The sequence below is a fragment of the Olea europaea genome, unplaced genomic scaffold, assembly GCF_002742605.1.
Source record: "Olea europaea var. sylvestris unplaced genomic scaffold, O_europaea_v1 scaffold1199, whole genome shotgun sequence".
NCBI lineage: Eukaryota > Viridiplantae > Streptophyta > Magnoliopsida > Lamiales > Oleaceae > Olea > Olea europaea.
This window is the reverse complement of record NW_019229408.1, coordinates 177,806-245,634: the sequence shown is the minus strand read 5'-3', so window position 1 is coordinate 245,634 and position 67,829 is coordinate 177,806. Positions and strand designations below refer to the sequence as shown.

Below are 67,829 nucleotides of genomic sequence, written 5' to 3'. Positions count from 1 at the left end.
ACCCCCCCCCCCCCCCCCCCCCCCCCCCGCCACAATGTTTTGTTTTGTTGCAAATTTGTGCTGCTTACTGCAAAAATAAGTAAAATTTCTCAGTTGAATGTTTTAGCTCATTAGACATGCAATGCAAAGATGACTGGAGCATGTTTAGCTAAGTATACCACTTTTGTTCAAGAAAAAAAAAGATTTTTTTGAATATAACTCTTGCCTTACTCACAAAATAAGTAATTTATTTTCGATTTTGGTCCTCAAGAAATTATACACGTTACAATAAACTTAATCACTTATAAGTAAGCTTTTAAACTTAGCCAAACTCTCGTACCTCATTCATTTGAGTTGTAACGGGAACACATTGAAAAGTTAAAGGTGGTTCCCCTTTGAAGTTTTTGTGTGCAGCTAGATTTGGACACACAAGTGAAACCACTTGCCAAAATAGAGTTAGGCGAAACTTGTGCCTACATAACTGTTAGCACGACTTGCATTGATGCAAATTATCAAAGCTGCTCAAATATTGGACACAAAGAAATGCTCCAAGATTTAGCTAACCCTCAATTCTACGACCGACGTAAACATGAAGTTCCATGCGTTCGGATTTTGAGAGAATTTTAAAGGTTGATCAACAGAAGGAAGTTGTAAGTTTATTGCATGTGGAGGGTCCTTAAGAGCATATTTGCTAGGTGGGACGGCCTACAACACTGCATGGGCCTGTCCGCACAATATGTTTGGTATTTTATTTTTTTTTTTAATTTCTATCTACTATTGTGTAGCATGGCATCCCGAATATGCAATAACATTTATCCCCCGTTTGACTCCATTTCTTCAAACTTATTGTACTGAAAACTAATTTATATATATTTTAAATTTCTATCTAGTATTGTGTGGCATGGCATCCCGAATATGCAATAACATTTATCCCCCGTTTGACTCCATTTCTTCAAACTTATTGTACTGAAAACTAATATATATGTATTTTAAATGGCATCCCGAATATGCAATAACATTTATCCCCCGTTTGACTCTATTTCTTCAAACTTATTGTACTGAAAACTAATTTATATGTATTTTAAATATCTATCTAGTATTGTGTAGCATGGCATCCCTAATATGCAATAACATTTATCCCCCGTTTGACTCTATTTCTTCAAACTTATTGTACTGAAAACTAATTTATATGTATTTTAAATATATATCTAGTATTGTGTAGCATGGCATCCCTAATATGCAATAACATTTATCCCCTGTTTGACTCTATTTCTTAAAACTTATTTACCGAAAACTAATTTTAAACTACAAATTTAATTGGATTCACAACTTTTCAGTTTACTCATTTCATCAACTTTTCAAAATTTACTAAATATTTACTTTTTATTCAAACTAAACATGGTCTTAGTGTCTATTTTTAATGCTAAGACAGTTGCTCCTTCTTCATGTTGTTAACTATAATGGTCCTTGCAATACCTCTTTAGGCATATTTTATGCATATGGAAAAATTATTGCAACTAGAACTTTTGATAATTATGTCCTTCGATTTAGCCAAAGGATGTTTCCTTTTGAATAGTTGAGTTTTGTTATGTACTTTAGGATGGGGGAATGATCTGCAAATTGATCTTAGTTTCAATATTACTTTGATTTATAGGCACGAAATATATTGTGAATGCTTGTGGTTGTTCTTATATTCAATTGGTATATCAGACGATGAAATCATACAAGTGTTGATCAATGATAGTAGGGTATTCAATCAACGTTCAAGGTTACGTGTTCCTAATTTGAGACAAGCACATGTGCATTGAAACTCTCATTAGAATGTTATCCCTATAAAGAAAAAATATCATCCAAGCATTTAACCTAACAAAGGAGAGATTTAATATGGTTTGATGTAGTATTAACATTGATTATTTGGACAATTTTTCAAGACATGGATAAATTTCTTGTCCTTTTTGTTACCCTCAAAATTGTTCAGATTAGCAGCATAATAATCAACAACGTTATATTATATCAAAACGGAAAACAGAAGGACAAAGTCGTTGTAGTATAGTGGTAAGTATTCCCGCCTGTCACGCGGGTGACCCGGGTTCGATCCCCGGCAACGGCGTTATTTACCTATTTTTGTGTTATTTATGGGAAATTTAATCCGTAGTCCCCAAACATTACCAGTTTGTTCACTTAAGTTCCCATTTATTTTTCTGTGACATTTGGACCTCCAAACTGTCTTTTTTGGTGGACCTGACGACAAATGGACGGGAATCATTCCACTTTGCGTCAGATAATCACTAGAAAAGCACGTTATCTATTCTTTTAGGGAACCTACAAGTGATAATAAAAATGAATGAGCCCAATTGAAACAAGTGGTAATGTTTGTGGACCACGGGAGAAAATTTCCCACCTTTCTGTTTCTGGGTACTTTTGACAGCAGAAGAAAACCTTATCCATTTGCTAAATAGTAACTACACTAGTAAGGGAAGACCCCCTATTCTAAGTTTAATAAAAAATAAATTATTTTTGCCCCCTCCGGACACATTTCAATTGACAAAGATGAGGGCGCTTCAAAGCTGGCAGATCAGAGATCGTGAGTTTGATTCCTGAAAAGTTCTTGAAAGACAAATATTCTCCTAGAAGGCAGGAGCTCTATTGGAAGACAAGGTGCAAAGATGGGAAACGACTTGCTTGACACTTTGACAGATCAGTTGAAGGGCTCTTGAGCACTGGTCAGTTTGAGGCACAACCTGCGGTTTAACCTGTCTGCAGCTTGAGGGGCTAAGATATAGACTTCAGGATTTAATCACTATAAGGTGGATACCTGAATATCAAAAAATAATAATAATAATAAATAAAAAATAAATTATGTCGCCCACATAAAAATTACCTAAAAACAATTTTATATTTTTTAAGACTTAGAAATAAACAATTATAGTCGAAAATATTGAGCATTTAATTATGTCGTCCACAAGAGTCTTTTAACTCTTTTTCTTGACATCCACATCATCAGAATTCAAGTTTTCAGAAATTTTAATAATAATAGAACATTTAGGAACTTCCTTTCAAATTCTTAGCTCCATGATTCGAAGTGAATAACCTTTTCTATCTATTTGACCGCTAAAAGGTTACGTGTAATATATGTGTTTCATCGTTAAAGAGGTCAATGTTTAATGTTGGACATGTCCAATAACTAAATTAATTCTTTTTTCTTAATATATTATTAAGGATCGAGGTCATGAGTCTGACACAACACTTCAACAAATTTGAACTCTCATAAATCTCAAGAGAAGAAAATGGTTAGTTAAAGAAGTGCACACCTAGAAAATTGAGGTAAAAATTGATTTCACAACTTGAATCAGGTTACAAGACGGTTCATCGCTAGTGGCTGCATATTTGGCTGAGGTCATGAGTCAAACACAACACTTCAACAAATTTGAACTCTCATAAATTCCAAGAGAAGAAAATGGGTATGTTGATGCATTACCTGAATTAGCAAGTACAAAGGACATGGAGTTTTTGAAAATTGTATTGGTAGAGTTGTTAACAAATCCATCGGTTAATAAGAAAAAGAAAGCCTATTAATACATGGGGAGATCCCGTGGATACAAGAGATTATATCCTACCAGGTAGATGCAATTCCCATAGAGACCACCCAAAAAAAAAAAAAAATCAAGAAAATTGCGTATAAAAGCAACCTGATATGTATTACAAGACAAAAACTTATTCAAGTGATGGTACACTATCCCTTTACCATGATGAATAGGCAATGATGAAGCTATATATGTAATGAAGAAAATTCATGTAGACACGTTTGAGAATAGTGCTAACGGGGATTCCCAAGCATAAAAGGTGTTGAAACAATGATACTATTGACCAGCTAGGAGAAAATATGCAATAACTTGAAATTCATGATTGTTGCTGTAGATTACTTTATCAAATAGGTTGAAGCAAAACCTCTTACCACATCATCGAGGCCAATACTTGTAAGTTTATTTGAGAAAATAGTAAATGTCGATTCGAAATCCTAAATTCCATTATCTAAGATAATGATGCACAGTTCTAATGGAAAAAAGTTCAGATCTATGTGTGAGAGTTATGATTCATAGACAATTTTTCACTTCGTATTATCCTCAAACTAACGAAAAAGTGAAAGTAGTAAATAAAACTCTGAAAAGCATCCTGAAAAGAAAAGCTTGATTCTGCAAGGGATAATGGGCTGATGAGTTACCATAAATTTTGTGGTCATGCAACACCACCACCAGGACTATCACAGGACAACACCTTTCTCTTTAGCTTATGGAATCGGGGTTATGATTCTGATGGATTTAGGCTTGAGTTCGGCAATGAAGTTGAACTTTGATGAAAAACAGAATGAAGAAGCTATGAACGCAAGCCTAAAGCTCTTAGAGAAAAAACGAGAGCCCTCCCATATGAAGAAAGCAATATTATCGAAGAAAAATGAAAAGGCATTTGAATTTCAAGGTTCGCATGAAAACCTATAAGGTTGAGACCTAGTGCTAAAGAAATTTTTTGTCACGGACAAGGAGATATGGTCGAGTTTGTTAGGCCCAAAGTGGAAAGGTTCATACACCTTTGTCAAATTGATAAGGTTGAGAATATATAAGCTAGTGGACAGTAATGATGAACCTCTCACGCACCATTGGAATGGAGAATATTCGAAAAAATATTTTCAATAAAATAAAGCAACTTGATTTAAGTAGAGATTATGTTAGGTTTGTTACCCAAATTAAGGTTTGGGGTTTCGTGTTTGTATATTGGGCTTCAAGATGTTAAAGTATGGTTCAATTGAGGGAAAAGTTATTTTGACGTTGCTAGTCGATCGCTAGCTAGTTGTTCGAGTGAAGGAGGCAAAATTTGGACAGTAAGTTTTTCGCTCGCTTGTTGTCGAGTTGTTGCTCAAGTGATAAGGTCCTCGCTCAACTATAGCTCAAGCGAAAACGCAGCCTATTTTTCCGGTTTTACGTGATTTTTAACCTAGTTTCCATATCTTGTATTATTTCTAGGGTTTGAGATGTCTCCTATAAATAGTAAACTCTTCATTCAATTTAGTCATTCCAGAAATTATTAGTGGTTATCAATAAAATTACTTGATTCCTCTACCAATATTTTCTTCTTTACTTCAAATCTTGTTTTTGTTCTTGTGATCTTATCCTTTATATTTTGTCATTAACCCCCCCCCCCCTCCAGTTTCCATAACAAGTGGTATCATAGTGATTTTGGTAACTTGTTTGTTTCTAACAGCTTGGTTCGCTTATCGTACTAAAAAGTTATATGCCTCTTCGTTTAACAAATCAAAGCGTCTGAAAACAAATGTTTCAGATTTATATTGATATCGTGAAGTGTTTCTTTCAGGCGAGCTTACCAACTTAAGCAAAATACAATATTCATTTGAGCAATAGATAAATAGATGAGTACAAGCTTGACTTCATTAAGTCAGCCAAAAGGATAACATTCCAAATTGATTAACCTAGCAAATTGCTATAAAAACACAACACCTAAAGTTCGCATAACGTCTCATTTCTTTAGACTCCTGAGTTCACATAATTGCAAGCTTCCCAAAGATAAATAGGGACAAACTAAAAATGCTTGGTAGAATCAAGTTTAGTGAAATAGAAGGCGTCTGTCTGATGCAGTAGCCAAGTGGAAGTAATGCCTATTCTCCTAGATGCACGTGTAAAATGCAAAAACATGGCAAATTTATCTATTTTAAAATCCTAGTTATTTGCTTATGATGTTGCAAAGGGAAATCATCCCAATCTTGAAAGCTTGCTGAATCGCATATCTCCCAGACTAAGTGACTACCAAAGACTTACTAAGAAAACACAATGGCGTTGACAAAGACATCACGATCCCTAAGTATGACCCTAACACTAACAGTACTATTCTTGTGGAATAGTTTTTCCAAGAGACCGATAATCCTAAAAAATTTAGGAGATAAATGCAAAACATCTTTTGCGTTTAAAGAAGAAACAAAAAACAATGACAGTAGATCGATACATATAAGTTTTAAAAATAGATATTGTTCGTTGAATCCGAACTGATTCAATAGTAATCATCCAAAAAGGAAGTAATCTTTACAATTGAATCCAAAAGGGCACATTCACGCAAATGTTCCAAATTAGGCATATGCCCCACGCACATTCAAATGCATGCATATCGGAAAAGATATTATGAAGAAGACGTTTCATCTATCATTAATGCATAGAAAGTTGCCTCAAGTCCACAAGTTCGTCACTTAACATAAATAATTATGTTTGAAGTCTGGGGACTATTATTGATTGAATATTCAAACTTGTTTTTTGTAAAAATTCAGCACACTAAATTCGAGTAAAATTTTGGATTCGACTATTACTATGAATTGTAAAAGCTTATATTAACAAAATTAAGATAAATCCACCTTTGGGCTTGCTTAATAGAAAACCTGAACTAAGCCCTAAACCTAATATAAACAAAATAGACTCGAACGTTGATAACTATTTTATTATCGATAAATATTCATAAAGGATCATAAACGCGCTTATGTGTTTGAACGAGCATTCTAAGAGTTGAAATATATGTGAACTCAGAACAGGGTTAGAACTAAGCATTAATAGTGCGAAACCTTGTAAGCGACCTTGAACATTGAATGTGACCCAAATCACTTCATCAAAAGTACGAGGACTATATTGGTGAATAAAATGTGAAAAGATAACTGCCATTTGTAGAAGAAATGTTACTGTTTATGGGCCCCACTTAGCCTTTTTTGAATAAAACTGGACGTTTAGGTGCCTATTTGGCGCCCCCTTATTGGGGGGTCGTCTGACAGTGACAGGCTACCCCCCAATAGGGGGGGCGCCAAATAGGCGCCTGGACGTCCAGCACGTCTCGCCTTTTTTTGACTTTTATTTTGCAACTTTCATTTTGCAACGTTTATATTTCTTCTAATAATGAGCAAAAAATGGTGCCAAACACTCCCTTAGTTAGGATTCAACAAATTAATGATTGTCATGTCTCATTAACAAAAATGACATAATTACCTCCAATAACTCAACAGAAACCTATAAATAAGCAAATTCGAGAACTAAAAAAGACACAAATTTGAGTATCTTTTTTTAAAAATAGCAATTTCTCCTCTTACCTGTTTGAATATTGAGTCATTGATTTTTTTATTTTTTGACTGGGTGAGATGAATTTATTTATTTTATTATTTCCTTGTTTGGATTCCATTAATTTGATAATATATTTTTCTTTTTTTTTCTCAATCACATATTATTTAATAAAATAATATTACATTTAAAGTTATTTTTTTTCTCTTTTGACCATACATTGTTCAAAAGCCCTGTTTGGTACCCATTTTTTTTTCTCTTCTTTTCAACTATATATTTTTTATTAAAATAATATTACACGTAAATAAAAAAATTTCTTATTTTTTAACCACACATTTTCCATCAATTTACTATTCAAAAATACATTTTACATAAAAATCTCCCCCAAACACCTTCATTTTCCCCAAAAATTTAATTATAATGGAGTTCATCAAACGGGCTAGAAAGTCTAGCCGCACCGAATAAAGGTTTTCCAAAAAGTAGAGTCGCTTTGAGCACTCATTTCTTAGATTCTCCCCTCTCTCTTATCACTTCGAGAATAGAGAAGCCCTCTGAATTCCCGAAGGCCAATCCCGATTCCGGCTTTTCTTGCAGGTATTTCACCAATCAGGTTAATATTCTCTATAGATTATTTCTTTTTTACAGGTTTTAATTTATGTATAGAGGCGTAGATTTAGCGTTTTGAATATATTCTATGTTGATTCTTCAACAGATCTTTTATTAATCGTCATACCCCGATTAAACTTTCCAAAGTTTTTGACGTTTTCCTGTTTCTAATGTTCTGTGGAAAATGTTGAGGAGTCGTTTCAGTTGATTTATGATAAATCATTTCTGGGTTTTTTTATTTTTTTATTTTAGTGTACCTGTGCTTATTGATTGTCGGTATTCCTATATGCTTTTGATCGTATTTTCAGCTAGTTCAATTTCCACCCTGTGGCCTGCGTAGGGTTACTTGTAGATTTAATGTTTTAACTTTAAAGCTGGTAGAACAATTTTGCATTATTGTTGGGGTATAATTAGGAAATAGTTAAGAGTTTTGGATGTCGGTAGCGGAGGTTATTATAGACCTATTTGGGTAGCTCATTCTTTACATATTATGTATATCCTGGCATTATAAGTTGCTTGAATCCTACCACTTAGAATTTGATGAAGGTCCATTGCTTGCTCAAAATTTTTTGGCCGTTTGAAATTCCTCTTCTATGAGTTCTTCTGTTATGTTTTGGGGGCAGGGGTGGTGTGGGGCCCTGACCTCAGTCCCAGGTGGAGTAGGTCCGATGACCTCTTTTTAAGGGTTTGGGGTGGTTGGGCAATGCAAATCTTGTCATAGGTGGGGTGGAGGTGCAGATTTTTATTGTGCGAGACTTGAACCCTCATTCCACTATGGCAAGACTACCTGCCATCTTGAACTCAACAGATGACAATTGCTTGCTCTAAACTGTTGAGCTGCTAGGAGCCCTGATTATATTTTTTATATTTTGTACGTTTCTGCTTGAACTTTGGAGATGGAATGGTGTGGGGCAGGCGTTGATTGTTAATATTCATTGAGAATCATGATGGATGTTAGATGTACAACAAGATTAATTTGTCAAGGAGAGCTTGTGCAATAACTGTGGAAAAAATATGATTAAAGTCACCTTACCAAAAGTGTATATGCCAATCATTTTCTTTGTATTGCTCATAGTGAGTTTCAATATATTGCCCCATCTTGTCTATATATACCCACTCACATTACTTTTTTATACACGAATTTGAATAATATATTGTTGAAGGACTCGGCCTTGTGTAAATAACAACTACGAAACAAATATTTGTGATGATTGTAATAGAGGATGACAAAAGCTATACCAAAAATCAGATACAAGTCTAGATACATGTTTCTGAAGCCTAAATTAACAGAAAAAAAGACAAGGTGTTAAACTCTAGAGAAGCATAGTAGTTGCTTTCTTTCTTCTATAGTTTTCTTTCACAACTCACTTGTTTGACTAGCATTCATAGTTTATATTCTCTCTAAAATTTATCGAGCTCCAAAAATATCCTTATATTATTCAATTCCTTATATTCTTGCATTCAAACCCTAACCCTTCCCTTTAGACGTCAACCGTCTCCCTCATTGTATTGGAGCTGTTTTCGAATGGTTCGGAATTAACGAAAAATTTGAGGTACATCATTTGTCAAGTCTGACTTAGAAAAATATTAATTTCTGTTAGAGGTCATAATTGTGATTAAATGTTGAATTAGAGATAATACAAGCTAACACCACTATTTAAACATGACCGTGAAAGGACTACATTTTGAGACAATAAACGAGAAAATTAAACAAGCTTGGGAGATAAAATTTTGTTACGTTCTTTCATTCGATTTTTCTAAGTTCCGATTTTGCATTCATGCAAGATATGTCTGGAGCATAGGATTTTTTTATAGAATTTTTTTTGTATGCATAATTTCATGGACAAAGCTAGAAAATGATGTTAGGATAGGTTGAAATTTAAAATTTTTTGAATGAACTCATGCCAAAAGAGATCGAGTTTAAGAGGCTATTCTCATGACATTTATACTAAAAAGTATACGACACTCAATGAAATAAAAAAAAGTCTAGATGTCTCTCCTTAAGATGTCCTACTAGATCTTTGTATTTTTTCTTACCAAATAGAAAATTGATGTTTACCTTAAAATCAAACTATTTGGGGTGTTCATCGATCTTCTATATCCTCACATTTCAAAGTGAGCGAGGAATCTCACCCACAGTGAGAAAATCGACTAAGAATTTCGAGAGTAAAAGAAATTAGATTTAATTAACGTCCATGTTTGGCTCAATTTCAACAATATACTTATATAGATTAATTTATAAATTAATAAGTTTTAACAAATATTCTTTTTATTGTCAATATCAAATCTAGAGCAAGTTATTTATTTTGACCGTAATATCTATTTTATGGTCAAAATAAGTAATTTTTTTTACAAGTATGAATAAGTAATAAACGAAAACATGTGTAGAAACAAAAAATTTAATTACTTTTAAACTTAGCAAAACATTGTAGTGTCTCTAACTATTAAAATAAGTAATTTACTTTTAGCTCTGCTCAATGTAGATTGTCTATAATAAAATTTACTTCATAATTTTAAGTAAATTTAGTCAAACATGGAATAAATAAAATATCTAATTTGACAATAATATATTCACATTTCATGAATGTCATGAAAATAGTATTTAATAGTTATAGTGCCTTTAATACAATTTGAATAATTGAGCATTGGACTTGGATTGATATTCAAACTACAGTTGAGCTAATATAAAATTTTGAATTTTTAGTCAAAATTATACATTTTCTTCTTAGGTTTTTGTATGGGCCCCACTGCATTCGTCCTTGCATAATTCTAATTGGGATTTGTGACTGTACATATTTGTAGCACGGACACTTCAACTAAAGTGACTTGTTCGTATTCGAAGCATCTCGAACATGTGTCGGATAATGACACTCGAACACTCTTCCCTGATCATTTTTTATTAGAAATATTGTATATTTATAACTCAAAGTAATTAGAAAATAACAAATAGGTACTCATATTTAAAAGATTTCAATAAGAATAATTAATAATAAGCATAAAATTAAATTTATACTATATAAGTGAATAATTTTAAATTATTTAATCAACGTATTGGCGATTTGTTAGGTCATTACTTTTTTGAAAAATTGAGTATCAGTGTATTTGACATGTGTCTGTTGGACAATGTCGGTGCATCGTAGCCGTACATATTTGTGTTGTCTTTGCTTTAAACAACTAGTTTTTCCCTTTTGGTAATATCTTTTTGAGGTTTTTCCCATTTTAGGACTAGCTAAATTGTGCAGGACTAGCTAAGTTGTGCGGCGTTTTTAAAATGGTCAAATTATTTCTACATTCGGAGTTATTCATTATTGATCATTTATTTAAAGCTTCTAATGTTATCTTCAGGGATACAACCTGAGTTCACTATCTAAAATTAACCTAGAGAGGTTAGTGAAGTGTTCGGACTACCGAATTTGAAAGCTATTGGATGAATAGATGAACTTCAATTTCAAGACCGAAATCATTGTTTATAAAGTAACCAAATGCTAGAAATATCTGCAGCGATTAGCTGTTTGATAAATGAACTTCGAATTGTTTTCCAGTAGTTGCAATATTATAGGAGATAATTATTTATTTAGTTTCCTATTTTGATTCATATTTAGGAAACATGATTAGAATGTGATTTAATAACTTTTTTAGCATTTATTTACTTAGTTATGATTTTTGAAAACAAAGGGAGTTAAGGTGATGTAATAAAACACCTTTGATTATGAAATAAATTGAATTTTCCCCCAATTTCTCTCATCCTCTTCCCTCTTTCCCCTCTCCTTTCTCCCCTTTCCCCTTTTCCTATAATTCTGTTATTGTATCTTGCGTCAATTTGGTATCAGAGCTCAAATCATTTCCTTTGACCAACAAATCCAATCTCCACAAAAAACTAGTTGTATCCACCTTCACCCATACAAACCATTTAAACTTCATCCACCACAACATACTACCATAAATTTTCACCCCATAAAAAAAAAGTTACTGTTCATGATACTGTTCACTACAAAAAATTGAAAATTCAGTTTTTGATTTTTCATTAGCTTCAAACAAAAGAGTACAAAAAATTGTCATTTTTGCGCTGCTGAAAGAGTTATTTTTTTGCTGCTGTTCATACCCTCAATTCCCCGCCAATAACCCGCCAATCCACATTCCAAGCCCACAAATCTATTACAGTACTGCTGCTGTTTTTCAATACCATATTTGTAGAAACATTGTTTGCTATTGCTCCAAACCCTATGCCCCAACCATCCAGCCCGCTAACACCATAACCCAAATTTTTATATCTTCTCCTCCAACCCACTCAGCAGCTTGCTTGGGCAATCATAAACAGGACCAACAATTATGCAACCCAACCCAAACAAATATACTCCAGCCCAGATCCATAAAACATACATATATCGGTCCATTTAACACAACTTCATACAACCCACGCTAATACATCAAAAATCGAATGTATAATCTAGTCTCTAAATCTACTCTACCCTATACTAACCAATAATATACCAAAGTCCACATATAACAAGCCCAACACACCTAGCCTATTACTAGCCCTAACCACTGCAACCCACCCACTTGTCTTCAACCAGGTTGATTCCTCTACAGTCGCTATTGTTGGTTGCCCTTGTTTCGATCGACGCTGATCGCCTGCGGCTATTTATTTCATTGCTACCGTCCCTCGATCAACAAACATATTACTTTGCCCCATCGTCGCCTACAATTCTACCTTACCTTCAATTACTGTCGTAATTCCCCCTCTCACCATCATCAAATATGTTGCTCGGCCATGCGACATATTCACCGTCGATGGTCGCCCTTATCACGACCATATCTACCTCTACCACATACCTCTTACAACGTCATCCTCCTCGACCACCTACAGCAATCATAAACACCATATACATAGCACCGACAACCTGATTCTTCACCTCGACCAAGTCATATGCTGCACTTATACCTCATAACATCCATCACCTTACCCAACAACCGGCTTTCTGCTCCGTCAGTAATGCCTCCACCACACAACCCAGCTCTTGCTTAATCCTAGAATGCATTGGCAACCTGCACTTTTCGGTCTCTTTCTCCACAGTACCTAAGTACCCATAGGTCGAACTTAGCATCCATGTTCCATAAGCTAAAGTCCCAAGTAGACATTTTAGAAGCCTGGCCTATTTCTGCAAAAGGATTAGCAGGAATTGAACTTGATTTTCGGGCCACGAAGATTATCTTGCACTTGATACTTAGTTGAACTGAATTTGGACTCAATTAGATCTTAACTCTATTGTAGACAACCAACAGCTCAAGTGGAGTTTGTGAGGTAATACAGTTTTGTTATTTGATAACTCAACTTTCTATTTAGGTGATTGTGGCCTGTTAAATAAAAATGTTATACAATACCACATGCACATCCTTAGATCACTACCAAAATCATGTAGCTTTCCCTTGCACTTATCAACATACTTATCCTCCGTTTAGGAACTTTGTTGAGGACGAATATACTTCTCCTAGGCAAGTTGCATTCCAGTTGTGGGGCTTTGATGGTCACACTGAACCCATTTCATTTCTTGATTGACTTAACAATCTTGAATAACTCTTTGTCTATCGCAATTTCAGTGACACACTAATATATCATTGGTTGGTTATGCTAAGATTTATTGGTGATTATATTTGTGTAATCGTCTAGGTTAATGCACTATCACCTTTAGGGGTGAGATGAAAAAAATTTTAAGTAATAAATATGCCTTTATTTATTATCGAACTTAATTGTTAAATCCATTCTTTTTGCACTGTGGGCAAGGTACGTCCATTGTTAGTGCATATTTGGCCCACTTTGAAGAGTTATTGAACAATTATTATATCGATGAAGCTCCCCACTGCATAGTGTCCAGATTTATCGATGATTTGAATTATGAAATTTTGCTTAATGATATTCCTGCATTCCAATACTTAGACGATGCTTACCAACAGGCAAACCTATGGAACTTTTTTTTTCTTCGCCGAATGTGTCAAGCTAGGTCTGTCACCCAAGTCCTGACCGTTACTTTTTGAGTCTAGTTGTGTTGCTCTTGAAAAAGAAATCGAGGTTTCTGTTGTTGAGTTAATTGAATATTCAGACGTTGAAGATGAGGAATTATCTATATTGTTGCCACCTAGTCAAACAGTCCACATATCCTCAATTACATGCTAAAGTTGATCTCGCCTAATATGTAGTATAGTTCTAACACTGACTTTGATACGATTTTACTTCTACTTTGTGATGCTTTTCGAGTTACCATGTTCAATGTCTTTGTCTGTTTAGATACTTTTCCCACACGTGCAAAGAAAAGTTTGAATTTCCCACTTGATCTTAATCTATTTGATTGGCCATCGCACTTCAACGAGGGTTTTGTTTTCCATATGGTATAATTGTTTCCTTATTGAGGCATTCGAGCCACCATTGTTGCACTCATTTGTTTTTGTGGTCTAGTTTACTTTGGTAGATCTTTGTGCTTCTCATTCTGCACAATCAATTGACAATTTTGTAGATGAGTTGCATAGCTTTTTGCTTTTTGGAGTTCCATGTTGCTATTTGTTCAGAAGCCAAGTCGACCCTTGGTCATATCATAGTTGTTGTGAGGATTTGTAGCTTCAGTTGTTCTCAAGTTATGAGTTCGGATATTTGATTCACAAGAAAAATCGTCCCCCTTGACCTGAATTCAACCTTAGGATGTGGTTCAAGATTCAATATAGGCAATTGATCAAGATAAAAGATAAATCTCCTTGGAGTATGAAGTTCCAATCTATCTCGTCGGAGTCGAGTTCTCTTAGCCGGGAAGAAATGATGCAATATTATAGGAGATAATTATTTATTTAGTTTTCTATTTTGATTCTATTTTAGGAAACATGATTAGAGTGTGATTTAATAACTTTTTCTTTTTTCTTTTTTTAACATTTCTTTACTTAGTTATGATTTTTGAAAACCCTTTATGAAGGGAGTTATGGCGATGTAATGAAACAACCTTTGATTATGAAATAAATTGAACTTCTGCCCCAATTTCTCTCTTCCTCTTCCCTCTTCTCTCTTTTCCCTTCTTTTCTCTTCTTCTTTCCACTTTTCCTATAATTCTCGTATCGTATCCTGCGTCATGCACTTACTTCATGATAGGTCATGCCATTTTTCTTCTTGCTTGGGCCTTGGATGAACTATCTTACTGGCAGTAGGAATAATTAATGTCTACAATGTCAACATAACGATTTTTACCATGCCATTCTGAAGGATACTGAAAAATAGAAATGATCATTACTGATAGATTGTTGAATGTAATTTAGTTCTGGCTCAGAAAAGCTGCTAAGTAATTTGTTAACTATTAACCCCACTGCTTCTCTCTGTATGTGTAGTTGTGTACATATATTAAGAACCATATTTAACCTCTCATTCCTTCATCTTCAGTACTTTATTTAGTTGATTATTATAATCATTATAATTTTTATTCTTGTAGGAATCATGATTAAATTGTTTAAAGTAAAGGAAAAACAGAGGGAACTTGCTGAAAATGCCAATGGGAAGCCTCCAGTCAAGAAGCAAAGTGCCGGAGAACTACGCCTTCACAAAGGTATTTTTGGTTTCATGTTATGAAAAATGGTTAGGCTTCTCTTATTCTTTTCCATGTTGTTGATGTGGATATACATCTCATTATTTACGTTTGCATTTGTTTTTATTGTATATATGGATGTTTGAAGTTTTGTGTTGTTTTTAAGAGTTCGATGTCTTGACTGATGATGCTGAATAAAAGAATGGGTTATACTTGGTATAAAAGTCCATCCAATAGAGGGGGAAGGAGAAAGAATAGGTTGATGATAACATCATGATGGATATCAATTATAGTTAAACCATGATAAGAGCACGTTTGAGCCCTATTTTTATTGAAGAATTTGTTTTGGAATTCTAGATTGATGGAGAATGTGTGGTTAAAAATTAAGGAAAAGGTTTGAGTTTATGTGTATTATTATTTTATAGAAGAATGTATGGTTGAAAAGAAGAGAGAAAAATGTATTTTGAAAATAATAGGGGATCAAACAAGGGTTAAGTGGGCTTATGAGTAGAAATCTCATCTATTTTATTGTTATTCTAAAACTATCATTTCCCCTCCCTATATAAGCATGAAAGTTGGCTTCTGAGTGGAAACCTTCATCTATTTAGTTTAATTCTAGGAATATCATGTTTCCCTTCCTAAAAAAGCACGAAAAGGAAATGCAAACGCAAAAACTCAAAATGATTGATATCAGACGAATCATTGCCCTGCACATGTGCCACGCTAAAGTACTTTCTTTTCATGTCATTCTTTCTATTTGTCACTAAAGTTTATCTCACAACAAACTCCAGTTGATGCTTCATTTATTGCTGATAGATTATGCATATTTTGTTTCTCGTTTGGGCACAAAATCGAAATGAACTGAAAGCGTACTTTCTCGTAGGGTGATGTCAGACATCTGTAGAAAACAACGCATTTTAAACATCCCTTTGTATTCAATTGCAAATACATAAATTCTTCATAATTTTAACTATGTACTCACAATATGACATGTTGGACACTTAACATCTGCACATGGCATGTCACGGTCTGCATTATGTAATGAACTTTGAAACACAATTGAATCAACTGGTCTAGAACGATCTGCTAGAGAATAGGCAGCTAGGGTTACAGATTTGCTTAACTGTTCTATAAACTTATTGTTGAATGTCCTCTTTGTTTCTATGTTTTCATTTTGCTATTGTTTCCATATGTCCTAGCTTTGCTAATGCTCTGCCGAATGTAAAATAGTTTTATATGTACAAACACGAGTTAGAGGGAAAAAAAAATTCTACCTTATATATTATTTCACAATGTGTGGTCTACCATATATACATGAGTGGTATTACATATGTAAACAGTAAGATGTTAATGTAAACAAATCTTCCAAGTTTAAGAATGAAATTTAATCTCCCAGAATGAAGGATTTTTCTGCAAGTTTGTGTTTCAGCCCTTAATAATTTCTGTTTATATTTCGCCCTGGAAATGCACATGGAGAAAGATACTTCTTAAAGTTATAAATGTGAATAATCTTACAAGTAGCTTTATAACTACAATAGAGGGTATACATTTATGTTTCTTGAAAAGATCTACGATTCTAGATTCAGTAAGTGGTCCGATCTTCAAAGTTATCTGAAACGATCAAATGTAGTATACCAATTTTAATATTGGCCCTTAAACGTGCTTCATTTTGTTAGTATCTTCTATTTTTCACCTTGTCTTTTTGTTCCTTTCTTATTTTATGTTGGTCTTCATGTTACCAGGAGTAGAGAAATATTGTTGATTATTTTTTTTTATTCTATATTTGTCTCTTGTAGATATAAGTGAATTAAATCTACCAAAGACTTGTACCATTTCATTCCCTAATGGAAAAGATGATCTTATGAACTTTGAAGTTACCATTCGGCCTGATGAAGGATATTACCTGTAAGTATCTCTTCCCAAGTAAAATGTGATATAAATCAGACAATGATTTATTTTCATTAGATGCGTTTGAATTGTGCTCCTCTATCCATGGTTATACTATTATTGCTTGCCTATTGTATTTTTGGTACTTTCCTACATATTCACTGAATTTGGTTGCCCGTGTTCAGAGGTGGCGCATTTATTTTCTCTTTCCAAATTTCTACTATGTATCCTCATGAAGCTCCCAAGGTCAAATGCAAGACAAAGGTAGACGAAAGCCAAGATTTCCATGCATCATAATTGTTGTATTACTAACGCTGTGAAACTCTAATATCCTGAAATGGGAAGGCAGTTGTTAAATAAACATGTTCACTGCAGGTTTACCATCCCAATATTGACTTGGAAGGAAATGTTTGCCTGAACATTCTTCGAGAAGACTGGAAACCTGTGCTAAACATTAACACTATCATATATGGCTTATATCATCTTTTCACGGTATCTCCATATCTTCTGTTGGGACAAAAACTTGAGTTTGTTAGCCTTACCATATACTCTCTCTGACCATGCTATATTTACATAAATGTTGACACAATGATTTACACCTATGTGAGTTGGCAGATTTTGGTACATTGATCTTGACACCAAATTTTTCAATGAACAGCCAGATTTTTGTCACACGGGGGGTGTCAATCAAGGTGTACAGTATGTGTATACAAGTAGTTTAACTCAACTCTCTAACAGGGGGACTTGTATTTGTGCAGGAACCAAATCATGAGGACCCTCTCAATCCTGATGCAGCTGCAGTGTTGAGGGATAACCCAAAGATGTTTGAATCCAATGTGCGAAGGGCGATGGCTGGTGGCTATGTGGGACAGAGTTTCTTCAATCGCTGCATATAGCGTTTGGAGACAGTGTCAGTCAGTTTCTCAACTCAGTCGACATTGTAGATGCTTTAAGTTGAGAGATTTGTAAATTTGGATCCCCATCTATCTTTGGTCTTATTTCGATGCAGTTACGAATCCCACCAGAATTCATGTAACTGAGGCGTGCACAAAGCTGTTTGTATGCTAGTGTAACTGTGCTTTACTTTTTGTTAATTTACTTTGTGAGATTGAAACTCTGGTTTGAAGAGATATGTTGCAAAAGACCGATGTCGATACATCATTGCATTTTCTAGTCTGTGTTCTTATGTTGCTTTTTTACTTATAAGTTAAAATTACTTATTTTGACTAGGGCTGGATGTGGTCCGATTAGGTTCGGTTCTAACGAGAACCGAATTGGATCCGAAATTTTCGGGTATTTAGTAAATGGAATCGGCAGGTCCAAATTTAATTATAGAAAAGTTCGAGTTTAATTACATTTGGTTTGGTTCGATATTTGGGATCTGTATTATAATTAAAATTTTTAATATCTACGAAGTTATATTAATTTAACTAATGACATGTTTAATTTTAGCTCTTACATGTAGTTTATCCTTGTGTCTGTTGCTTCTATCTTTGCTGACTTATTTATAAATTTGATTGTTAAAATTATAACAGAAAGAAGATGACGAGCTCACAATATTTAAGAGAGGTGCTATTGAGTTTCAATTCAATTTTTTTTAGAATGTTAGAAACGATATTATGATGGAATGCAATTTGATTAAGTTGGGTTTACACTAAAAATTAGAAATAGGAAAATCGTATTTTAGGGTTTAAATTAAGTTAGTTAGTTAGTAAATTTATTTAGAAGAAAATAAAATAATCTGACTTATTTAAAATAAGTAGGCTAAAAAATTAGGGAGATTCAGCTTTTAAATACTTTTTTATTTAGAATCGAGAATCAAATCGAACTCGTCAGTTTTCGATTCAGATACCTATTTGAATATTTAATTTAAGAAGAGTCACTCGATTTGGTTCAATTTGGGCCCGGTTCGATTGGTTTAGTTTTGGAGTTTTGTCAAACTCTAATTTTGACAACAAAGTTAAAGTTACTTTCAAAATAGATAACTTATTTAACTTCGGCTAACAAATTTTTTTCCCTCTTCAAGCTTATTAGATGGTTCATCAAATGGTTTATCTATAATCAGAAAGTAATGCCATTTATTATCACTTTGTTTAGATTATCAAAATTGTATTTGGCAAGAATTGAACTCGATAAGATTGATTTCAAAATATTTATTACCCTTTCAAAATGAGATTAGTGCTGCCCTTTTCTGCAACTTGATTAGCTTTGTTGTGACTTGATGCGTGTTGATTCTTGTCACAAGTAACGTACTAGGACAAGAACAAGGACTCGCCATTATTTTTAGGTCTATAAGATAAGACTATAATATTATCGTTGTCAAAATAAGAGGAAGTGGGCCAATTGTAGACGTGGCAATATTCAATTGGTTGGTTGACTAGTTGAAAATCCTAGGAGACAACTTGGGACCCATTACAAGAGTGGAAAATATATATTTGTAAGAAGATGAGTAAGATTTGAACTGTCCCTTGAATTCTTTGTCTATCAGTTTCATTACAGCATACAGATAAGAATTAAAAAATAATAATAATAATAATAATAATAATAATAATAATCCCCTCATTATATTCAATAAAAATAAATTAAAATTTCAATTTTTAACCAACAAAGAAACGATATACAATTTTTTTTTTGGTAGAAACATTATGATAACAAGGCTAATCACTATCATATTGTGTCTCTTCTCCCTATGCATTCTGTCCCCCTTCTCACTTGTAAATCACTTCCTTACATTTTGGTCTTGTTCGTCTTAATTGCTGAGCTACTAGACGACAATATTTAAATAGAAAAAAAAAAAGAATAATGTCGAAGTGCTCGAAAATGGGTGACCAAACCTCACATGGAGCGTGGACCTCGCGTGAATAAAATAATGTCCAACTGTCGAGGTGTGAGTGTTCGATCATCCCATATGTCAACCATTATGTTTGTATAGCATAATCCAAAAAATAATAGTCCATTGATGTCAATTTTTATTGAATGTGAGTCAAGTTGATTAATGTAAAACATAGAAAAAAGAAAGAAAAAATATTTTTAAACAAAAGTTTATCTTTCTTGGATCAATTTCTTCTCCAAAATCACCCCCTCCAACCCCCTTTCGCGCGGTTTTCATCTTGGACCTTTTGTGTAAAGAATGATCGATTTGAGGATCCTAATATCGATAGTGAAATGATAAGAACGATTCATATAGTGAAGACAGTAAAGCCGTTTCGTACAAATTATCTAAATTTCGAACAGTAGCGTCTTACTCGTAATCTCTCCCATCATTCACAGATGTGGGTCCCGTCAACTCTGTATCAATTATCAAGTTCACTCACAACAGATGTTTCTGTGTACTGCATTACACTTTTAACTTCCCCTACAAGAATTTGTGTATCATATATGCATTCATAAAGGTAAGCACACACGGAAAACGCACAGATTCTTCCACACTTGATAGATCAGAGGGAATCAGTGTGTTTCTCTTCAGAAACCCTGCAACCAAATATACCCCCACCCCATTGACACACTGAGGGATAGAGAGAGGGGGGAAATGATGTGGGAAGCTGGAGAATCAACCGAAGGAGGTGCTAATGGAAATGGTGGAAGTGGGAGGAGGAAGCCTTCTTGGAGAGAGAGAGAGAACAACAGGAGAAGAGAGAGAAGAAGAAGGGCCATAGCAGCCAAGATTTATACAGGTTTAAGGGCACAAGGGGATTACAATTTGCCTAAACACTGTGACAACAATGAGGTCCTCAAAGCTCTCTGTACTGAAGCTGGTTGGATTGTTGAGCCTGATGGTACCACTCATCGCAAGGTAATTTTTTCTTTTTTATTTTAAATTTTCTCTCTGTAGTAATTCATCTATGTTATCTGGTAAGGATTTTTTATTTTTTATTTTTTATTTTTTTTTCTGAGTTTGATTTTTTCTTGCTCTTTGTTAGTGGGTTTTGCTTGGATCCACTTAGATCTCGAAATTAGGGGTTGCTTTATTTGAATCAAGATTGCTGTTTTTTGCTTTGAAATAATTTTTATTTTTCTTTACTTTTTATATGTGGAAAAAATGGGTTTAATTGAAAGGTTTTCTTCATGGGATTTTTCTTCTTTACCCCTATGTTTAACCTGTAGTGCTAATTGTGGTTAAAGCATTTGGAAAGGCTATATTCATAGCTTCCATAAACTGGTAGGTAGATTTCCCATTACTTAAAAATTGGCAAAAGATTTATGACATGTTTGGTATGCTATGCCGCATTGTCTACTTGTCGTGCAGTACTGTGTTACCAAATGTATCTTTGTGTATATAATGTTGAGAGAAGAAAGAATACTTGGGAAGCTGATTTTTTGAGCATTGAAGTATTAATTCTTTTCTGCAGCTAATAATTTCTTAGCTTGAGTGTTCTCTCCTTTTAATTCGTTTACTTTTGGCGATTCAGATTTTGGAGTTTAGAATTAAGACTATTTGTTAAGAGTTTGTAGGTAAAGTATTTCATCTCTTTCCTATCAGCATGTATTGAGCATGACTGCAGCATTTCTTTATATATTTCAATGTCAATTCAAAGTATTTAAATTTAATGAATCCTGATATGTAATTAGTAGACAGTCTCTCTTTTACAGCTATTGATAACCTTATGAATATGATCATTTTCTTCTTTGATTCTTAGAAAAGTTGTACAAATTTCCCTTGGTTGATTCATTTTTTTTGTCTCAATTTCTGTTAATAGTTTCTAACATTCTGCTTTTAATATTGAATGTATCATCCAGGGATGCAAACCACCACGCCGGGATGTTGGAAGCATTTCAACCAACGTGACACCTATTTCTTCTGTAAATCCAAGTCCACCATCATCTTATTTCGCAAGTCCAATACCTTCTTACCAACCGAGTCCATCATCCTCGTCCTTCCCTAGCCCGACTCGACAAAGTGCCAATCCATCATCACATCCATTTGTATTCCTCTTTAACAATATCCCTTCGTCTCTTCCTCCTCTTCGCATATCAAACAGTGCCCCGGTAACTCCACCGCTCTCATCTCCAACTAGACGCCCTAAGGAAACATTCAGTTTGGAAACTCTCGCTAAAGAATCCATGTCTGTCTTGAATATCCCCTTTTCTGCTGCTGCATCTGCCCCGGCAAGTCCAACTCGTGTTCGACACTTTATTCCAACTACCACTATCCCCGAATGTGACGAGTCGGATTCATCTACTATTGATTCTGGTCACTGGATGAACTTCCAAGCATATCCAAATGCACCCAACATGGTTCCAACCTCTCCGACCTTTAATCTTGTGAAACACGTGGCTCAACACCTTCCTTCCAAGGATGCCATGTTGGACAAAGGGAAGGGTAAAGAATTTGGGTTTGATAATGTAGCAGTGAAGGCTTGGGAAGGGGAGAGGATTCATGAGGTGGGATTCGATGATCTTGAGCTCACACTAGGAAGTGGGAGCACTCGAATTTGAGAACAATTGCAGTGGGTGGAAATATGGATGATCTTAATTCTTAAGTTTGTGAGGGCTTCTTGTGCCAAAAAGTACTTGCAGATTGAACTTTATAACTCAACTTGTTAGTTTTCACCATCGTAGCTCGACTCAGTTTGTTCTTTATATTGCCTGTGTTAAAGAAAAAGTTTTACATAACTCTGCTGGGGAAACATTATTCAGGTCAGTCCATCATTGTCGTGGTTCCTTCACTTTCATTACATTGATGCGGTACGTGCATTAATCTCATTGAAGTCACCGTCTAGTAAAAGCTTATGAATTCAACCAATTTAGGATGGATTGGTTTTAAGTTTCAGTATTTCCACTATTGCTCATGCCTTTCAAGTTCTTGAAGGATTGCAAGTGGATAGTAGTTTCTTCTTTCTTATTTTCATCCTGTATTATTATTTACATCGCAGACTGAAGACTGGTGAGAGTTTATTCACCTATAAACTATTTTGATGCTGTCTTAATTATAACGCATTCCAGTGTTTGGCATTCTTTTTTGTCTAATCTCATTTTTTACCGTTTGAAGCAGTGATTTTATATTACAACTGCTAGTTTTTCTATTGTTGGACATATCGAATCAAAGAAAAGTTAATACTGAGAATTTTCCTGTCAAAAATTTGGTATTCATTCGGTGAAATATCAATAAGAAAGATGGACGCAATGGTGGTTGCATCCTGCAGTTGCACTAAGCAATGGTCTCAATAGTTGGTGTTTTGTCTGTCAAAATGTTTGAATTTCAGAGTTGACACTTCAAGAAATTATCTAGAATGAGGAGGATTTCATCCTTCCATGTAGCCAAACCTGAAACAGAAGGGTCGAGTACACTTCATACTAGCTTCTGTTATATTTTGTTCGACAATTATGTTGAAAGGGGGAATGGAACAAATAATTACCATTGAAAGAAGACAAACCGACGTGAGATCAAAATGGGAAGAAATTGACGAGTGGGCATTTTTAACCCCGTGTACGAGTATGGCCTGCTTCTGCAAAAATTGAAGCCATTTTGCCTTGAACCATGCATAAGCATGGTTATAAAAACTAGCCGTTAGATTAGTTTATAATCTTGTTCGCTCGGTGGTTTTTCATGAAATTCACAAAAGTTGACGGTAATTCGTGGATTGTGAGTGGAAAATTATAAATAAGTGATAGTTTTGGATTACAAACCTATGAAATCAATCCTTAAAATACACGTAAATTGCTTCTTTCTCAAATTCTAATACATATTCAATTCTAATACAATGTCAACACCAAGAAATGCATTGATTTTGAAAGTTTGGATCTTTGATCCTTAACATGAACCATGTTGGTTAACGATAAAAATAAGCTACTTGAAAAAAAAAAAAGAAAAAAAAAAGTTGAACCTCAATTTTGAGGGTCCTCACCCCCTCCCCCTCCAACGCTCCTAGAGAATTGTGAGAGAGGTAAATCGCGGGATGTGTCCCAACAGGCCAAAAAACAAGAGTTTATCCGTACACCGGTGCCCACAAAGAGTTTAATTCCAAATCTCAGGAATCTAACCCTCATATTATAATTATCAACAAAGTTGAGAATACTTCACTCATTTATGTATTTATCAAAGTCTAATACTTTGCAACAGTGATTTGGAATAAAAATGTAGCCAAAAGAATCTGAACGTTGTACGATTTTGACAGCATATGTTGTTACACGCAAAGACGTATACGGTGTATCACCTGCCAATAACACACTGATTGAAAAACTTTTCTTACATTCATGTTTCAATAAGGGTGAAAATGGTAATTGGAGAAAAGGACGCAAATGAGTTGATGGGATGACTACGCATACATTGTCAGATTCTCTCTTTTTTTTACTGTCGGTGGTGAAATTTTGATTACATTTTCCAATCGATAATCGTCTTACGTGTCGTCTTATATGACACTTGTGATTTGATGTATTAATATAGTAATTTTTTCTGACCTCAAATATCAAATAACTAACATATACATATATGTCATATAGGACCACTACGATAGTGAATGATTGCAAATAGAATTATTCTTTTCAACCTATCAAATTGGTGAATTTTGATCTTTTTTCAAATTCTCTTTCAAGTTCACTATCTATAAAATAATTATTTTCATCCCACATATTAGGCTGAAAATTATCTTGTAAATAAAAATAACTTACTAAAAAATTATTTTTATAAGAAAAGAATTGCTTATAAGATAAAGAATTACTTTTGCTTCAAAAAATAATTATAAAGTAAAAAACTAGTAACAACATAAAAGTTTAACTTATGCAATATAAAAGTTACTTTTAAGTAAAAATATAAATATGTATAAATAATTATTTAAAAGTACAAAATTAACTTATAACTATAAAGTTTACTTATAAATAAAGAATTACTCATAACTGAAGTAAACATCCGCTTTTTGATTTAAAATGTTTAATAATTTATTTATAAGTAAAAAATTTCATACTAGAAAATTGAGAATTTTACTAAAGAATGTGTGTGTATTTAAAAAACTTTCAGAATCCTTGACTAGGGGTGTAAACTGTTCGATTTTACTAGTTCTTAACAGATTTTCAAACCAAACCGTTTAAACTGATTTGAGAAAAAACTCAAATTTAAACCAAACCATTTTTGGGGGCCCACGTAGCCCTGTAAAACACTTGTGAGAATGCCCCTTGTACACTGACCATTTTTCATTTTCAAATGATTTTGGATGACTTAAAAGTCAATCAAAAAATGGTGTAATGTAATTTTAACAAGTTATCTCAATTCATCAAATCGACAATTTTTGGCGGATTCTGATATTCATTTCTAATTTTACCCTTTATAAAATAATTATCTTCATCCAATATATTTTCTTCCAATATATTTTCTTTAAAACTAACTTGTAAATAAAAATATATTAACTTAAAAAATTATTTATGAACAAACAAATACGGTATAGTTAAAAAATTACTTATAAAAACATTTTATTTGTAAGATAAAAAATCACTTTTGTGTAAAAATTTGTTCGTATAATAAAACTACTACTAGTAAGCCAAAAATTTACTTATATTAATATAAGTTACTTATAATTAAAAATTCACTTACGTATAAAATTATTTAAAAATAAAAAATTAAATTATAATTGTAAAGTTTACTTATAAGTAAAAAAATACTAACTTAAAATTTTAAGTAATTATTTAACTTTTATTAACTTAGCACATGTTTGGTGGCCATTATTTACCAAAAATAATGTTTTGAATAATAAAATTTTGGAGAATATATAGTTAAAAAGTAATGAAAATTTTTGAGTTTACATATATAATATTTTATTGTGTGAATGTGTAGTTGAAAATAAATATGTAAAAAAAAAATGTTTTACTTTAAAGGCCATCAAACAGGGACTTATATGTAAATAAATTATGTGTAAGTAAAATATCACTTATAAGAAAAAAATTGTACAAAAAATCAATGAATAATAAACTCTCAAGCATGTATTGAACTATTTTGAAAATCGATACTAAAATCATTCAAAATCAATCCAATCATAAATGGTTAAAATCGATACTTTAAAAAACGCTCAAAACCGGTGCTCTAAAACTCTCAAACATGCCCTTAAGCTTCTGTTAAGCTTGTTTTAAAAATCACTTAAAATTGAACCCGTCAAATAAGTGCTCAAATTTGACACTTTAAAAAATGCCCATAACAATATTATTGAAGTAATGTTATGTAATCAGACTCGAGTTGCAATTCCAATTTCAGTGACACTAGATAATAGAGTAAATGAAAGGTGTAATTAAATATTTTATTTAGTTTCACCTATCAATTAATGATACATTAGTGCCATCTTGACTGAATTTGTAATTTCAATGGAACTAAATAGTATTACTCTATTATTGAGATGTCATAAAGAAAGAGAAAACAATTTATTTTCATTAATTGAAAAATAATGTTATTCGACTAAGTGCTTGTTTGGTATAGATTTTAAGTCAATTAAAATTAATTTTTTGACCGTTATTTGAATTTCACTATTTTAGTTATCATTTTTTAATTCTTTTTTCACAGGTGAGACCCACTCTATTTCTAACGGTAAAAAAATCAATTATCAAAATCCCTGCCAAACAAACTCTAATTTGAATTTCACTATTCCAGTCGTCATTTTTTGATTCTTTTTTTTTATAGATAGGACCTAATATATTTCTAACGGTCAAATATTCAATTATCAAAATTCCTGCCAAATAAGCTGTAATTAAAAGAAATGGTTGATAAATATTACATCACAGGCACACACATCAAGAAGACCATATTCAGATTGAAAACTGCACATCGGAACTCAATGTATTGTTTCAGTAGCAAGTTGATCCCATAATTTTAGGAAAATCAAAATTGTTCTCTTATCTTTCATTATCTTTCTGGCCAATCAATTTTCAATGACAAAACTCATTTAAATGTTAAATAAACTGTCACACTCACTAGTCATAAAGACATGTCTCACTTCAAATTTTTAAACACCAATTTAAGTTATGAAGCAAAACTTAACTTCGTAAAATTAGATATAAGGATCACGTGAAGATTTAGCACTTATATGGATTTTTTACCATTAGAGATTGATTGTGTGATAATAAGAAAAAAAGTTCTTAGTCAATTTATTATCTTTTAAAGAATAAAGTAATTCATCATTATTGTGATGAAAATAACATATACAGCAATGAAGTCACTGATATATAGTGGTCTACTATCATATACACTACTTCAAAATTTTGTTAAATTGTCACACGATTTTTTGAAGAAACATATTCCACCTCAAATATCCAACCACCGAATGACTTTGGAAGCAAAATCTAAGTTTGTGAAGATAGTTTTAAGAGATTTGTTCGATGTTATTATGTAGATTTAAATAGTTCCTTTAGTCAAATTTTCATTAAACTGTCACATGATTTTTCGAAGAAAGCATATTCCACCTCAAATATCTAGGCATCGAATGACTTTGGAAGCAAAATCTAACTTTGTGAAGATAATTTTAAGAGATTTGCTTGATGTTATGACCTAGATTTAAATAGCTTCTTTAATTAAATATTGACTATACGAAAATAAACATAATATTGAAGAAAAACTTGATACTCTTTAAAAGTCGGGGATAAAGGATATAATTTCCCTTTTACGAGTCATGCCCAACTTCGATTTCATTTGTTTTAAAGGAAAATAAAATAACGAACATTGGATCTTCTTCGTCAATTTCAAATTCTCTGTAAAACTCCATGGAATCGAAAGTTTCAACTCAAAATTCCAAAACCCAGGTTCCTTCAACAAAGCCAACTAAAGATTTCTCGAACCACCTGGAAATCTACTTGGCCAAAAGAGATGGTGTAGACAAACTACTCAAAATCTCACGCTATGCTACCAAAATAATTCTGGCCTCCTCAGTAATCCCTGACACGAAAAACCCATTAATTAATCGCCTTAAATCCTTCGAGTCAAGCGTCGGAATAAGCCGTAAAGCGTTTCGCTTGGGCAAATTTGTTCAGGATGTGAATGCTTTAAGGACGGCGAACTTTAGTTCTGGGTATGATTTGGACTTTTTTCTTTTTTTAATAGCCTATGGAGGAGAGGGGTTGTATTATTTTATCGAACAGTTTGTTTGGCTAGGAAAAACGGGTTTGATTGATAAAAGGTATTTGAATAGATTGCAAAAATTGAGTGCTTGGTGCGAGTTTATTGGTTATTTTGGGAGCGTGAGTTTGAAGGTTAGAGAATTGAGGAAAATTAGTGAGGATGAGAGGTGTTTGATGACGATCATTGAAGTGGCCGAGTTGAGGGGAATTCGGTGCGAAGAGGAGATGGGGAAGTTGAGGAAATTGAGGGAGAAGAAGTTCATGAAGAAGCTTTCGACAATTCAGGATTTGGCGGATGGATTGATGGCATTGGCTGATATTCGAGACGGTAAAGGAAGGCTTTCTGCGCCGATGTTGGTTTCATCAGCAGGGCTCTTGTCTGCTATCATTAGTACACATAAGAATTGGATAGCTTGTTGATTTGTTCAGGTATGATGGTGCTTCATTTGATGGTATTGAAGATATTAAATTTGAATTTCAAATGCAATAAACGAAGAATAACAAAGAAAGCTGTATTCTCAATAAATTAGAGTCGACTGCAACCTTTTTGGTTATCAGATAATGGCTAGATACTTTGATTGATCATTCGTTATGGTGGTGAAAGAACAATTACCATTTGAAATGGGATATTTGTTTTAAATTTAGTGTAGGGATTATAATGTATTCCATAAGGGAAAAGATGGATTCTTTGTTATTATTTCTGTACTTTGCTCAAAATGAGTAAAGATTAGTGTTTTTTGTTCTCTCTTTTGCTACCATGTATTGGGTTTTATCTGGTTATTTGTTCTGCAGATATGTGTATATGTGCTGTTTGATCTAGTTGAATAGGCAACGGGATTGCTGCCTTTCGAGTGAATATAGATATCATAGGAGAGGAAAAGCGAAGGAATAGTTTGTGTCCTAAACAAGTATGTCTCTTGCTTATGAGATGCTATAAACAATACAGATTTGTTCTCTCTGCGTAATTTAGTAGTATAAATGAACTTCACTTCATTTTGTGAAATACTTTGATCTCGGAAATGCATAATGATGATCTTGACATTCCAAATACTTCCCTGCTGATTTTGAATATAAAGAATTAGACTAATGTGAATCCTATTTCATTGCATTCCGACAGGATAACCAAATCCTTCTCTAGCAAATCCTCTTGGTATCCTACTCCAAGCAATCTGTAGTTTAGTTGCTTCATAGTTCAGCAGTTGTCTTTAGTTCCTGTTATTGCAGGTTCCTTTGCTCGAGTTTCAACCAATGGTTTCCATGGAATAAACACTTCTCTAGTTATCGTAACCAGGCAGAGATTTCAAGTGATATTAGCTTCGTTTATCTTGTCTCTCATTGAATAAATGGATAAATTTCTATATTGAAAATCCCTTTATAACCACAGGTAATATAGCGCCGGACTGAATGTGGATGGCCAGTTTCCACATACCCAAAAAAGTATAAATAAATAAATTATTCGTGATATCATGGGAAAGAAGTCCAATCTTCCTGCAAAGCTTAGTGAAGTGAACTCTATTCGGATCAAGACTACTTTATTTATTATTATTATTTGAGAAAATTCCCTTAAACCCTAAAGTTTTAATTTCAAAATTCAGGTATTGGTTATTATTATTATTATTATTTTTAAAATAAAAAAATCAGTTATATTCAATCCCTCCCACTCACCAAGACCACTGTCTTCACTCCCATAAGAACTGTTTGTTTCATTAATCACCACGCCACGTCTGTGTGTGCCATGGCCAAAGCATACTGCCCATTCGTGGCGACAATCACAGAGAAGGATGGGAACGGAATCTTCGTTGAACATCCAATGGTGGTGGTGCTCGTACGATGGACAGAAGAAGTCTCTATAACAACTAGCTTTGAGTGTTTCTTAGACTTCGTAGGTCGGATTTGAAGGTGGGAAATAGATTGTCACCGGAGATCTAGTGGTAGTGAAGATCATTTCATAGATTTCCCCCAAAATATCCTTCTAATCTATAGATTCCCGACTTGGTAGAGTAGAGCCACGATGACAATGGTTTGGGGGTTTTGTAGGGTTTCTTCTTCCTATAATCTGCTTAGTTGGAGTTTTGGGTTGATTTTTGTTGGTTGTTTTTTCTTCCTATGGTTGTTCAGGTGGTGTGGTGTAGTTGGTGCAGGAGGTGATGGTGCTAGCAACGGTGATGATGCTAGCAGCGATAGTGAGGTAGTTGTGGTGCTGTCAATGGTGGTGAGGTGGCGGGTGTTCAGTTATTATTATTATTGTCATTGTTGTCGATACCTTTTGTAATCTACATACACAAGGCTAATTCTACTTTGATTTCTGAAAAAGATTAATAATTCTAAAATTGTCGAGAAACCCAGTTTTCCGGTTAAAGAAATGAGAGTTTCCGGGATGCATAAGATATGGGCCCAAAATAGCTGGCGCGACTTTACGAGATTGAAGATAGCTGACTATAGTCATCAAGGAATCCTAGTAAACTAAGAAACTGTGCAATTTGTCTGAAAGTTACATGACATCCAGTTGTGCTATGTGTACAATCGAGGTTGACAACCCCAGTTAACAATTAGACATATGGGAGAAGGGCCCACGCTGAATAAAAAAATCATGGACCCCCTCCTATGAATACATTGTCAATCAGAGTTGTTAACTCCGATTGTACAAGAAGAATAATTCACATGACATCTCCATCTAATTTCCTCATAATTTTTTATTTTTGTACCAGACAGATAGTGAAAATAAAAATGATGGAAGGTTGCTCAAATTTGAACGAAGTTTCATTCGAGTCACTAGCTTTTTTATTTTGAATTCATTACTCAACTTTCAGTTTTGTTTCATTTAAGGATTCCATAACAAAATTTAGTATCCTTTTCTTACGTGACGAATCCATTTTTACTTTTTTAACAAAGATATCCAATGTATTACCAAGCGACACAATCGAAAATGAAATATTGTTAACATGAAATTCGAGATACTTTCTTTAAGTCCCTTCAATACAAGTTGATTTACAACATCCGATCCCTTAAAAGACGAACACATTGTTACACTGACAGGGAAAAATCAAGAGGTCAAGAAAATGTCACGATTCACAAACTACTCACCCAAGCATATATAGCTTCACCATGAAAACATGCATAAGCACAAGAAAACGAAATTTTATGAAGCCATTTTTCAACTTACCTTACCTTGAGCGAGCCACTCATCGACCTTCTCAATTCCCAAGTTGGCAAGCATCCTTTTAATGGGGACTGTAGAAACAAGGAAGATGTTGACAACTGCCTCTGTCTCATTGAAATTGACGACAGACAACTGAAAGTACTTCTTAGCCTTCTCTTTTCACTATCATCATATCCTTGGCCTTTGTGGTCGTGTTGCACCGCACTAATTTTAAGGGCTTCGGGTAAAACACAATTGAAGATCGAACCTAAAAAACGAAAATAACTTAGCTCAGTAGATGCTGATAAGTTTGCTATAGGAGTGGATACAAAAAACTGCATTTGGATAAATGAATGTCAACTTTCTTGAAGTGGGCATATGGTTGAAGAAAAGTACCCAATTTTGCCAGTCGATTTACCCATTTTGGAATTCTCTTCCCTGTTAATTTGTAACATATGTCCTTGCAGAAATGGTTACAGTTCTTGACGATCAAGTGATATGTATCACCATTGTAACTTGCAGCTTGACGTTCCATGAACTCCCTAACCTGGGTGCTGTCCAAGCACGTCGTCCCAATGAATATTGACTTCCTAAACTTAAAACCCGGGCATTGTCGGGGTTCAACTTCGAACACGCCACTTGAAGGATAGTCATGAGCTCCGAATGCATACTCTACACCGTGAACTGTAAAGTACAGACTGGGATAATTAAGAAAAAAAATATAGTTCTTTCTTTTGACGGCTGCAGGTTTACTAATATCATAAAACTACCATACTAGATAATTTCTTTTCAATTTTTAGTAAATTAGTCGAGCAAACTCGTCTTTTCATTTTATTTTTCATTTTCAGAATAGAATTTCATGGCTTTTTTTAGTCAAACTCCAAATGACAGATGGATGTTGTTGCATTGTATCAAAACATGATTGCCCTTGCTGAACTTTATCACGACATATCAGAATTGTGTGCTTTCTTAAGAAATAAGAAATGGGAACTAGAGACATAAAAGATATATATTGATCTACTGCCCATGGGGGCAAGATAAAAAATTCTCACTGCTGATGTGCCAAAGAGAACCTTAAGTATTGTTCTCTAAATGTATAACCGTTGCAGAAAACCGTAAGTAAAGTTCTCCTACCATCTCAACTTTGAGAAATTTTTATACTGCCTGCTGTGCGTAGGAGATTAGATCTAAAAGATAATATGACAAAGACAGTTGAATTTACCTTCCACACCAGAGTGAAAAATACCTAGGCCAGCCCAATAGACATAACCATTCATTGGTGTCAAGTCATATACATTGAGATAAACCGGAGTATTCCCAGGACCAAAATTGGCTGACTTTGTTTTGGGGAATAACCAAAACCGCGGAGCTGATTTTCCTTTCAAATGGAGGGGAACTACTGATTTCCACCCTTTTTTGGATCCTAATGCCATGTTGCTTCTGTAAGGAAACTGTATATCAAACCAGACCAAATGGCATCTTGTATATCTGGACAAAATAAGCAAGCATAAGGCTTGTGAGTAACAGAGTCGGCAAAGGAAATCAGAGAAAGGGCATTTTAAACTTACATATCAAAATGAAAAAAAAATAAAAAAAAATAGGGAAGACAATAATACATAGATAAAACAACATCAACATTTTTTTCTTCCCCAATTCCAAATTTCTTCAGTTTATTGCACAAGAGATCTTCGTACATAACAGCCGATGATTTTGACAATCCACATTATTATCTGATAACCATGCTACACGAAATAATTAGTGCATGTTATGGCAATGGATAATGCAAAGAACGAAATTTCAGATTGCATTTATTTTTCAATACTTTCCATTACTTTTAATCTATCTTGCCACACATACCATTAGTGTACGTTTTTCCACAAGATTTATGATAGTACAAAGGTGGTGTCTGGAAACTTTTGATACGAACATCACATGCTTAAAATCAACTGAAACCGAGGCAACAGTGTAATGTGTTCCCTAGGAAATTTTTCGTAAACATAAAAATTTAAAAACTGTAACGATAAAAGAGAAGGGAATTGGGAATGGAACTCAACAATGCAAATATAAACATCCAAAACATTGTTGGTTTGCAGCATACAGTAACTCAATCTTCCTAGTTATCTCCCAAGCACGTAGATGAAAAGGAATCGTCTCATATCCAACTCATGACATTATCCTTCTCAGTAAAACTAGAGCACGTGGTCGCTTAAGTTCTTAAAAAGAGAACTGTATAACATAGTGGAAGAAGTTCATCTGTTAGTCCGTCCACTAATAGATTGTTCTATGGAGCTGATTCTTTGAAATAGCCAAGAAAATGATGAATGTGAATAATATATGTCTAGCTATTTAATAAATGGTCATCGCCAAACTCAATTACCTTGATTAAGTAATTTCTTTAACTGCCCATTATCTACGTACTCTCTAGAACCTTCATTTTATGCTTAAGCATGTTACTTAAGCAATTCAAGTGCATTTGTACATGACAAAGAGTTGGTAGTCTGCAATTCGATGAGAAAGGCACTGTTCGCCCAGGGAAAATTTGTTAGCAAAATTATGTAGAGGAACTGAAAAAGGAATCAGAAGATTCAGTAAAAAGAGTGCCAATATACTTTTTTTTAACTTCAAGAAGTGGAAAGCCACAATGCAGCCTCTCGTGTAATTATTGATTATACGTATCCTAAATCTTGCAAAGTGGCTTTTTCGATCTACCTTTTTCCAATCATGTGACTTGAAGATTGGTTCAAGACTCTCGTAAGTAAAAGTTGTATTGCAATGGCATGTCAAGAGAGAATTGCAATTTGATTCTTTAAAATTCTCACTGTTCGAGAAATGGATATAATATCGCTAGCAACACTGATACTGATGCAGCAACCAGGAAAAGAAAAACAATAATAAACTTCCTGTAAGAAAACTCTCAGGCTTCTGAAGTAACCATTGTATCTTTCCATAACAATGCACATACAAGTTTCAGAGATGACACCTAAGAGTACTACAATCTTGAACTTCAAAAAATTTAATTTGGTCAAGAACTGAACAATATAAAATCTGATACCAATATACCAATATGCCAACCAGGAAAAATGGAAAGAGGAGCCAGCAAATAAGAACCTATAAATTTTGAATAGACCACGACATCTGACAAAACAATAGAGGAAATCTATTCATTAAATGATATTTTAAAGTCGGTTAATACACCAGCAAAACACACAGATTCAAAACATTATCAAGACACAAGTTTGCACTCATTGGCCACCAAGTGAAAAAAAAAAAAAAAAATTCGACTAACACTGAAAAGAGAAGACAATCTTAAGTAAACTGAAGATTTGCACACCCGAGAAACAGCATGACCAGCCTTTGACCTTTCATCAACTATAAGATCAAAAGAGAGACCCCTTAAAATTATAAAATAAAAAGTAGAGCTTATTATCTAAGAAAAGCGAAGCCAACAACTGGCAAGCCATGGTAGCAGCCCGTGCTGGCTCAGCTGGGATTTTTTCCCCATATACTGGGCTGAGGCCGTCGAGCGTCCGCCCAAACTCAGATGGATCCGCCACTGAGCATGACTATATAGTTGACCTTCCATTACCACTGTACAACTTCCTAATTCCTCTACCGGGGTACATAATTACAAAATGACTAAAAATAGTTTAACCAAGAAGCATTATAATCTTCTTGTAAAGAATAGATTTGGTCACCTTTAGGGTAGGGGATTGGCACGACAGGCTCGGAATAATTCCTCGAATTCTTGACAACACGCCCATACATTAATGTCAAAACCCTTGTAACTTAAATTTCTTCAGAAAATCTTAATTCCCGTAGTTAACGTCACCAAAAAAGGACTAAAATGAACAAAATTCTAACGAAGAAAACCCAAAATATGTAACGTTATGTCAATAATAAAAGAAAATCCCACAAACTAACCAAGAGAGAATCACACTTCGGGGGTACTAGAATGAGCCCAGAATTGAGCCAGATCTTGTATTCAAATTGAAACATTTACATATCAGAGAAGAGAAAATAAAGAAACAAAATATTCAAGAAATTTTTAAGATCAGGACAAAACAGAATAAAATATAATTCTAGCTGTTAATTATCGTTTCTATTACCAAGAAAAAGAAGAAAATAACGAAAATCAATAACAAGAAGCAAGAAAAAAAGGGATTTGACACACGTGATACAAAAACAAGTGCTTTTGAAGAGAGAGACTTACAGATTTGGAGAAGAATGGCATTGAAGAAGAGACTAAAGAATCAAGCTTTCAGCTTAATTTTGCAAAGAACGAGATGCAAGTGTCTCTCTCTGTGTCTGAATTATTAGCAACATTAAGTCATTGTTTCTTTGACAAATCCCTGGTAAATTTTACACTACACAGATTTGTAAAATGACTAGAAAAGGCAGGTTAGAGACTAAACAAATTACTGTTGGTAGTAGAATAAATAGTACAGGATAAAGAAGATGGACAAAAACGAGTGTCCGTCTGAAGAGAGAGAACCCAATTTTTGGAAGTTCCTTGAATATAAATGAACACAAATCTCTCTCTCACATCACAAATTGTTAGGGAGGTCCCATATCTTTACTCAATGTTGCTTTTGGGTAATTTAACTTTTAAAAAAGAACACGTTTGTCTCGAATATTTTATTTTGTTCTAAATAACATCGGAAATCAAACATCAGCTGCACATGGTATTTTCCACAAGAAAATATTCGACAACTTTAAAAATATGGTTCGATATAACTCGTGTAGAACAGTTTTTCAACTAAAGTTTTGTGAAAACGTCTATCTTTCTTTCCCAACTTCATCACCTTTTTAACGATATTTTGTTCCTTGAAAACACAATCGTGTGCTAATTGTTCAGTTTTGACGGCTTCGGTACAAACAAATTGAAAGATTACAGATGGAAATTTGACACGAGTAGAAAGTTAGCGACCTTCAGCTCCAATTTTCCCAAGAATAAAGTGTAACTCTTATTTTCTTTGTTTACTGATGTTGAGAATAAAGTTACACTGAGACAAAGGCAGTGAAACAATAGTAAACGACAAGGCAGGACAAGACCAATAAATCAAAAAACAAAAGTAAAAATAGAGATGCTATACCAAGTTGTCAAGATTATTATTCCTTCCAAAAAAAGCAGTCGAATCCTATTTGTCTTTGAAATTTTGTTCATGAATATGCTTTTTGACTAATTATTGCAAATTCAATCACTACTCAATATTGATACCAAATAATTAAGGAGATTCAATGAGTCTTTATGTCTCGTGCAACTTGGCCGCGCATAGTTTTTCTGCTGCTATTTAAATTTTTTCCTATTTAAATGAATAATTACAAAAATCTATAATATTCTCAACAATACGACTCATAAAAGTTTTTAATTTAAGAGATTAGAATTATATATCATGTGTACACATATGGGAAAAAACTAAATAAATCAAGAAACTTGATATTTTTCGCTTATTATTATTTTTTTTGTCAAGATTTAATGGTAATCACATTTCATAAACAAATAAAGTCATACAAATTTTTGTAATGTTTTATTTATACGTCTAATTGATTCTCTACCTACGCACCTAGGTGGATTTTGAAGTGAATTCTAAACATATCGTATTATGCCCCTATTTGGAGCAGCTCTTTCACAAAAAGAAAAGCAATTTTATGACCCTTGTTTGGTCACCTGGTACCCACATGTGAGAGTGTAAAAAATAACGGTTGCAAATGGTTGTAAACGGTCAAAAAATTGATTTTTTTGCCCTAAAAATTTCCTCCAAACAGGGGCTATGCGACTATTTGAAATATTTTATTTATTCATAAACTACATGCCTCTAACTAAAACGAATGAGAAACTTAATAAATGAGGTATATAATAATTGCCATCCATTTCCATTTCTACTCTAAATAAATAGAATTTTCTTGAGACTTATAGGTGTGGCATTTAGTTAGAACCCCACATATATTTATTTATTATACCAAAGTTTGGTGACAAGCTACTTAATTTGGATCTTGGCATTTGGCCATTTAGAAAAGACATACAATTCTATGTAACATCTCTTTTTTCATCTTTAATCTAAGGTATAATTGAGAATAGTTTTCCATTTTAAGCCTCTATAAACTGTCACAAATCATAAATGAATACGACATTACAAACAAGTGAGCAATCAATATGCCATTCAACAATAGTACTTATATGCCATGCCAAGGGTCAGGGCGGGGTCCTTTCATTCTTATCTTGTATTCGAATATCTCTATTTATCTCTGCATTAAATAAAATAATATTTAAAAAAATAATAATTAAAACTTATATATTGTACTGTCTGTTTATATTTAGCCATTGTTTGATTTACATTCTTCGAAAAATTCATTTTTTCAAAACTCATTTTCAAACGCACATTCTTCAATGAAATAATATTACACGCAAATTCAAAAAATTTCTTTAATTTTTAGTCACACATTCTCCATAAATCTGCTAATCAAAATATATTGTTTCCCCCAAAATGAGGATCAAACAAGGGCTTAATATTAATGTAAAATGTATGAACTAAAACTGAAATTTTGTACCGGGATAAAAATATTTTAGAAGCAAGATAAATAAATGGATATTTATATTTTTTGAGACGACTGAAGCATGTGAAAATGAAAATATTAAAAATGTAGCATAATCCATATTCTCTTAAGAAAATGTTATATAATTACGTGTTGATTCAAGATACGATTGAAATTAACGCTCCACTCATCTCAAATCATTGCAAAATAAATTACATATTAGTTGTTTTTACGAATTGTTGTAGAGCCATTAGACTGAGTTTAAAATCTTGAGAAATAATAGTTAAAATTCTACCAAACTTGCTCAACGAAAGTAATTGTATGTCATCAAATTATGAGAACTTTTGTATAGTTTCATTTGAACGCAACGAAACAACTCTAATCATTCGACAATTTCAAGCTACAAACTCTTGGTATTTACCTAGTTGATTCATTCTAAGTCATCTAACATTTGAAAATTATATTGAAATCAACAAATTTATCTATTCCAATTATTTAATTTTTTTTAGACGAAATAGTAGAACTTATTAATAGAGTATGCAAAGATTAATGTTGCCTACTCCCATCGACCATAGAAATGAAAGGTTAATCCTTACATGATAAAAAAAGAATACGATTTTAGCTTACACGTGAAGGAAAAACTCAAATAAACCATGACTAATCTTGAAAATGGGTAGCTATCATGAGAAAATCCTTAGTTAATATGAACAATATTGAATTACTAAAGTAAATACATGAATTTTTTTTTGTACAAATAAGACAATATATTGGTGCAAAATAGAAAATTAAGCTAGCATATAAATTAAGGTCCAAAAATAAGGCAGCCTTAAATAAACTAAGACAGTGTACCTTTCCAAGGTCACTAAAATTAATTATGGTGTCGTTACAATAATAGAGTCAACTTAATTATTTAAGTTTTTTGACAAAAGAGTGCCAGCTTGTTATGAGAAGATAAAGCAGCTTCTTGTTAATATTCATTTAAAGGAAAAATTACGCTACTCGCCCTCAACCTATTGTACATCAGCAAATTAGTCCTCAAATCTTTGAAAACAAGCAAATTGCTTATCAAAATTCAGGATGCATTAATTTGGTACTAGTGTTGGAGAATTTTCCATGATGAATATGACGTAAAGACCACAAGCCGTGATTGGAGAACAAGTGATGACATTATTTAGAGACTAAGCATCAACTATGACGTATGATGATCTCCTCAAATTGAGAATATATGACCAATGGAGGAGCCACCACTCAGCGAGGGGTGCGACCTCACGTGCTGGCTCCGTCGAAATTTATAGTCGCCATTGGAAGCCATTGATGAAACTTGCAACGCAGGTGAATGAAGTCAGCGACGGAAGCGTTTGGAAGATGGAGGGTGAATTGGGCCTTTTTTTTAAAATTGTGTGTCCTTTCTTTTGGGCTTCTTGCTTTATAATAATAATAATAATAATAATAATAATAATTAACCCAATCCATTGGATCGAGACTGATGGTTTAATGGTCTGTATAATTATATTGTTTTACAATTCAATTGCATTTCAAATAACAAACCAAGCAGCAGCAACAAGAAAGTAGCAAGCAAAACCTATCTCACATTCTCGCTCCCTCCCTCCTTCCCATTGCACACTGACTCAGCCCCTACCCCGTGACCTGTTGTCGTGCTGGCTATCGACGAGTCGGCACCAATGCCGCCTTTCCACTCTCCTTGACTCTGTGACTTGTGAGTCTTTCTGCCTCTCTCTCTTTATTTGGTATTTATTTTTTTAAACTTTAGTTCATTTATTGATTTATCATTTATGATTTATGTTTAATCAGTTATGATTGTGACTGTTTTTAGTTGAGACTGTCGACGATTAATAGTCAACGATCGTCCTCACTGACCTTCAATCCTGAATTCACTACTGTATATGACATTCGTGTATACATTCAATTTATGTAATATCCCTAGCTACCTTTTAGTTATCTATACACTGTGTGACACGACCCGTCCCGATCATCCTAATGAATCTAACACGTGTCGTGCGCCGATGGTAGATACCAGCGAAGTGCCGGACCCACCACCAAGGCAAACTTGACATGCTATGACTGTTATAATTTTATAAAAATTTCGGCTGAGTTCCCTCTGAAAAATGGACTAAAACTACCTGAAAATAAAATCAAATATCTCAAACATGTACATATCATTTGAAATAGGGTACACCGGCCCCTCAAAATATCAACTATTCAAATAAAACACTGGCAATTCGACTTTTGCAACAATTTCTAAACCACAGTACCCAAAATGCATAATATATATACAAAACATAGCAAGCCCAACACATGGAACTAATTTATGACCAAAAGAGGTGTCTATCCCAAAATATGAACTCTTAAACTGAAAAGATAGTTCATACAATGCTTGACAATCTATGGCTCAACTTGATAGATCAACTGGCCCAGTAGTGTTCAACTCAGCTACTATCTGATTAGAGAAATAGTGATAAAAATGTGAGCATATAACTCAGTGAGTGGATATTTGCAAAAATATAATTTTCTATTCATAAAATATTTCTTAAAATCGACATATAGTATAAAATTTCTTTTCACAGACATATAAACTAAATATTTATTCTTTAAACTGAATAGGTTGAGTTTTGTAGCTTAAAATCTGATGATACAATCAAAATTAAAATATACTGTAATCATAAACATCTTTATTCTGTATACTGCATTTCTAAAATTTGATAAGCTATGTGATACTGAAACATCACACCAAAAATGTACCCGGAATAACCATACTCGTGAATCGATTAATCTCGATCTACATAGCAAGGTTATTCAATTCTGAAATTCTGGTCGTACGCGCGCAGAGCTATAAAATGGTCATACATTATGGAAACACATTCACAATAGTGCAGAGCGGGTAAAATCACTATACTGATCATACACCGTGGAAACACATTCACACTAGTGCAGAGTAGGTAAAATAACCATATGAAATCATACACTGTGAAAACACATTCACACCAGTGCAGACGAGGGTAAAATCACTTGAGTACTTTCTGGTGGTTTTAAAATAACTTCGAATATACTAAAATATTTAATACCGAAATAATATGTCAATGAAAGAATTTAACTGAACTGAATTTAAATTTTAAAAACATTTGATAATAAAACTCGTTTTATTCTGAAAAATCATGCTATCAACTCAACTTATAAAATACGTAACTTCAAAATTAAATAAATACTCATTTCTAAAAAAATAAGCTTATCCACTCACATAATACAAGTTGAACCTAAGATGGTCGATAGGCTCTTCCAATCTCCTCGCCACCACCTGGAATATATAACAAGATGACTAATCAACCACTATTAAATTAAGAAATTTTAAGATCTACTTCTATAATACTTAACTAAAATTGGTCGATGCTCAAATGAATTTCCCAAATATTCTTTTGATCAATTGGAGCTAATCCCACTTTCTAATCTCTTTTCTAATAATTAATTCATCAACAAAACATTCTTCCCAAGTTTAAAACTAATTTTAGTCTCCAATCTAATGAAACTAGTAACCACAATTTCACCCATTTAATATACATTTGTTCCATAAAATCAATTCCCAAGTGAAATATTCCATTTATATAATCATTCCCACAAATAATTAATCAAAATCCCAAAATCGAATTCTAGGGTTTCCCAAAAAAAAAAATTGACATCTCCTTACCTCAATGTAGATAGAAATTCAAGAATCAATAACTTGAACTCCAAGTAGTATTCCTCTCAAAAAAATCTAAAAATTTCGAGCCAAAATAGAACCCTAGAATTTTAATATAATTCATACGTTATCACTTGAAAAAAATGGAAAAATTCAACCCAAACTTGAAGAAATTAGCCTTACCTCTTTTCCTCTTCCTTTTTTTTTTTCCTTCCTTCTTTCCCTTTTTCTTCCCTTTTTCCACTAATTTTTCTCTCTTTTTTGGTCTAGCTTGCTACCCGTTTCTTACTCTGTGTGTGTGTGTGATTTGGAGTGGAAAATGGGTCAAAAGTTGAATATAAATTCCACTTATTCAAAAATTGCAAGGAAAGTCCTCCAACTCCATTTTTATATCACATTTAATCCTAAACTTCCAAAAATATATGAATAAAATCCAAACTTTGAAATGTATCCAATTTAACCTTCATATTTTGTCAATTGCAAAATAAACCCAAATAAAATGATTTGATCAATCAAGTCCCAATAAAATAATTTATTTCATACAAGTCCTCATTTGACTTGACTTTGAAAATTCCACTATTGACTTTGATTAGATAAAAATGTGGGTTGTAACAATCTTTCCTCCTTAAAAGAATTTCTTCCTCGAGATTCAACTGGCAACTGACTAGGCAATGAATAAACGAGGATATTGAGCACGCATCTAATCCTCGTTCTCCCATGTAGCCTCTTCTACTGTCTAATTCTGCCAAAGTACTTTAACAAGTGAAACTGTCTAGTTTTGTTGAGTTTGCACTTTCTTGTCTAAGATTTTCACTGGCTCTACTATATAAGTCAAATTCTCCTTCAACTGAATTGGCTGAGACTCCAGAACATGAGAAGGATCAGCAATGTACTTGCGAAGTATGGAAACATGAAAAACATTATGGATCCGAAATAATTCATCAGGCAGATCTAATCGATATGCAACTGGACTAATCCGCTCAGTAATCTCATAGGGTCCAATATATCGTGGACTCTACTTTCCTCGCTTGCCAAATCTCAACTCCCCTTTCCAAGGAGATAATTTAAGAAAAACTTTATCTCCTACTGCAAATTCAAGGTCTTTCCTGCTTTTATCCGTATAACTTTTCTATCTATCCTGAGCTGCTTTCAACTTTTCTTTAATCAATTTCACATTTTCGGATGTCATTTGAACCAATTCCGGGCCTTTTAACTTCCTCTTACCATCTTCATCCCAACAAACTGGTGTCCTGCACTTCCGACCATATAAAGCTTCAAAAGGAGCCATTTCTATACTAGAATGGTAGCTGTTATTGTAAGCAAACTCCATCAATGACAAATGAGTATCCCAGCTACCCTTGAGCTCTAAGACAAAAGCCCTCAACATATCCTCAAGAGTCTGTATGGTCCTCTCTGACTGGCCATCTGTTTGAGGATGAAAAGCTGTACTGAAATGTAATTTAGTACCCATGGCTTCTTGCAAACTGGGCCAAAATTTAGATGTAAAACGAGGGTCTCTATCTGACACAATAGATAATGGAGTACCATAAGAGTTCACTATCTCATCCACATACAACTTTGCCAACTTATTTAAAGTATAAGTAGCTTTGATTGGCAAAAATTTGGCCGTCTTGGTCAACCGATCTACGATAACCCAAACTCCATCATGACCATTCTGAGTACGAGGAAGGCCAAATAAAAAGTCCATAGTAATGTGTTCCCATTTCCATTCTGGGATAGGCAATGGCTATAAAAGTCCTGTTGTTTTCTGACGAACTGGGTTTACCTGCTGACATATAAGACATTTGGATACAAAATCTGCTATCTCTCTCTTCATACCAAGCCACCAATAATGATCTTTCAATGTATGATACATTTTAATACTGCCTGGATGCATAGCATAAGCAGAACTGTGGGCTTCCTCCAAAATCTCTTTCTTCAATTCTGGAATATTTGGAACACATAATCTATCACCCATAGCCAGCACCCCATCATCTCTAATCATATAATCTGTTCTTAACCCAGTACTAACTTCTGCTTTTAATATTCTCAATGTCTGGTCTTGAGATTGAGCTTCTCTAACCTTATCAATCAAAGTAGGTCTCACCTGAAAATGAGCTAATATCGCCCCTGAAGTTATAGTTGTCAACTCAGTGTGTAACTTCTTGAATTCACAAACTGCACTTGATGGAGAGGATGAACTTGTCTTTCTACTGAGAGCATCTGCAACTACATTTGCTTTTCCCGGATGGTAGTCAATCTTACAATCATAATCCTTTATCAACTCCAGCCATCTCCTTTGCCTTAGATTCAGTTCTTTCTAATCAAATATATACTTTAAACTTTTGTGATCAGTAAATATTTGACATTTCTCACCATAAAGATAATGTCTCCAAATCTTCAATGCCAACACTACTGCAGCTAACTCCAAATCATGAGTTGGGTAATTTAACTCATGCTTCTTCAATTGTCTAGAAGCATAAGCTACAACTTTCCCACTCTGCATTAAAACACAACCCAATCCTTGGCGTGAAGCATCACTAAAAATCACAAACTCCTCACCTGGAGATGGAAGAGTAAGTATAGGAGTAGAAACTAATCTTTTCTTCAACTCTTGAAAACTCTTTTCACATTCATCAGTCCACACAAATTTGGAGTTCTTTCGAGTCAAACTAGTCAAAGGAAGAGCAATTTTGGAAAAATCCTCTACAAATCGACGATAATAACCTGCTAACCCAAGAAAACTCCGTACTTCTGTAACATTAGTAGGGCATTCCCATGTCATTACTGCTTCAATTTTCGAGGTTCTACATAAATACCTTTAGCTGAGATAACATGACCCAAAAATACAACTTTATCCAGCCAAAATTCACATTTGCTGAATTTAGCATACAACTGCTTATCTCGCAAAGTCTGCAAAATAATCCTCAAATGCTCAGCATGCTCATCTCTATTGCGAGAATAAACTAAGATATCATCAATAAAAACAATCACAAATCTGTCTAAATATGGGCGAAGCACTCTATTCATCAAATCCATGAACGCTGCAGGGGCATTAGTCAACCCAAATGGCATCACCAAAAACTCATAATGGCCATATCGTGACCTAAAAGCTGTTTTTGGTACATCGATATCTCTAATTCTGAGTTGATGATAACCCGAACGTAAATCAATTTTCGAAAACACTGAGGCACCTCTAAGTTGGTCAAACAAATCATCAATGCGAGGCAACGGATACTTGTTGCGGACTATCACTTTATTCAACTGTCTATAGTCAATACACAATCTCATTGTGCCATCTTTCTTCTTCACAAACAAGACTGGAGCTCCCCATGGAGATACACTGGGTCTAATGAAACCCTTATCAACTAAATCCTGTAACTGGACTTTCAATTCCTTCAGCTCAGTTGGAGCCATTCTGTAAGGTGATTGCGAAATAGGGGTAGTCCCTGGAATCAAATCAATAGTAAACTCGATTTCCCTATCAGGAGGTAACCCTGGAAGATCTTCAGGAAAAATATCAGGGAAATCTTTTACCATTGGTATATCTTCAAGTTGCAACTTAGTGATCTGAGTGTCAATCATATGAGCTAAATATGTTTGACAACCTTTTCTAAGCAATCTCCCAACATCAAGTGCTGATATGATACATGAAGGCAGTATTCTCCGTTCACCACTAAAAATGATTTCAGGCTCTCCTGGCCTTCGAAACACCACTTTTTTGTGAAAATAATCAACTGATGCATGATTTACAGACAAAAAATCCATGCCCAATATCACATCAAAATCATGAATATCAAGTGGAATCAAATTAGCTTTCAACTTATGATCATTCACTCTAATCACGCAATCTTTGTACACATTGTTAGCTAAAAGTGAATCTCCAGTAGGAGTTGCTACCACCAAATCACTATCTAATGATTCTGACATATGGTCCGAATAAATAGCAAATGCATAAGATATAAACGAATGTGTAGCACCTGAATCTATTAAAGAACGGGCCTTTTTGCCAAAAATAGATAACGTACCCATAACCACATCAGGTGACTCGTCGGCATCATGCTGAGTCACTGCAAACACTCTTCCCTGAGTTCTGGGTCGTCTAGCCTGACCTTTCTGTCTAGTACCACTGCTGCCAGTAGCATCAGACTGAGTAGCACTAGTAGCACCTGCTTTGCCTGCCAAAGTATTCTGATTCTGATTCTGTCTAGAAATGCTAACACCTGACTGTAAAAAAAACCCCTGTGGAATGCCACCCTGCTGGAAACGAACTGGACACTCTCTCCTCATGTGTCCCGTCTGACCACAATGATAACACACTCCAATTCCCTTAAGACACTCACCAGGGTAAAATTTCCCGCACAACTGGCACTGGGGAAAGCTGGCCACACCAGAGCTATCACTCTATCCAGGAGTAAATGATCTCCGAGAAGATCTCTGAGTCTGAGTACGGTTACTCCCTGGCTGCTGTACTGATCCCTAACTCGACCTCGAGCTCTGACTGCCATGAGATTTGGACTTAAAACTACCAGAAGTGGAAACACCTAATCCACCTCTTCTGCGATCCCTCCTCGGTGGCCTAGTTATAGATCTTCCTGCCCATGTCTGACTACTGCTTCCAATTTCTGGTCTCATTTATTCTTGACCACCATGTCATTCAGACAAACTTTTCTCAACCGTTAATGCTGCTTCTACAAGTTTACCCAAATTTTCATACCCAGATGCAGTCACCACTGATCTAATTTCTTCTCTCAAGCCATACTCAAATCTTCTGCATTTATCAACTTTATCAGCTACAAGAGCAGCAGCATACTTTGATAATTCTAGAAATTTCTTCTGATACTCCGCCACTGTTGATGTCTGTACTAGTCTCAAAAATTCATTCTATTTGTCAGTCTTGTAAGAACGAGGATAGAAATGTTCATTAAAATCATCTTTAAACTCGCCCCACGTGATCACAGAAGGATCAACATATTTACTTTGTATGGACCTCCACCAATCATAAGCACTTCCTTCTAGTAAGAAATTAGCTAGTCGTAATTTTCGATCATTAGGACAATCCATCACATCAAATATTCTTTCAATTCTCACCATCCATGATTCTTCTTCTACTGGATCAGCTGTGCCTGTAAATATTTTAGCTCCTAGTTTAGTAGCCCGCCCTATACTAAAATCTTTATCTGTATTGCGTAGAGCAGAAGCAACAGCGGTGGCAATCCTATCAGCTATTAAGTCAGGCTGGGCTATATCCCCATATCTCTGCGATCATGGGTCGGATGAACTGATTTCTGGACCCTACTAGCATCCCTATTAGGAGCAACTGGTGGTTGAGACGACCTATCTTGGAGCTTGCGTGTCTTATTACCACGAGCCATGACTTCCAACTACAAAATATGTATGATATGATCAGAACAAAATTCAAATAAACCATGCAAACTGACTTTATAACCATGCTCTGATACCAATCGACACGACCCGTCCCGATCACCCTAATGGATCCGACACGTGTTGTGCGCCGATGGTAGATACCAGTGAAGTGCCGGACCCACCACCAAGGCAAACTTGACATACTATGACTGTTATAATTTTATAAAATTTCAGCAGAGTTCCCTCTGAAAAATGGACTAAAACTACCTGAAAATAAAATCAAATATCCCAAACATGTACACGTCATTTGAAATAGGGTACATCGGTCCCCTCAAAATATCAACTATTCAAATACAACACTGGCAATTCGACTTTTGCAACAATTTCTAATCAATAGTACCCAAAATCGATAATATATATACAAAACATAGCAAGCCCAACACATGAAACTAATTTATGACCAAAATCCCAAAATATGAACTCTTAAACTGAAAAGATAGTTCATACAATGCTTGACAATCTATGGCTCAACTTAATAGATCAACTGGCCCAGTAGTGTTCAACTCAGCTACTATCTGATAAGAGAAATAGTGATAAAAATGTGAGCCTATAACTCAGTGAGTGGATATTTGCAAAAATATAATTTTCCATTCATAAAATCTTTCTTAAAATCGACATATAGCATAAAATTTCTTTTCACAGACATATAAACTAAATATTTATTCTTTAAATTGAATAGGCTGAGTTCTGTAGCTTAAAATCTGATGATACAATCAAAATTAAAATATACTGTAATCATAAACATCTTTATTCTGTATACTGCATTTCTAAAATCTGATAAGCTATGTGATACTGAAATATCACACCAAAAATGTACCCGGAATAACCATACTCGTGAATCGATTAATCTCGATCTACAAAGCAAGGTTATTCAATTCTGAAATTCTGGTCGTACGCGCGCAGAGCTATAAAATGGTCATACACTATGGAAACACATTCACAATAGTGCAGAGTGGGTAAAATCACTATACTGATCATACGCTGTGGAAACACATTCACACCAGCGCAGAGTGGGTAAAATAACCATATGAAGTCATACACTGTGGAAACACATTCACACTAGTGCAGACGAGGGTAAAATCACTTGGATACTTTCTGATGGTTTTAAAATAACTTTGAATATACTGAAATAATATGTCAATGAAAGAATTTAACTGAACTGAATTTAAATTTTAAAAACATTTGATAATAAAATTCGTTTTATTTTGAAAAATCATGCCATCAACTCAACTTATAAAATACGTAACTTCAAAATTAAATAAATACTTATTTCTAAAAAAATAAGCTTATCTACTCACATAATACAAGTTGAACCTAAGATGGTCGATAGGCTCTTCCAATCTCCTCGTCACCACCTGGAATATATAACAAGATGACTAATCAGCCACTATTAAATTAAGAAACTTTAAGATCTACTTCTATAATACTTAACTAAAATTGGTCGATGCTCAAATGAATTTCCCAAATATTCTTTTGATCAATTGGAGCTAATCCCACTTTCTAATCCCTTTTCTAATAATTAATTCATCAACAAAACCTTCTTCCCAAGTTTAAAACTAATTTTAGTCTCCAATATAGTGAAACTAGTAACCACAATTCCACCCATTTAATATATATTTGTTCCATAAAATCAACTCCCAAGTGAAATATTCCATTTATATAATCATTCCCACAAATAATTAATCAAAATCCCAAAATCGAATTCTAGGGTTTCCCAAAAAAAAATTGACATCTCCTTACCTTAATGTAGATAGAAATTCAAGAATCAATAATTTGAGCTCCAAGTAGCATTCCTCTCAAAAAAATCTGAAAATTTCGAGCCAAAATAAAACCCTAGAATTTTAACATAATTCATACTTTATCACTAGAAAAAAATGGAAAAATTCAACTCAAGCTTGAAGAAATTGGCCTTACCTCTTTTCCTCTTCTTCCCTTTTTTTTTTCTTTCCTTCCTTCTTTCCCTTTTTCTTCCCTTTTTCTCCTAATTTTTCTCTCTTTTTCGGTCCAGCTTGCTGCCCGTTTCTTACTCTGTGTGTGTGTGTGTGTGTGTGATTTGGAGTGAAAAATGGGTCAAATGTTGAATATAAATTCCACTTATTCAAAAATTGCAAGGAAAGTCCTCTAACTCCATTTTTATATCACATTTAATCCTAAACTTCCAAAAATATATGAGTAAAATCCAAACTTTGAAATGTATCCAATATAACCTTCATATTTTGTCAATTGCAAAATAAATCCAAATAAAATGATTTGGTCAATCAAGTCCCAATAAAAATGATTTATTTCATACAAGTCCTCATTTGACTTGACTTTGAAAATTTCACTATTGACTTTGACTAGATAAAAATGCGGGTTGTAACACTATGACCATTGGAATTAAGTAATTTCTTTTTCTCATTCACCATCTCACTCGTTGAGAGTTGAATATCCATTCTTCGAGATCAGTTTGTTCCATTCGTCTTCTACACGAAAGAGTGCTCATTGGAATCGACGAAGCATCTTCAAAGTAGTTATTGTAAAAACAGTGAGGTAATTATGGTGAAGATGAGCAGACAAGTTGTATGTCCACGTACATAGTAGGATAGGATTGTTTCTGATCACCCAAACATAAACCCAATTCTACTACATGTATATTGATTTTGAACAGATAGGTTGGCAGATGCATACTGTCCATTGATTTGAATTACATATACATATGTAACCTAGTTGTATAAAATCAATATACAAGTATGTTAATTCATAAAAACCTGTTAAGTGCCAAGCACACAGAAAGTATACAGGATTCACATCTCATTTTTGTGAAAGCATTATCCACTGTATGTGCATGTTTGCACTCTTGTACATACAGTCAAATATATCTATATACATAACAAATAATCACAACCTGGTCGCAACCCTATTCGTCAAAAAATCATTTTCAATACAGGGAGTAGTAGCAACTTACAAGAGTTACGTCATCACCCATTTCCTTCCGTATAATATTTGGGACAAGAAATACTGTTTGTTGTACTTGAAAATCCGAGTGAAGCAACTGCCGTGAAAATAGACAAGGAAAAGAAATCTCGACTCGTTCTCCTTCCCCAAAAATGTAATCAGAAAATAACTTCCAATATCACATAAAAGAATTTAGAATATTTTCTCAATAACTAACATAAGCATACAAAATGAGATTCGCTTTAATTTGAGAATTTAGAATCAAATTAAAATGCATGTACATACCTTAAGTCCCAATCTCAGGTCACATCCCAGTAGAATATAAATAGCCGATAAACATTTATCCACTAATTAGGGAAAAGGTAATACTTGAGGGCCGAAAGAAACATAACAGGCACTACTATTGAATACTTCAAAGCTGAAAACCATAGGTATATGAAGTTACCGCCTGCATGCTCGAATAAATATAACAAGAACTACTAACTCAGACTTATATCAACTCTAAATATAACTTACTTGATTCTGATATTTGTTTCCAGCAGCCCTGATATCTTGGCTTCAATGGATAGGATAAAAATTTCTCGTTGTCGATGTGGCAAAGGAACCTTAAGAGAACCATAAGTAAGATTCTCTTGTCATATCAGTAGTAGGAAGTTTTTATCATGTCCATTGAGGATAGAAGATCAATTCCATTACTTCCAGATAAGTATTTATACTTACTAAGAACCTTAAGTAGCAAAGAAGTAAAAGGGGATGAAGAAAAGAAAAATATAAGCTCATGAGCATAACCAAAAGACTTTTGAGATAACAATTAGAGGGTGTTTGACACCCATTTTTAAGGAAAAATGAATTTTAGAATAGTAGATTGATGGAAAATGTGTGGATGAAAAGTTTTTGATTTACGTGCAATATGATTTTAATGAGAAATATGTGGTTGAAAAGAAGAGAGAGAAAAATGCATTTTGAGAAAAATGGGAATCAAACGGGGCCTTAATAAGAAGAAAACAAATCTTATTCTAAATAAACTTAGAGTTGATTATATGAATTCTTTTTCACCACTCAATCTATCCAATACACAAATCTTATTCTAAATAAACTTAGAGTCGATTATATGAATTCTTTTTCACCACTCAATCTATCCAATACACACCTAATGAAAGGTCTAATAAACCAAATGTTTTGCAACCATGTCAAGCCGTGCTGAATTTATTTCATGTTTTCCTTTTCTATCATAAATACTTATATTGTGTCTCTCTTGTGAGGGGAAGCCTCTAAGTTTATTCAAGACATGTCACTAACATGTAAGCATCCCTTTTCTAAATTTATGCTCCATTAATGCCACCTCTACTTGTTAGCAAATATTTGAGATTTTATTGTTGTCTTTTCAAGGTTTTGAGTTTGGGAGAGAATTTTTTAAAATCATTTTCTACATGTTCTATGGGACCCATAATTTTTTTCCCTACATTATAATCTCATTCTAAAAAAAATAAAAAATAAATAAATAAATCATTTTTACTTGAAAAAATCTCTCCCAAACACTCACAAAAGTCTCAAATAAGACTTTAAAGATATGAAGACAATTTTCTTTGACAAAGCAACGAAAAATTAATGTGAAAAATAAAGAATACATTTCCCCCCAAATATAAACAATATACTGAGGGAACCTTTGAAATTTTTGAAAAACCAAAAGTAGAATGGTAACAACGAGAAGTTGACCGATCTGTATTCAAGAAATATTACATTTGTGGTTTATGACTACAACCCAAGCATTTGAGTAGGAGCACTATAATCATATTAATTGATTTTGTCCCATTTTGTGAGAATTTTATAAAACTTTAAATCTCAAGAACTTGATAACCTATATACTTTATTATCAAGATTACTCATGTCAAATCACCAAGAGAATTATAAAGTGCGGAATATACCTTGATTCATGGGGAATGATTCTTTAATATCGAATCTAGAATCTTGAAGATCAACTACAACTTCTAGATTTTGACTTCTTGATCTTTATTCCTTGTATCTTGATTTCAGCTTCTTACTCTATAATTTGGATTGCTTCAATTCCTTCATTCTAATTTTTGATCGTTGATTGTGGGTTCAATATCATCCTTTCCAATATATTTTCTCTTTATATTCTTGTGTTAATGTGATGACACGTAGAATGAGAATCACATATGAATTGGAAGCCAGAACCCTATATATAGCTTTCATATGTATTTTGTCCATCATGAAATACAATCCTAATGGATCCGATCTCTACACATAATAAGGTTACACTTTATTAAATGCCCAAAGCCCAATGGCTTTAATTCTTTATTAGATCGATTTAAACGGGCTTAACTTTAAGATAGTCTTTATACCAATTAATTATACATGTAGGCCTAAATGACAAATTAAAATCCAACAATCTCCCACTTGGACCATATATGTTACCTTATAGATGTGTATATCCTTGTGAACTCAAAGCTTTTGCTATCATAACCAAAAAACATATTTTAATAATCTCGTCCATCAATTATATCAATATAAGAAAAAAAAAAGTCTTCATTACAAGTAATATAACTAAATCCATGAATGATCACGTATATCAACACAATCAATTGCTATATATCAAATATGGATGTGTATCATGGAAATCATATGTAATATGATTCAAACATGCTTATTTTCAACTAGTTCTACCTTATTTTTTAATGCCTTATACTTTAGTAAGATCAAATCATAAACTTTAATCAGAGTGAAAAGTTAAACAGAATACTTTATTACTGAAATAAAAAAAAATACTTTAAACTGAATATGGATGCAATGAAATATAGTATTAAATAAATAACATCCAAAATACAAACTCTCACTAAACTAATATATCATCAAAATTTGCAATATTCTTATAAGTAGTATGATCATGAAAGATCTTGGATTCTTGTATTAATATGCTTTATAGAAACCTGATCATTTTGATTTTTTTTAACAATTAAGAAATTAATGTCTATAAATTTTGACATTATCGAGCTCCTGCCGAAATAAGACTGCTATTGTTACACGATAAGTGGCCTTTCAAATCTAACTAGAATGTACAGCGCAGTGACAAAAATTTTGTTAATCATATTCCACAATCAAAATCAGAATAACCAATGATCTCCAATTGGTCTGATTTTTCCAGAATGTCATCATGTAATCCTTAATTCTTTGTAGATATCAAATAACCCAACTGGCTGTACTCCAAATATCTATCACCTACACTCCAAAAATCTATCACAAGGTTACTTAAATATCTGCCCATCATTCCAACAATGAATCTATATTCGGATGTCTGCAAACCTAAGCATACATTGAACTCTCAATTGCTAAAGCATAGAGAATTTACTACATTTCCTTTTCTTTAGGTTTATGTTTAGGGCATTGATAGAGACTAAACTTATCTTCCTTAACAACAGAGGTATTAGCTGGTTTATAATCCTGCATACCATATCTCTTAAGAACCTTATCCCTAATACAAAGAGGCATTCATATCAAAATTTCATGATAGAAGTCTCTTAATTTCGCGCAATAAGTCTATATCATTGCATACAAATAGTATGTCATCAACATACAATATCAAAAAATATGCTCACTTCCACTGAACTTAATATATGCAACCATCAACCGCATTTATCTCAAAACTAAACGAGATAATTATTTGATGAAATTTGTAATACCATTGACGGAAGCCTACTTAAGTTCATAGATGGATTTTTTTATTTTTTAACCATCTAATATAGCTCAAGATCAAAATGTATTACAAGTCTCATGATAGTTCTAAAAGAGACCTCCATAGAAACCAGAGAAAAAGTCTCTATGAAGTCAATGTCTTCCTTTTGAATAAAATCCTTTGCAATAGGATGAGCCTTATATCTTTTCACATTACCCTTCGAATCCCTCTTCATTTGCAATGGGCTTCGTACCTTCAAGCAATGAGACGAGTTCCAAAATGTCATTATCTTTCATGAAATTTATCTCTTTATTCATGGCATCAATTCATTCTTGAGAATTATTCCTTTGCATTGTTTGGTGAAAGTTGGTTGGATTTACTTCCGCCAATGAAATAACATCCTTATTTTCTTAGAGAAAGGCTATAAAGTCATTCAAAATTGTATTTCTTTTTTCTCTAGTGGATCTCCTTAATGACATTTGCTCTTGAGGTTGTTGAGTTTAATCTTTTAGAACAATCTCTTGATTTTGTATTTATAATATTGTTTTCATCCAAAATTACTTCTTGAACAAGCATTAATCCTTGGTCCTAATTATTGTCTATTATGACAGAAAGGATATTTATATTCTTCATCAAAGACAAAATCCTTAACCTTAAAATCTTATATCCCTCTACAAACTCCACATTCTCAAAGATTCGGACATTTTTCGTTACGATAATTGACCTGATATTGGGATTTTAAAAATTTGTAACCCCTCAACCTTTCATAATATCTAATAAAATGGTAACTGATAGTTCTAGAGTCTAGTTTTGTTTTTATTTGGCCTATTAGGCCTTGCCTTAACTGGACAACCCCAAATGTGTAAATGCTTTAAACTAGGTTTTTTTCATGTCCAAAGGAGATAAAAGTTTTTTGTAGTTGCTTTACTCGGAACTTTATTGAGAATTTAAGCTGCAGTCTTTAATATTTCTTCCAAAATTGATTTTGTTAATCATACTCTTTACCATGTCCTTAAGAATTCTGTTTCATCTTTCATAATACCATTTATGCTAGACGAACCTGGCATGATGTATTGTGGGACGATTCCACATTCCTCTAACAATTTAGCAAAAGGGCCTAGATGGTAAGATCCAACATGTTTAATTCATTTGCTAAGTTGATTATCAACCTCAGCCCTGTAGGCCTTGGACATGTCCTATGATTAGGATTTCTTATATATAATATGCAAGTAGCCGTAATGAAATGGTCTATGAACATAATAAATGACTATTGACCATTCCAAGAAGTCGAATGGAATGGTCAACAAATGTCTTTATGCGTTTATGTACTTTTCTATACACATCAAACGTGATATTAATTATAGTCTCTCTTGATGTATACAAGATTTCCACAAAAGTAACAGCCAAATACTTTATCATTTTCAGGCCTCTGCTTTTTCTTTTGAACCGAACCACATGTAGCTTTTTTATTCATTTTTTCTTGAATTTGTCCTCAGAGGAACTTGTCAAGTAAGGACGTTTAGTTCTCTCTTGCTTATAGGAAATGAGCTCATTAAGAGTTCACTTCTTCGTTTGACATTTACAACTGGTCTTAAATTGATTGAATTGTGCAGGAAGAAAAATCAAAATCGATTAAACGAGCAAATCCTAAGACAACTCTAGCTTTAGCACCTTTAGTTTTGAAGCAAGATGAGTCATCTCCATGATGTACTCCCAAATGTTTCCTTTAGTTTTATACTTTGTTGAAACCAAGTTAGCCAAAAGCGTACTAGTTTTGACCTTATCGCCTTTCGCAAAATGTTTTTCAATTTTATCAAAAAAATTCCTTTGTTATAGTTTCCTTATTAAACACATAGCTTTGAATGTCACTAGTTTTCCACGTTTCATGATCATAAGACTCATGCGATTTAAACAATCCCACTTACCAAGTCCATTGTCTACCAGCGAAATTCTTATGCGTAATAGAAGTAAAATTTTCAGTTCTTAATGCAAGGTCTAAATCCATGCAGTCAAGAACGATATGAATGTTCTCTTTCCCGTTCTAAAATTTGGTTTTATTAGACCAGTGAATTGAATTGATGTAGGTAGATATTATAGAATAGATGGATTAACCAAATAGAGAACTTAAAGTTAAATAACATGTTTACATGTGATTTCATATTAGACAATTTCAAATAATAGTGGGTCCTATCACAAAAGACTGAACACAATATTGACTCTCTTTTGGGTCGGTCAATACCAACATCAATTATATATACACAACCACCCTAATATTTCAAATAAATTAATTTAAGTAAGAGAAGTTACTTTGGTAACATTTTTCTTCCACTAATTTATTTTTGAAAATTAGTAATGCGAAAGAAATTTTTTACCAAGATTTGAATTTGATTGCCCTCACTTTTATTTCCTTTTTGTTTCAAAAACGTTTAAAACTATAACAGAAACTCAACACTACAGCGCCACGTTGGGACCAGTGTTGTGACGCTACCGCATTGCTAAGAAACTCGAGACTCAATGCCCAAATGCAGCATTGTAGCGCTACGACGATTTGTAGTTCCAAAGTCATTCCCAGAAAATCTGAATTTTCAAGATTTAGGGATAAAATTCTCCTTCCAAAATTTAGAAATCTAAAGCATGAATTTGAACTCTAAAATTCTTTCTTAAATCTCAATGGTTTAACATAGATTTTGCTCCGATCCACTTCAGAGAACTTCGTATATTTTAGATCTCACGAACTTGAAAATCTAAATACTTTATTGCTAAGATTCTCATGCTAAATTACTAAGAGAATTACAATGTACGGAACATAATTTCATTCATTGAAAATGATTCTTTAATACCAGATCTTGATTCTAGATCTTAAATCTTGAATATCAACTATAATCTCTTGATTTTGGCTTTTTAACCATTACTCTTTATTTCTTTTTATTTCTTGATTTCATCTTCTGCTCTGTAATTTTGATTGCTTCGATTTCTTCATTTTGATTGTTGGTTGAGGGTTCAAGATTTTCCTCTTCATTATGTTTTCTCCTTATATTCTTGTATTGATGGAATGACACATAGAATGAGAATTACTTATAAATTGAAGACCATAACCCTATATGTAGTTTTTACATATATTTTGTCGATCATAGAATAACCTATTAAATTTGGTCTCTACCCATAATTGAACCCACGCTTTATTTAGATGCTCAAAACCCAATGATTTTAATTCTTTATTAGATAACTTTAAACGGGCTTAGCTTTAAAATGGCCTTTATGCACAATTAATTACTGATGTAAGCCCACATGAAAAATTAAAGCCTAAGAAATTTTTATAATAACTAACATGTCTTTACAAAATAAGATAAAGTAGAAGTGCAGCAATTTACCATTTAAAAAAGTTGTCTTCTTCTAGTATCCTTGTATTGTCGAAGACATTGAAAAAAATGAAAAAAAAATAAGGTAAAACAAGAAATATAGGGATTGCAATGGAGTGACATCCCCCAAACAGAATCAGCTTCAAACTAAGCAATTGTTGCAACATGTAATCTCTTAAAACAAGGAGTGCCCTTAAAGAAAATATAACCTGGCATATAAGATATTATAGGCAACAATTTAAAATTCCGGTAGCAAAGACATGTTACAATTGATGGATTTTGTTTGTGATATTTTCACATAAATACGAGATCATTAATAAGTAATAGATTTGCCGAGTTAAAAGTATCATCCCACAGAGAATAAATTTTGATTTAAGTTTACTAGTCATGTTTGAATTTGAAGTATGTAACACAAAAGAGATTTGATTATGTGATTATTCTAAATTATTCTAAGAATTATTTAAAACTTCAATTTATATGAATGATTGGATGATCGTATTGGGATTATGAATTCGCCTATTGTTTTCTAATTCAATTCTCAATTATGTCTTGTCTTATTCATTCATTCTTGACAATAGATAAAGTTAAGGTATTTAACTTTCGTTTTCAAGATAAATTAATTCTATTCTTATCAAGACTCGATCATAATCCTAGTACGAATTTGAATGATTGGAACATATTAAATTTTAGATTATCTACATTATTGTAAGCGTGATATTGTTATTTCTAACATTTATTGGCCCTGTGTTAATCTTGTCGTGATCTAAACTTATTGTGAGTCTCTCAACACTACAAGCATCTACTTATCTATTTGAAGACCAAGCACTTAAATAATGTAATGGGAATGCGAAAAATATTAAACTACTAGTTTTGAATTAAAATAAATAAACAATAAGGTTCATCTTCATCCAAAAAATTATGGATCTAGACTAGCATGATTTTGTATAAATTACAAAAAGGATTATGAAAAAATATCACCAAAAATCGTGTCCAATATGTGTTTCGAAAGAGTTTTAATAAAAAAAAAAATGAGAATTGACTCTTGAAATGAAATTTTGCTTGAGCGAAGGTGTCACCTTTTTCACCACATTCATGTCAGCTAACTGATTGGCTCCCTATTAATTTTTGACCAAGTTCGTGTGGGCCGTTTGCTCGATTTCGTCTCTAAACAATCGTCAATACTTCGATTAAGGTGATTCAAAGTGTATTGGGAATATAACTTATAGGGCTACAATTCTTATAAAATATTTTCTATGTGAAAAGTGAGTCTCAATATGAGGTTGAAAATCTGGAGCTTAATTTTTTCAACCGAAAATTTATTTATGAAAATATGTTGACTATATTTCACTCATTTGACTTCCAATTACATCCTATTAATCCTATGTGATCTTCAACCATCATTTTATAGTCTGAATCAACTATTGAATATTTACACTTTAATCATTGAATTATGGATTTCCTTGGTTTTTGCCCCTTTTTGGTTCCTTACTTCCTATTCTACCAATTTGCATTGATTTTTACCTATCAAATGAAATATATACATAATTAAATCATAAATCATCAGAATTAATAATATTTAATATCATTAAACTATCTATAAAGTACACTTTTATAAGCTGAGGGACTTGACGAAATCTAACCCTTTCAAACCACAACCCGAGTCAAAGTGAAATCATAAGACGAGGAATTCACTTAATCTTATATAAATGTTGACCTTGTGATATGAAAATAAGCTTAGAATTAAATAAAAAAGTTGATTTGTCTATGGACCATTTGATAAATTGAACACTCTATATCTAAGAAGACTTGCATGAAAGTACAAATGATTTACCCCAAGAAGTCATGAAGAGCATATTTTTAAGTATCATAACCACAAGTAGGTTACTGCTAAGACAGAGCACTGATAGCTAAACAAATTATAGCTAATTCTGGGCATCTTCCTAGCATTTTGAGAGAATCTTCTTCTAAAAATGTCAATGAAAAAGCAAATTTCACGAGTGAGATTTATACCATGGATTTAACCAACAAAAACGTGGATTGTCAAATATTCTTTTCGTAAGGTTCAACTTAAAACGGACAAGAGGAATTTCTCGCCAAATAGAATGTGTCCAATATGCCAAATATCCAACAGAAACATGTGGAAGTAGTATGCTTAAATTTTCTTCAAACTTACCGCAATTAAGGATTTAATTACTATACTATGCAAAAAAATCTTGCGAATGAAGGACAATAACAAAAGTATGCTTAACGTGGAAACCGTCAATGTTATAAGGGTTAGTAAACTAAACTCTATTGCCAAAAGTTTTAATTAACTCTTCATATAGCCTCCGTTTGACTCTCTTTAAATTAGAACTATTTATTTCTCACACTTTTTTAAAGCATCATGATAGGATTTGGTTCAAATTCAATTTCTTCTTGATAAGTAAATCACTGTTAAACCTGGTAGAGGGCTCTCTCTCCCTATCTCTATTGAGCTGATATTCATTAGGTGGTATAGTTTTAGTATCAGCTTGGTCAGATTGATTTATTTCTTGCTCATGATCATTTTCATTTAAAATATTTTCATCAGTGTAACCAACTCCTATAGGCACTGAATCAGTGTTGTTTAAGTGATTAGGCTCCACCTCAATTTGAAAATCACTCTCAGTTAAACTTCTTGTTTTTATTTCCAAACATGGCATACTAGACTCATAAATATAATATCTCTTTTAATGATGACTCTGTAACCTTTTTCCCCCTTTATCCACATCCTATAACCTTTTATATTTTCAGCCTAACCTAAAAACACACTTAAGTAATCTAGGTTCAAGTTTTCCTATATTTTGATGAGTGTATGCAACACAGCCTAAGATTTTCAAATAGGAATAATCAATAGGATTTTGTGTTTACACAAATTTAGCACATTGAAATTTAAAGCATTAGTTGGACTCCTATTAACAAGATATGCAGTAGTTTTAAAAATTTCTTCCCAAAATAATTTGGGCAAACCAGAACTTTCAATAAGGTTCTATTTATTCTTTCAACAATGCCATTTTGTTAGGGGGTGTAAGTCACAGTTTTATGTTTTAGGATACCATACAATCTACAAAAATCATTGAACTCATAATTACAAAATTTCAGACCAATATTAGTCCTTTATAAGGTTTTAAATTTTAAACCAGTTTGATTTTCTATCCGAGTTTTTCATTCTTTAAAGGTAATGAAGGTTTCAGCTTTAGTTTTTAATAGGACTACCGAAATCTTCCTAGAAAAATCATTAATAATAAGAAAATAATATTTAAAACCAAACAATGTTCGTGTAGATGCAGGACTGCCAAATTTGATGCAAGTATTCCAGAATTTGCTTAGTTTTATGAGTACCAGTAGGAAAAGGTAGTTTAACTTACTTACCAATCAAACATCATTCACAGTTGAAAAATTCACCAATATTCAATTTTCCATATACTCCTTTATTTTTTAAAGACTTTAAACCTTTCTTTCCAATGTGACCAAATCTTTCGTGCCATAATTTTGCAAGATTAAAATTGTCATCTAAAGCTGCTGCAGTAAGACCAATTAGAGGTTTAGCATTTAGAAAACAAAGATCATATCACTTTTGGATAGAAGTGATTAAATCGCTACTCCTAAAGATTTTTATATGTCTTTGATCCAGTTTAATGTCAAACTCCATGTCATCTAACATACCTAGAGATACAAGGTTTCTTTCAAGTTCAGGAACAAATCTAATACCTTTTAGAAGTAAAATCTTCTATTTTCTAAAAGCAATTTAATTGTTCAAATTCCTTTACCTTACAGGTCATATTGTTTCTCATGATAACTTGAACTCATTTTGTATTTTCAAAACCTAAAAAGTAGCTATTGTTAGGACACATATGGAATGTGCAACTTGATTCAAGAGTCCATTCTTGATTTAGGTTATTTTTTATATTTACAAGAACCAGTCCATTGTTAATTTGAGATTTATCATAGGCTAACATAGTATTGCCTCAATCGATTTCTTTTCTTTCAAATCGTTTTGCTTTTTTAAAATAGTCTTTTGCAAAATGACCCATTATACCACAATAGTAAAATTTCTTTCCTTTTGCCTTATTCTTGGATTTATTTTTATCACTATTTTTCTTTTTAAAATCATGTAAAAGTTCTTGAGTGAAATTTAAATTAACCAACACTTTTGCTTTTTATCAAAATATTTTCTTTATTTTAACTATTAAAAGGTTCAAATTTAAGCTCAAGGACCTTATTCTTAAGAGTATTGATAATAAGATCAGTCGTAAGTTCATCTCTACCATATTCTAAAGCATTCTTGAGGTCTCTATGTCTGTTAATAATAGAGTTCAACAAAACCACGACAAATAATACAGTTTGCACGGTCTTGAGTCAGTTTAGTAAATCTATTTGTTGGGAACAGTTTTGGACTCATATTGAGCCTTCAATTTGGTCCAAATTTCTTCAACGATTTTAGTTTTTCCAATGGTTCTAGTCACATTTTCAGAAAGATACAGGAAGATATTACTCCATGCTATTTCTTCCAATTCAATCTTTTTAGAGGTAATCATATCCTTAGGCCAAGCGCCATCTGAGGCTCTAGCACATTTCAATTGCATTAAGATAACTCTCATCTTTTGACTTCACATATTAAAATCTCCCCTCCCATCATATTGGTTTACCTCAAACTAAGCATTTCCCATTATATATGTCAAAAAGATATGGTTAAGTCAACATTAGTGCACAAAGATATATGTACTTAATCAGTGAACATATAACACAAAGCATAAGAAAGAATCATAGTCAAAGATCTCATTTCCTATGTTTCAGAAATTTCTCTTGCAAGATCCTCTAGTTAAACCTCTGTATCGAGTTTATCTCAGATTCCCAAGGCCTCTCTAGAGCCTTTGGACAAAGATACTTCTCAGTAGAGTATTTGCATAAGGTAAATCAATGGAAAAATTAGGAAACCCTGAAATTTAGAATTATCAACTAACGAAATATAGAAAAGACCTCACAATGAGTTTAATAAACTCAGATTCCTTCAATAAAGTTCAAACAATTTTGAGATAGATTTCAAATCCAAAGTTTGCTCGAAGATCCAGTATCGTAATTCAGAAAACTAGGCTCTAATACCACCGAAAAGTTAGAAACATACGAGATTAACAAGGATGTAAAACCTAATAAATGAATACAAAATGAAAATTGCAATACTAAAAAATCAACACAAAGAATTTTTCAACCGTAGTTCTAGTGGTTCAACGACCGCTTCTAATTCCTAATTCCCTGTTGATCATCCATTATAGTATAGCTCGGTTGCACTATAAAGTCAAAAATGCATCCACAATACAACATGTTCCAGATAAAAGATCAAGTCACAAAGAGAGTTATCTTTAAAGAAAATCTAAATCGAAGTACTCTTTACCAAGAACTCAAAACAAAATACTCAGACCCTTCTCCCAAGTCTACTGCCCAAAAAAATCACACAGATTCTTTAGTCAAACTGTTCATCAAAATCCTATAAGTGTACGGATTCGTTGTACAAATAATAATCGTGGTGAGAGAGTTATCATCCCATAGGGAATAAGGATCAATGTTAGTGTCTAACTATGTTTTATAACTGTAAAATCAATAAAAATTGGTTTAAAAATCAAAGGTGGGTAAACGTATTGAATTTTCGACTCCACTGATCTACTCTTAGTTTTAATTCTCAACCAATGATAATAACTCAATTTACGCAGTTGTGACAATCGATAATTCTAATTTTATTTACTATTCTTTCCCAAAAATAAAATAAACCTATCATTACCGTGAGACGATCCTATTCCTAGTCCAAATTCATATGGCAAATATACATTGATGTTTAGGATTATCACACATAATAGCACATGCCATAAATACTATTCCTAATATTTATTGTTCATATATTCCATAAACAGTATTTTATCTACCGTTAGTTTTTCAACACTACGAATAAACAACTTATTGTCCTAATGGTGTGCAAACATTAAAACAATGTAATTATGCATATTAATGGAATCAAAATGCAATAATTAAAATAAAAACACAAAGTCTAAAATTAAAACCTAAGAATTAAAAAGTTTTGTCATCCATCCAATGCAAAGTATTTTAACCTAGCATATTAATGTAAGAAATACAAAAAACAAAAAAAAAAACAAAACAAAAACAAAAAACAAAAACAAAAACAAAAAACAAAAAACAAAAAAAAAGAAAAAGAAAAAAGAAAGTCATCATCTAAATCATTAAAATATAAAGAAAATTTGAAAATCTTCAATTAATGCCATCAAATCCGGATCCAAGTGATGAATTCTTCGTTCTTCGATGTATATTCTCTTCTTTTTCTCTCAAAAGTCATCTCTCAATGATATAAAAATTAAATCTTTCACATTTTGGATGGCGTATGGTATAAATAAGGTGTCAAAAGATTGTATACTAAAAGTTTTGAAAAAAAAACAAGGAATCAAAATTTATTTTGGAACCTTGCGTAATCAAAGCCTCCAGGCCATATGTATGCATGGTATAACTTTTGGGGACTAATTTCCTGAACTTTCTCACGTATGTGTTTTGATCATTTTCCAAAGTTTCTTGTCTCGTTGACTTCTCTTCAATTTCAATTGGCTTTTGGCATTCTGAATCATTTTTTTTCAATCCAACTCTCAACTTTTAAACTATTATATTTGAGTCTCCAAACTTTGTATTTGATTCGATCGAGCCCCTTTTTTTTGTTCTTTCTTCAAATTCTTTGTCCAAACATGATTTTTTCCTAATAAAAGTAATAAATAACAAATTAGGCACTAATTCGTCTAAAGAATAACAAAATATCATTATTTAGGACCTCGCATAAGTGTAGAAACTACACTTATCACAAACCACTCAAAACAACACAGTAAGCTTTCAATCTATAGCATTACAGTACTTCACTAGCATTTACACACTTGAATGAATAAAGAATGAGAAACCCTAATCATGAAAATTGAAGAGTTCTCTTAAAAAAGGCAGCCAACAATCAAAACATGAAGATAGAATGCCCAGTCAAACATTCACGTTGATGAATATAAGGCCAGAAGCTTCAAGAACTTGATCCGATGGTCACCAAGAAGTCAGTTGCCACAATCCAGTTAAAAGCACCCAATAAGAGAAGTGTGCTTTAGAAACACTCTTTTTTCTACATTTTTGGGATCACACTTTTAACTATAGAATGGTTTAGGGTTTGAATCATAACAATCACTATACGAAATATCATTTTTTTCTAAATCTCTCTTTATAATGACCATCAAATAGGGGCATAATTTTGTGCAAATACACATCAGAACAAGTATCTTTTACAACATCTTCAAAAATAGGTAGATATGTATTATGATTAGTTAGGTAGATATGCATTAAGATTAAAATCAGTCTTGGATGAGAAGGAAGATCAACATGACAATTTAACCACAAGCACTTGACAAAGTATAACATAATACAACTGATGAAGCATGTTGTAGTTTGTTATAAGCTGTATGAGGCAGCTGATTTGCCTAAATCAATTTCGAGAAGATACATTGTATATAAGCTGTAGATTTTCCTTAATTGGTAGGAATTTATTTTCTTTCCATGTATGTATGGCGATGGCTGACTTTCAGCCTTGTAATGCGACATATAGATCCTATATATACAAAGGAAATAATAAGAGTTATCAAGTTCAACACAGAATACTTTTGTTGTGGTATCAGAGCCTAATTCTCTGATTTAGGATTCAATTTTCGGTTTGAGCCTATTATGATAGTTTTCTTGGGTATTGATGAATGGGTGTGAATTTTTGAAAATTGTGGACTTCATCTCTAGATAGTCAAAGATTAGCAAGGATCTTCTCCAGCTGGAAATTGTTCTTGAACTTTTAAGATCGCTAATTTTGTGTTCACAATTTTTTGGGTAGCAAATTTCTGATTGCTTTGTGGTCGGTACTTTCTATGGTGGCCAATGCTTGCTGGGGTTTCCTCTGGGTGATGGAAGATCAACCAGCATAATCTGTGGTGATCGAAACGTGTATGTGGTTTTTTGGGACGGCGAGTTTCTATGACTACAAGTGTTATCAAGAAGGAAAAAAATTCAAATATAAGATTTTAACCCATTTCAAAACTAAGAAATAAGCTTTAAAATTTTAAAAGTCAGATATTATTAATTTCTATTTATGAAATTATTAATTGAAAAAATATTTTATTAATTAAATATATTAAAGTCACAAATCTATACAATTTTATCACAAATTATCGAATAAATTGGTTAAAATTATTTTTGAGTCACATAACAAAATTTTATAGGTCACAAATTATATCTCTAACACATATCACAAAATTTATAAGTCACAAATTATTCTCGATCATGAATCAAAAATTTTATAAGTCACAATTTATTCATCAATCACAAATTTTATAAGTTATAACTTATTTAGTGAAATTATCAAATAAATCAGTCACAAGGAATTTCTCGATCACAACTTAGTAATAGTGAGTCAAAATCACATATTTTAGATCACGTATTATTTATTGATTACAAATTAATTAATTTATTGGTCATAATCAACAAATAATTGATCACAGACACTTCTCATTTCCAACCCCACCCACTCTACCACCACTAGTGATTCAATTACAACATAGCCCGCCGCATTTGCCTCCACCATCACCACCACCAACATGCCATTCCACAACCCCAACCCCACCACCCCCAATCTACCACTAGCACCACCACCACCACCACATATATCAACAATAACAACCACCACTGCTTGTATCAACAAAAGTCAACACAATCGTTGGTCTAACAAATTCACTGCCATATCTAACAAAGGCACCACAACTACCAGATCCAACAACGCCACCATCAAATCCATCCCACTAGATCCATCGTCGATCCAACAAAAACCTACCTACCTACCTCCATCGCCAAATCAAGTACTACCACCAGATCCACAACCATCTCCACCAACAAAAACCATAGCAAAAACATGTAAACCACTGCATCACCACTCAATGCATGAGGCGCCTCGACGAGCAATTTCTCTACGCAGCGGCATCATCGTCCTTACGAGCGGCATTGCTGCAAAGAAGCCTCATCAATCTTGTGTAGAGAAGCCTTGTCGACGACGATGCACGGCCTTGTGCAATGCTGCTCTGGCATCTAGGCGTTTGGCAGCGATGATGAGATAAAGAGAAGAAGAGATAGAATAGAGTAGAGAGAGAATGGATTGATGAGGAGGAAGGAAATAAAAATTGGGGTTTGAAGTTTGGATATATAATTAATTGAATTTTATAATATTATTATTTAATATTAAAATATTGTATTATCATCTTATTTTTGTATATATAAACTATAATTCTGATTTTGAAATGCAATCTTTAAACAAACGTAAGACTCCATGTAATTTCCACTATCAAGAACTCTCGTGTTCGGCTGAAGGTGCAAATGGGATTTTATTTGGGCTGCTTTATTCTATAAGTTAAATTCTTTGATGAATATTTAATTTGGGCCTGGTCTCCAGGATTGGACTCTAATTTTTTTTTTCTTTAGCTTGCTTTTGTAAATCATTTATAAAAAAGTGACAATCACTCTTCAAAATTAAATACTCTTTTTGGATAGTGTGAAAAAGAACAAAGATGAGGTTTTTCCTTTTATAGAGAATTTGGGAGAGAGACTCTTTTAGAACAGCGCCGTCAAGACACAATCTATAAAATATTTAGGGGTTCATTTTGATGATTATAGTGCGTGATATCCTCCATTTGCACATGGACTAATGACACTATTAAGTGGAATAACGACATTACAAATGGAGACGCATTGGCCAAGGGTGAGAGTTTTGAGCATGGTATTGTATCATCTCTCGTGATCGCACATGTAATTTATAGACTTAACAATGATATACTAGATGAATTGCTTACAACATTGTCACCTAAGCTAAACATTCCACATGTTCTCCACTTCGTGCCAAAATTCTACTCATTTGTGTCACTTTCACATTGACCTTGTAATGGCCTTACCTTAACCAAATGTTACTTCCCAGATTGCCATGTCGTTAGGTTGCATACTTTTCCTATCGATATTGATCGGGGCTTAATAGTTATAGTCATATTATTTTTGCTCCAACCTTTGTTGCCAATTTTCCTAAATTTCATGTCGAGTTTAAAAGAAAGATTATTTTACATCATGAAACTTATAAGCTTGCTTTTGATTCATAATATAGGCTCCATTACTTGAACGGTGATTCTATACTTTGTTACGTATTTCTTTGGCCCGATTTTCTAAATATGTTTTAAACCAAGTTTTTTGATCCTTCAAATGAAAATAATCTATTTGAGTGTCATCACACTTGAATGAAAGCTTATATTTTCAATATAGTAAAATTGTTCCTTATTGGGAATATTCTAGCCATCGTAGTTATAATCATTTATTTCTACATGCAGTCTAATATTCTAGTCCCTTGTACTCCTCTTCATGTAAGATCAATTGTTGTTTTGGGGATGAATTGCACCATATGCTATTTTTTGGAGTTTTGCTATTGGTATTTAATCAAAAAGAAAGATCGGCTCCCTTGATATAAATCAAGGGCTTGTTTGATAGAAGTGATTTGGGAATAATGAGTTATTGAATTTTTTGTTATTATTATTTTTTAGAATGTGTGGTTGATAAGTAACAAAAATTTATTGATTTATGTATAGATTATTCTATTGTGTGAATATTTATTGGAGAATATCCTGTAAAAAATAATTTAAATTTTTAAACGATAACAAACAGGGGCTAAGTCATATGTTATTGTCAAGAGTTTCATAGTGATTCTTAGTCACGATGAAAGATTGACCTCTTTGAAGAATATAGGAGCAGCCTATCTCGTCAGTTCTTTTGACCGAGGAGAAATG

The 67,829-nt window shown here is 33.2% G+C and overlaps 4 protein-coding genes, 1 long non-coding RNA gene and 1 other non-coding gene across 8 annotated transcripts; 4 read left to right on the top strand and 2 right to left on the bottom strand.

Annotated features, from left to right (window-relative positions):
- The first annotated feature begins 2,017 nt into the window (after window positions 1-2,017).
- Window positions 2,018-2,089, top strand: TRNAD-GUC. Its single transcript has one exon. It is a non-coding gene; the product is annotated as a tRNA-Asp (tRNA).
- Window positions 2,090-2,333: 244 nt separating this feature from the next.
- LOC111374061 lies at window positions 2,334-4,551 on the bottom strand. The gene is made up of 2 exons (XR_002699058.1): window positions 4,202-4,551; window positions 2,334-2,794 (listed from the first exon to the last, which is right to left on the bottom strand). It is a non-coding gene; the product is annotated as an uncharacterized LOC111374061 (long non-coding RNA).
- A 2,959-nt stretch (window positions 4,552-7,510) lies between these two features.
- LOC111374060 (NEDD8-conjugating enzyme Ubc12-like) lies at window positions 7,511-18,301 on the top strand. 2 transcript variants are annotated; one of them, XM_022996682.1, is made up of 6 exons: window positions 7,511-7,673; window positions 15,149-15,262; window positions 17,038-17,146; window positions 17,314-17,392; window positions 17,504-17,620; window positions 17,887-18,301. In XM_022996682.1, the coding sequence occupies exons 2-6, from the start codon at window positions 15,154-15,156 to the stop codon at window positions 18,022-18,024; spliced, it is 552 nt and encodes a 183-aa protein (XP_022852450.1). In that variant the 5' UTR covers window positions 7,511-7,673; window positions 15,149-15,153; the 3' UTR covers window positions 18,025-18,301. The 2 variants fall into 2 exon arrangements, with proteins under 2 accessions (XP_022852450.1, XP_022852451.1); XM_022996683.1 differs by having other exon boundaries at window positions 7,511-7,689.
- A 2,053-nt stretch (window positions 18,302-20,354) lies between these two features.
- LOC111374059 (protein BRASSINAZOLE-RESISTANT 1-like) lies at window positions 20,355-23,084 on the top strand. The gene is made up of 2 exons (XM_022996681.1): window positions 20,355-20,921; window positions 21,866-23,084. Exons 1-2 carry the CDS (start codon window positions 20,658-20,660, stop codon window positions 22,562-22,564), a joined length of 963 nt encoding a protein of 320 aa, XP_022852449.1. The 5' UTR covers window positions 20,355-20,657; the 3' UTR covers window positions 22,565-23,084.
- Window positions 23,085-27,734: 4,650 nt separating this feature from the next.
- LOC111374058 (peroxisomal membrane protein 11A) lies at window positions 27,735-28,930 on the top strand. Its single transcript, XM_022996680.1, has one exon. It carries the CDS (start codon window positions 27,803-27,805, stop codon window positions 28,574-28,576), a length of 774 nt encoding a protein of 257 aa, XP_022852448.1. The 5' UTR covers window positions 27,735-27,802; the 3' UTR covers window positions 28,577-28,930.
- A 2,163-nt stretch (window positions 28,931-31,093) lies between these two features.
- On the bottom strand, window positions 31,094-35,778 carry LOC111374057 (deSI-like protein At4g17486). Of its 2 annotated transcripts, XM_022996679.1 has the most exons (5): window positions 35,506-35,778; window positions 33,673-33,815; window positions 32,518-32,783; window positions 31,692-31,979; window positions 31,094-31,563 (listed from the first exon to the last, which is right to left on the bottom strand). In XM_022996679.1, the coding sequence occupies exons 3-5, from the start codon at window positions 32,726-32,728 to the stop codon at window positions 31,316-31,318; spliced, it is 747 nt and encodes a 248-aa protein (XP_022852447.1). In that variant the 5' UTR covers window positions 32,729-32,783; window positions 33,673-33,815; window positions 35,506-35,778; the 3' UTR covers window positions 31,094-31,315. The 2 variants fall into 2 exon arrangements, with proteins under 2 accessions (XP_022852447.1, XP_022852446.1); XM_022996678.1 differs by lacking the exon at window positions 33,673-33,815.
- Between the last annotated feature and the right edge of the window lie 32,051 nt (window positions 35,779-67,829).

What these genes read in the sequence shown, in the direction of transcription:
- LOC111374057 (XM_022996679.1), bottom strand. Translation starts at nt 32,728, where the DNA reads ATGGCATTAGGATCCAAAAAAGGGTGGAAATCAGTAGTTCCCCTCCAT. An exon ending in TTTTCACTCTGGTGTGGAAG is followed by an intron (nt 31,980 to 32,517) that starts GTAAATTCAACT and finishes TGTACTTTACAG; the next exon opens with TTCACGGTGTAGAGTATGCA. An exon ending in AAATCGACTGGCAAAATTGG is followed by an intron (nt 31,564 to 31,691) that starts GTACTTTTCTTC and finishes TTCGTTTTTTAG; the next exon opens with GTTCGATCTTCAATTGTGTT.
- LOC111374059 (XM_022996681.1), top strand. Translation starts at nt 20,658, where the DNA reads ATGATGTGGGAAGCTGGAGAATCAACCGAAGGAGGTGCTAATGGAAAT. An exon ending in ATGGTACCACTCATCGCAAG is followed by an intron (nt 20,922 to 21,865) that starts GTAATTTTTTCT and finishes TGTATCATCCAG; the next exon opens with GGATGCAAACCACCACGCCG.
- LOC111374060 (XM_022996682.1), top strand. Translation starts at nt 15,154, where the DNA reads ATGATTAAATTGTTTAAAGTAAAGGAAAAACAGAGGGAACTTGCTGAA. An exon ending in AGAACTACGCCTTCACAAAG is followed by an intron (nt 15,263 to 17,037) that starts GTATTTTTGGTT and finishes TGTCTCTTGTAG; the next exon opens with ATATAAGTGAATTAAATCTA. An exon ending in GCTTATATCATCTTTTCACG is followed by an intron (nt 17,621 to 17,886) that starts GTATCTCCATAT and finishes GTATTTGTGCAG; the next exon opens with GAACCAAATCATGAGGACCC.
- LOC111374058 (XM_022996680.1), top strand. Translation starts at nt 27,803, where the DNA reads ATGGAATCGAAAGTTTCAACTCAAAATTCCAAAACCCAGGTTCCTTCA.